At 42.1% G+C, this 72,089-nt stretch overlaps 2 protein-coding genes and 1 long non-coding RNA gene across 10 annotated transcripts in view; 1 reads left to right on the forward strand and 2 right to left on the reverse strand.

Moving 5' to 3' along the window:
• Positions 1 to 2,232: 2,232 nt before the first annotated feature.
• ADGRA3 (adhesion G protein-coupled receptor A3) lies at positions 2,233 to 52,869 on the reverse strand. Of its 2 annotated transcripts, XM_081207604.1 has the most exons (19): positions 52,474 to 52,869; positions 39,373 to 39,444; positions 34,664 to 34,735; positions 33,890 to 33,961; positions 32,626 to 32,697; positions 31,924 to 32,084; positions 31,223 to 31,436; positions 30,817 to 30,981; positions 24,238 to 24,439; positions 22,190 to 22,339; positions 18,925 to 19,086; positions 18,498 to 18,701; positions 16,565 to 16,778; positions 16,226 to 16,434; positions 14,322 to 14,437; positions 6,833 to 6,956; positions 5,649 to 5,794; positions 3,926 to 4,021; positions 2,233 to 3,821 (listed from the first exon to the last, which is right to left on the reverse strand). In XM_081207604.1, the coding sequence occupies exons 1-19, from the start codon at positions 52,737 to 52,739 to the stop codon at positions 2,573 to 2,575; spliced, it is 3,966 nt and encodes a 1,321-aa protein (XP_081063730.1). In that variant the 5' UTR covers positions 52,740 to 52,869; the 3' UTR covers positions 2,233 to 2,572. The 2 variants fall into 2 exon arrangements, with proteins under 2 accessions (XP_081063730.1, XP_081063731.1); XM_081207605.1 differs by lacking the exons at positions 33,890 to 33,961; positions 34,664 to 34,735; positions 39,373 to 39,444; positions 52,474 to 52,869 and adding an exon at positions 33,747 to 33,806.
• On the reverse strand, positions 29,719 to 30,810 carry LOC308594690. The gene is made up of 2 exons (XR_014011565.1): positions 30,587 to 30,810; positions 29,719 to 30,342 (listed from the first exon to the last, which is right to left on the reverse strand). It is a non-coding gene; the product is annotated as an uncharacterized lncRNA (long non-coding RNA).
• Positions 52,870 to 67,974: 15,105 nt separating the features above from the next.
• The window catches only part of LOC308594566 (cytosolic beta-glucosidase-like), a 120,864-nt gene continuing 116,749 nt past the window's right edge, over positions 67,975 to 72,089 (forward strand). For all 7 annotated transcript variants that reach the window (XR_014011496.1, XR_014011497.1, XR_014011498.1 and 4 more), the window contains exon 1: positions 67,975 to 68,156. The gene's annotated coding sequence lies outside the window, so the exon portion shown is untranslated. The remainder of the gene's footprint in view (positions 68,157 to 72,089) is intronic.

The raw sequence follows: 72,089 nt of genomic DNA on the forward strand, positions 1-72,089 counted from the left end.
TTGGTTTGCAACTGTTTTGGATTACAACCGTTTTGGATTATAACGTCAAACCCGGAAGTGTGTGTCCCTTTATTTGGATTACACCCCCCCCCCTTTTTGGGGGGAGGCCCCATTGGCGAAAGTGCACCTTGGGTTACAACCTGTTTTGGTTTACAACCGGACCTCCGGAACAGATTATGGTTGTAAACCAAGGTACCACTATACTTGATGCATTCATTTCCCCCTGGCCTCATAGCTTACCTTGTAAATTCCCACCTGCTGTACCTCTGACATCATATATGATGCCTGCTGATTTGTGGTCTTTCAAACTTTGGCTGGTGGCCCTGCCCACTTGTCAAAGTTGGCCTGCAAGAGTGGGAGAAGATAAGGATCCGTTCAGATCCGTTTTTCCACTCCTGGCTTACAGTCTCACCCCATCTCCCTGTGTAACTCAGGAAAATGCTTCATGCTTCTGATGAAGTGGACTGTAATCTGTGAACCCTTAGGCCATAAAATATTGCTAGTCATAGGTACCTGCTATAATTAGAGGCAAAGGAGCGCATTTCAACAAGAAATGCAGGTGAGCTAAAATGAAAGCAGGCTGTACGACTTCCTAACTAACCAAAACTCCCAATGTGGTAGGATCATGAAAGCACAAAACAGACACAAAAAGGCACTCTGAATTCAGCTGAGATCACATAAAAGGACAGAGGGAAGGGATATGAATTGAGGGAATTCATTACTAACTTGTCCTTGCAAAGGTGGGAGGCAGGTCACTTACAAAATTGATTTAACTGACTAAAAAAAAAAAAAAGACCCAGTTAACAGAATTTTTACTGCAGAAAGGAGCTGTATGAAAAGTCTTCCATTTTCAAACCAAAAGACATACACACTTTAGCCAGGTAAAAGAGTGTCATTAAAAATGAAGTTTTGATGAATGATTTGGGTGGTAGAGAAAGAGATAATGCATTATCTTCAATTAAGTGAAGAAGTGACTCCACTAGAAATGGATTACATCCATTAGGAGAGCATCAGTGTGGCCTGGAATGTAAGCTTTTATGTCTAGGTTCATCAAAGAAAGCCTCAGCCACTGAGCATTCTCGTGTTTAACCTGTTTTTGCTCTGTAAAATGGAAATATCACCGTGCACTACAAAATGACTGACAGAATGAAGACGTTGTATGCCAAAGCCTGCTGCTTACTAAAATTGTTTTACTGCTTTCAAAATTGTCAACAGATGTCCCTCTGGAACTGAACTTTAAAGAAAATGAAGCAAAACTGGAATCTAACTGGCTTTGGAGCTGAAGAATGAGGGAACATGATATATTGCCATTATTATTGTTTTGTTGTGTTTCGTTTTGTGATTCTACCCGTTTTCAATGCTAGATTTTTCTTATATAGCTACTCTAGACTCTCATGACAGGAAGGGGTAAACTTAAGAATTAAAATAATAAAGGGTCCAACATTTGGGGCTTATGCTTCTTGCACAGAAGTCCCCTTGCACTTTAGTAAATAACTTTTTTAATCGAGGGGTGGGTTTTCGAACTGTCATGGAAAAGAAAAATGTCAAAAGCCCTCTAGGCATGTCCAAGTTATTCGGTATGCATAAAACAGCTCTCTGGATCCCAACTTCAGGTAGATCATGCTAACATCTCAAGTTTCAGACTTCAAGTTTCAAAACACCACTCACCAATAACTCTGAAGTTATTGCTAAAGGGAAATCTGAATGTTAAACATTTGCCAGCTAGTTTTTATTGATATGTTACTGATGTTTTTACTGACATCACTCGTGTTTTTTTACTGTTGTTGCACTATTTTTATGTTGTGTAAGGTTGTACACAGCCTTGCTGTATTTCCTATGGAAGTGTGGTGTGAAAATAATTAAATAATACCCTGCGCACCCCTGTAACACAAGAAGCCTGTATGAAAACTCACTTTGTCAAGAAGAAGTACTGAATGACATGAGTTCTGGCTGTCTTCTGCAGTTGAGGGAGAGGCAGTACAAACTTAACAGAACACACACAACTTTCTATAAAGAACCCTAATAGATCAGGATGTGTTATGTGCAGGGACCTTAAACTTTTGAATTGGAAACATTTTAATAGATTTTTTTTTTCTTGTGCAAGGAGGTCCTGGATAGAAGCACCAGCCTAGAACTTACCATTTTGGCAGTGTGTCTTTTCTCAGCAACTGTAATGTCAGATTTTAGGCACAACACCCCACCACCTGACCGTCTGAACCAATACTGTGCATATGGATTTTAGAGAAAGTTATTTATTTTACACATTTAAATATAAAAGTGAAATGTGATGGACATACCTAAGAGAGAGAATGTTAACATGTAAAAAAATACTGTCCAATTCTGCATCTCAAAACAGAATATTATAATGAAAGATTCACAGAGGAGTAACAGATCTCCTGCAAAAATGTCACAGGTATACTTTTAAAAAGTATAAAATATTTTAAAATGGCAGCTCTCTCCTACCCAATACTCTCCCTGCTCAACGTACCCATGTCTGTAAACTGTGGAAAATTATTCATAGCACGGAAGAAAAGTTCCATTTAAATCCTTTCAAGGATAATGTCCAGTGGCACTACACAGTAGTTTCATGTTTCCATAACCCAGTCCTGATATTGCCAGTGCTGTCAGCAGTCAGTAATGTCGCATCCCGGGCACTGCTTTTTAGTGGCCCGTTCTGGACAGCCAAATTTAAGCCATAGGACTTCTGCTGCCCTTCCAGCTCGGCCACTATGGGCTTCCTAAGTACATCCTTTTTGAAGTTGGTTGGCACTGTCTTTTCGGTATTCCTGTGTCCTTTCTGAAGAGTGCTGCAAGCATCACCACTGCTGTCTTGCTGAGACTGATTATACTGCCGCTCCCTGTAGGCCAAATAAGCTCTTCGGCTCCTTGAATGCCCTTCGCTGATACTTTGACGGGGTTTGGGCATGCCATTTTGGATGCTTCCTTCCACGCTGGTGGGGACATCGTAAGCATACTCCCGCAAGACGGTTAGCCTGCTGGCACGATGCCCTTTACTCCTGTTTTTGTGATGGCGACCTGGGTGCCCATTTGTCCGTAAAGGTACCTCTAAGGGGGCCACGTGCATTTTGATCTCATTGTCTACTGAGTGCTCAGTAAGGCTGTTATCGAGTGGAGGGCCTGTGTTCAGCGCCAAGGGGCCCGCAGGACACTGAGCTGCTGCAGCCTGTATATTGGTCAGCTTACAGCCCGGAGAAGAATTTTTTAAGCTTGGCGCACTTTTATTAGTGCATGAGGACTCTGCACTGCTATTGGTGCACTTGGCAGGTTCCCCGTTTGCCCCGCTCGCGCTGGAAGAGGGCTGAATGTTCACTTGTACCGAGTATGTGCTCCTTCCAGGGCAGCAGGTTGTGATCCAAGCATGTCGGACATCTTCCCGGTTGATGCAATGATGCGTTATTAGGAAACCACTAAGAGTTAAACACACAACTCCAAAAAAGCAGCTAAATACCAAATCCAAGGGGTAATATAAAGAAACAGCAAAGGCCCCGACAATCCACAGGGCCACGTAAAGAAATAAAGTGAGGCTCACGCCCAGAAGTTGAGCATGGAAACTGTGCTCATTCTCCAAAGCTGAGGTGGAAACCAGCGACACAGACATTGAATCCTGGTGGTTGAGGTCGCTATGTTCATTGGTAGCTAAACGCTGCTGCTCCTCAGCTGGCTCTTTAAGTTCAAATTTACGCTCAGGGTGCCTCTTCAGTTGTATAAATATGCTGAGAAAATACATGCAGTTCACGAAAATAATGAAACTGGAAGGTCCATAAAATGCTCCCAAGCTTGGTTCCCATGCCATCCAACAACTGCAATAAGACAAAAAAAAAAAAAGCAAAACGTGAGAAAGGCATCTGCTTTCATGTTACTCTTAATAATAATTTCAGTTAAATATATCCACCTAAATACTTACTATGCTGCATGAGGCCTGCTTCCATAATTCCTTATATTTGCAGCAGCTGTTATCCCACAGACTATCACAGGGATGCCACCACCAATTAGGTAGAACCTAAAAAACAAAGCAGATGCCAGTTAGCGGTTACAATTAAAGGCACACTCCAATTCTGAAGTATGACTAGAAAGCTGGCCCCAGGTCTTAGGCCGGGATAGCACATGGAAAGCAGTACCCCCCCCCCACACCCAAAGTTTAAATGTTGGTTGTTCAGTAGAAAGCTGAACGGCAGGGACTTTAAGGTAGCTGTTTCTGAAATACTAGCAGAGCCACATGCGGGACCAGCTAGATAGGAGAAGGAAGGGGTTTGGCTTTCTTAGACCAGGATTGGGGAACCTCAGACTTGCTGGTCGAAAGCAGGCCTCCCTTTCTCCACCCCCACTGTTCTCTGACTGATTTTCACCTTCCCTGGGTTTTTTTTCTGGCTGGCTGGCATGTATCGAACTCTGATAATGCGTCTTGCTTGCCTAGATTCAGGATAGAGAGGGATGTGCAAGTGTGTGTAAAGGTAACCTGTTCATTTACTGCTCTGGCCCTGCACACCAGAGGCTTGAAGCCCCCAGAGGGTTTTCCATTAGGGAATTTTGCCTTCTGGTGCGAGAATGTTCTCCTCCCAATGTCAGGTACTGGCCCACTCTGAGTAGCAGTGGTTCTGCAGGATGTCAAGTGAGAGTCTTTCCCATCACTTGCTTCCTGATCCTGCCCAGAAAGCATGTGGTCTGCTACTGAGCAAAGGTGTCTGCCCCAGCTCCTTCAAAAGAAGGGCTATACAAGGAATATTCCAAATGGATTTTACTTCTTGTGCTCTCTTAGGCATGCAAGAGAAAAAATATTTTGTATGACAAATTAACACAACAAGGCTATAAAGTTCCAGTTTTGAAAAAAACTGATCAGTTTCTGCCACCTTGTGGACAAAGCCAGATTAAACTAGTTTAATGGACAATGGCTGAAACATCTGTATGAAATATTAAACACACATTTTGAACCCTTGACAGAAGGGATTTTGAATGAGAAAAGAAAGCAAGGCCCTTTGTGGCACCTTCAAAGCCCCTTCAGCTGCAAACAGACTGCAAAGTCTTCTACTGAAGCCAATAGGGTTTGAAGCCAATTGGGTGATCTGGAAAAAGCTGGAAAAAGTGAATATGCTCCCCCCCCCGAAACCCCCCCCCCCACTTAATTTCTGGTGAAGTGCACACCAAGAGTTTATCCAGTTTGCAACCTGTTTTAGCATATAATGGAAGTTGGCTTGAATACAGTTTTATCCGTTCTGCTTAATTTCATGGCTTTATTTTAACTGCTCCTTTTACTGTCTTATTCCTGTTTGCTTATTTACTGTTATTTATATATTTACTGTACGCTATCCTGGAACTGAAATCTTCTAAAATAAATAAAAATAATCTTCATTAGCTTGTAAATCATAAACAATGAAGGGAGTAATTCAACCTAAAATATTTATATATGCTTTCTGATCTCATCTTGACCACTACCAGAACAACAAGCCACTCTCCCCACGTTATACCCTAAGCTTGGCACCCATGGAGATGCTCTAAGCATGCTGGTCATTTTTATGTTCCTCAGTCTTTCACTAATATTCACCTAGAACTTGCTGAGTTCCATTCAAAGTAGGGAAATCCCAAGAACAACACACTAATTTAAGCAGAAGCTGTACAATAATATTTCTTACCTAAGCATCGGCCTAGGAGGTGGGGGCGGTTCGTCAGGATCTTGACACCTCTTTGCCTTCCTAGTGACTTGCTTATAGATGTTTCTAGAAGTGACTCCTGTCCACAGTAACGTGGCAAGTGTAGAATAGTGCAGAACTATCCCAACCTGAAAAATATACAATAAGACAATTAAGGCATTTGCTTAAGAGAGATACGGTCTATTTGTATGTTTAACACACACAGGTACTCAAACACTTCTTCCACAACCTACTTACCAACTTAAGCCAATACCTACTTGCTTAATTATGGCAAGTTAATTTTTAACTCTTGGTTGGACAACTTGTTTTGTAATGATCGTTTATCGCCCTTATAACCGCTAGTAAGAAAGAGGACGACAACTATACACCCCACTCATTAAGGAAACAGGCTGTTCAAAACATAACATATAATTCCCAGGAAACATACAAATTGGCTGAAAGGCTGCAGTTTCTGAGAGGCCACCTACTCATTTAACTTTAATGAACCATTTGATGGGTTTGCTTCAAACTATGCCTTGCTTTGCCGAAGTTGGTACGTGCATTACTTTATACTGGTATACATGGGAAAGTGCATTTACAACGTTGTGTTTGTATATCGGCACTAAAGTACAAATCGCTTCATGAAGAGTTCCTGAAGCCACTTACCTGGAATGCTAATGGGCATGGTTCCTGACTGGATTAAATTCTAGATCAGTGCTTTTTGTGTGGATTATATTATCACTGGGATGGTGTCCTGAGGGGCCCTCAATAATCTCAGAAACAGCAAATGAAAAACCTTGAAAGCAGCTTTCCCTGCAATGTATATATTCTTGTGTGTGCTTGGCTGGGTGTGCATTCTTGAACACATTCCCAAATCCTCTGTAGGGATCGGGAATTATTTGGGGATAAATTTATATGGGAAAAGTTCTCTGAGGGGAGAAAACTTGAAAACCACTGGTCTAGATAACAGCATTCCTCAATAAATTATACTTTGAAACAAAATTCCAGAATTGTACATTTGTTTCCGCTTTAGCAGTTCTCTATAAGACGGCAACAGGAAACTGTCAAATTTTAATATTTCTCCATGGGAAAACGCCCAGCAACTCTTGACAAAATCATTGCCCCCACCCCTGAGCTCTTTATTACTATTTCTTTTCTTAGTTTTCTCAACACACAGTTTAACTTACTGCTTGGCAGATGCTAGCATTCTTGCTCTGGGTAATGCCTCCAACAAACATCACACATGTCAGGAAAATATGAAAGCTGAGGTTAACTAACATGTGCCAACTTTTAAGGCTGATCCTGATGACACTGTTAAACAACAGAAGCAAAGCAATTCTTCATACAAATGCTCAAATGTTCAATTATACAAGCATATATTTTTAACCAGAATCATGCTAGTTGCATCAACCTGAATCTATGTGGACCTTTATGATGAAAACTGAATTCCGCAATGCCAAATCACAGAATGCCCTCCCTAGGAAATGCATCTGGAGGAAGGAAATGTATCTGGATATAGCATTAACAGCTAAATCAGTATTTAAATACTTTGTACCTTCATGGAATGCTTTCCACAGCTGTCATGTATATTCAGCCTTATCAACCAATGTGAACAGGGTGCTCCCTAAATGCAGCTAACAACTGCACTTTCAGGAAAGCTTGCTTGTCATTACTACTTTCTTACTGAGATCTCTCTGAATTTTCCAAGAAACCCCAAAGCTTATTTAAGTATACTGGGCTAAATTATTAGAATTGTAGCATAGATCAGGAAATTTACCATTCCGCTGTTAATCTATGTTCTATAATTTGCCTGCTATTTGGTAAGCTATTTGGTTTTACAGTGGTACCTCGGGTTAAGTACTTAATTTGTTCCAGAGGTCCATTCTTAACCTGCAACTGTTCTTAACCTTTTTTTTTTTTTTTATAAGATTTTTATTGGTTTTACGAAATTTTTAAAAAACAAACAAACACTTAAGAGAACAAACATACACGTATAATTTCATAACATATTTTCATAAACCTCTTTTCTAAGACTTCCCCATACCCCCCCTTTCTGCATCCCAATGTCCATAATTTTATAGCAACTCCCAATTGTTACTTTCCAACCTTAATCATCTTAGTCATCTCTATATTCTAACCTTATGTCACTGTATCCCTTTGTTCCTAAGAACCAAAACATTCTAACATTCATTAAGTTTATAATAGTCCTTAAGATATCTTTTAAATTTTCTCCATTCTTCTTCCGTTGTCTCTTTTCCTTGATCACGGATTCTGCCTGTCATCTCTGCCAATGTCATATAGTCCATCACTTTCATCTGCCATTCTTCCAGAGTGGGTAAATCTTGTGTCTTCCAATACTTTGCGATGAGTATTCTTGCTGCTGTTGTAGCGTACATGAAAAAAGCCCTGTCCTTCTTTGACACCAATTGGCCGACAATGCCCAAGAGAAAGGCCTCTGGTTTTTTAGGAAAAGTACATTTAAGTACCTTTTTCATTTCATTATAAATCATTTCCCAGAAAGCCTTAATCTTCGGGCATGTCCACCAAAGGTGGTAGAAGGTACCTTCAGTCTCTTTGCATTTCCAACATTTGTTATCGGGCAAATGATAAATTTTTGCCAGCTTGACTGGGGTCATGTACCACCTGTATACCATTTTCATAATGTTTTCCTTTAAGGCATTACATGCCGTAAATTTGATACCGGTGTTCCATAACCATTCCCAGTCGTCTGACATAATGTTATGGCCAACATCCTGTGCCCAGTTAATCATGGCTGATTTGACTGTTTCCTCCTCTGTATTCCACTTCAGCAACAAGTTATACATTCTAGATAAATTCTTAGTGGTAGGTTCTAGCAATTCAGTTTCTAATTTTGATTTTTCCACCTGGAAGCCGACTTTCCTGTCCTGTTTAAAAAATTCCATTATTTGACGGTATTGAAACCAATTTTCCACTTTATGTTTCAATTTTTCCTGGCTTTGTAATTTAAACTTATCTCCATCCTGTTCTAAGATTTCCCAATACTTCGGCCATCCGACCTCCATATTGAGTTTTTTCACAGCATTAGCCTCCACTGGTGACACCCATCTAGGGGTTTTATTTTCCAATAGATCTTTATATCTTATCCAAACATTAAACAATGCTTTTCTAACAATGTGATTTTTGAAGACACTGTTAACTTTATCATACCAAAGATATGCATGCCAACCAAAAGCATTGTTGAAACCTTCCAGATCCAAAATGTCTGTATTCTCGAGGAGCATCCATTCTTTGAGCCAGCAAAAAGCTGCTGCCTCATAGTACAATTTTAGGTCCGGCAGGGCAAAACCCCCTCTTTCTTTAACATCTGTCAATATTTTAAATTTAATTCGGGGCTTTTTGCCCTGCCAGACAAATTTCGAAATATCTTTATGCCACCTCTTAAAACATTCCATCTTGTCAATAATCTGCAAGGTCTGAAACAAAAATAGCATTCTAGGCAATACATTCATTTTAATTACTGCAATTCGGCTTAACATTGACAGTTTCAAATTTGACCATATTTCTAAGTCTTTTTTGATTTCTGACCAACATTTCTCATAGTTATCCTTATACAAATTCTGATTCTTGGATGTTAGATAAACCCCTAGATATTTGACCTTTTTGACCACAGTCAAACCTGTTTCCTCTTGAAATTTCTCCTTTTCCATATCTGTTAGGTTTTTCCCTAAAACTTTGGTTTTTAGCTTGTTCAACTTAAATCCAGCTACCTGGCCAAACTGTTGTATTATTTCTAATACCTTTTTCGTACTGGTGTTTGGCTCTTGCAAAGTCAATACTAAGTCATCCGCGAACGCTCTTAATTTGTAATGTTTAGCTCCGACCTGCACACCTTTAACCTGCTGGTCATTTCTTATCATATTCAGCAAGACCTCCAGAACTGTAATAAAGAGTAATGGGGAGATCGGGCACCCCTGTCGTGTTCCTTTTTCTATCTTAAGCTCCTCAGTCACCACATTATTTACAATCAGTTTGGCCTTTTGTTCAGAGTATATTGCAGCCATACCATTCTCAAAACCCGAACCTACCCCCATCCTATGCAGATTCTTCTTCATAAAACTCCAAGAAATATTGTCAAAGGCTTTCTCCGCGTCTACAAATATCAATACTGCTTTAGTGTTTATATTCACCTCTAGCTTTTCCAGAATGTCTATAACATTCCTTACATTGTCCGCCAGGTGTCTTTTAGGGAGAAAGCCTGCTTGGTCCTTATGGATCATCTCCATCAAAACTCTTTTAAGTCTTTTTGCCAAAATGTCTGCAAAAATTTTGTAATCCACATTGAGCAATGATATTGGGCGGTAGTTCTTGAGTTGGGTCTTTTCAGTCTCTGACTTTGGTATGAGTGAAATGTAAGCCTCTTTCCACGATTCAGGTGCCCTTTTTCCCTCAAGGATCTCATTGCAAACTTCTCTTAATGGTTGAATCAACCATTCCTTCAGCGATTTGTAGTATCTAGAAGTCAATCCATCTGGTCCCGGAGATTTGCCCAGTTGCATATTCTGAATGGCAGCCTCTATCTCTTGTTCTGAGATTCTCTGGTTCAAGTCCATCTTACTTTGCTGAGAGATGTTTTGTAATCCATATCTTCCAAGGAATTTGTCTATATCTTCTTCATTTTGCGGGCCTTGAGTATAGAGTTTTTTGAAATAACTTAAAAAGCAATTTCTAATTTCATTGGGTTTAGATATGTTCTTTCCATCCACCTCTAGGCTTGTAACTGTATTTAGTTTCTGCCTTTTCTTCAATTGCCAAGCCAAAAGTTTACCACATTTATTTGCTGATTCAAAAGTTTTTTGCTTCATTTGCTTTATCTTCCATTCAATCTCTTGGTTCATCAATTCCATATATTGGGTTTGATATAACTTGATCTCTCTTAAAATGTCCTGAGACTTTGGTTTTATTCTTAATTTCCTCTCTCCTTCTTTTATCATTTCCAAGATCTTCTCTTTTTTCTCATTTTGTTTTTTCCTCTTTATTGAGTTTTGTTGAATCAAAAGTCCTCTCATAACCGCTTTACTTGCATCCCAGATCACTCTTTTCTCGACGTCGGTCCTCAAGTTTATTTCAAAATAGTCTTTTAGGGTCTTTTGGGCCTTCGTGAGAATCTCCTTATCTCGAAAGAGGGTGTCATTCATTCTCCATCTAAATTGACCAGTTATTGTGGGTTTCATCTCCATCTTCACGGCGTTATGGTCGGAGCAAGTTTTTGGGCAGATTTCCACTTTCTTAATCTTTGGAGCCAGTCCACTAGTAACCCAAATTTGGTCAATTCTGGTCCAGGTCATCATTGCTTGGGAGAAAAAGGTTCCCTCTCTCTCCAGAGGGTTCCTTGTTCTCCAAATGTCTATCAAGTCCATATTTTCTGTCATTTCGAAAAAAGTCTTAGGGAGTCTCCCTTCTTTAGTGACTGTTAATCTTTGTGCCTTGTCCATATTAGTGGAGACCACGCCATTCATGTCTCCCATGATTATCATATTGTAATCCAAATAGTCCGTCAAGGTTTCATGAAGTCTCTTAAAGAAGTCAGATTTGCCTTCATTTGGTGCATAAATTCCAACAACTAAGAATTTTTCTCCATGTACTTGTATCTCCACAGCCAGATATCTCCCTTGTTCATCTTTAAATATCATTTTTGGAGCCCATTTCTCCTTCACATATATTACAACTCCTCTCTTCTTAACTTTATCTGATGAGATAAATTCTTGTCCTAGCCTTTTATTTGAAAGTAATCTCCTATGGGCTCTGGTTATGTGAGTTTCTTGTAAGCATATCAAGTCCAATTGTTCTTTATTCAATATATGAAATACTTGTCTTCTCTTCAAAGGCCCATTGAGCCCATTACAATTCCAACTAAGGAATTGCAGAGCCATCTTGTTATTTTCTTAAGACTCCTCCAACAGCTCCAAGTTGTTGCTCTTCTTCTGATGGTAATGATTTTTGTCCAGGCAAGAGATTCAAGATGTCCAATGCTCTCCTCTGTTCTGCAAGTACGTCCACAGTCCCCTTCTGTAAATCCTCCTGGTATCTTGCCAAAAATTTGTCTTTGTCTTGAATTGTCTTTATTTTCACTTTCTTTGCCTTGTAGTCAAATGACAGTCCTTGTGGGAACTCCCACCTAAAACGAATAGAGTTCTTCTTTAGCAAGAGAACCAGGTCCTTGTAAAAGTTTCTTAAGTCCAGAATGTATTTTGGGATGTCTTTAAAGATCTGTACAGCTGAGTTTCCAATTTGCAGGGCCTTTTCGAAGTGTAATCCTAATATTTTGTCTCTTTCCTCCTTGGATCTGAGTGTAATCAAACAGTCTCTCGGTGTCTTTCTATCTTGCTTTTTACCCAATCTGAAGGCAGTCGTAATTTTAAATTCGTCTTCCTCAAGGTCCCAACAATTCACAAACTCCCGTGTCAAGTATTCCACAAGGCTGTCTCTTTCGTTCTCCGGAATCAGTCTTAATTTTAAATTTCTCTCTTTCCTCTGTAAGTCCCACAAGGCCAATGTTGCATCATGCTCATAGACCTTCTTGGCAAGGGGTTCTAGCTTCTCCTGTGTCTCTCCGGCAGTGGCTTTGGCCTCCTCGGCAATTTGGCGCGTGGTGGCGTTCTCCTGTACCAATCTATTTATAGATTCTGTATTCTGATTCAATCTTGCTGATATTTCTGTTAATTTTTGTGTGTTCTCTGAAGTCTGTTTTGTCAAAGACTCCAGGGTTTGGTTTATTTTAAGCAAGGCCTCTGTCACAGCTTCCATAGAGACGGCTGCTCCTTTGTCTTGACCTGTTGTTCCTGCTAATCCGGCTGTTGCGCCTGAAATTGAACCTCTTTTCTTTGCTTGTTGCAGCTGCAGCTGTTGTTGTTGCTGTTGTTGCTTGATCTTGGCTCTTGTCACTATCTCTTCTTGTGGGCCACTCATGTCAAGGTCAATTCCCACGGGGTTTGTTCTCCCTTGGAAAATTCCACTGTCTTAAGCCGTACCGAACTTTACTTTATCCTCTAGAGGGAGCAAATCAAAATGGCCATAGAACAAAATTTCCAAGTACCAAAACAAAGGAGACAGTCCAAAAAGTGAGAAAAAGGGGAAAATTAACACAGTCCAAGCCAATGTTACTAAATCAAATTGCCACAGTTGCCCAATTTATACTGTTTCTTCTTGTGATATACAATAGTCAGGCAGTGTAAAAACTTTGTATCAAAGTATCACTTCACAGGGAAAAGTCAGTTCAGTGTACTAAGAAGGCAGACCGTTTCGTAAAATCAAACAGATGAGACAGCAGATGTTTTTTTTTCCTCCAAATAAGTCATGCAGTTAATGGTCAGATTCGCCTCCCCTCTGCCCTGCTTGCTAGAGGGGAGATCAAAGGTTTAAATGTCCGGTTTAGCTGATCAAAGGACAGATTTAAACGGATGCAGGTTTAAAGTTCCGTTGCTTTCGCTTTCATGCAGTCGGGGGGAGGCAGACTTCCTTTGTTTAGATCTCCCCCGTTTTTAGCCCAATTTTTAAAAGTAAAAGAGTCCCAGTTATTTTTCAGTTCTTACTCACGGGGAATCAGTCCGAATTTCTTTTCAGGAAGGAATCGGCGCTCTCCGCTTATGGCGACGCGGCTTCACTTCGCAGGCTGGGTAGCGACTCTCAGCACCGCGCTCACTCCCGATGTCGATCCGTAGCCTTTAAAAAGGCTCTTTCACGGTACCGGGGGGCGCAAAGGTGCCCACCGAGTCTCCTTGTTCTCAGGCTTCTGCGCCTGGGATTTTAGGGGTCCCCCGCTTGCCGTAGCGGGTAAGACCCGAACTTGCGAAGCAGTCCTTCTCCGGAGCTCGGAGCTAGGACCGCCATTAAGCGCTGGCACCGACCGGAAGTCTGCAACTGTTCTTAACCTGAAGCACCACTCTAGCTAATGGGGCCTCCTGCTACCACCGCGCCGCTGGAGCACGATTTCTGTTCTCACCCTGAAGCAAAGTTCTTAACCTGAAGCACTATTTCTGGGTTAGAGGAGTCTGTAACCTGAAGCGTATGCAACCTGAAGCGTATGTAACCTGAGGTACCACTGTACTCAAGCTGGTATGCTTCTGAACTGCTAGGTTGGCAAGAGCTTGGACAAAGGAATGGGAGCTCATTCTGTTATGCAGATTCTGTTAAGCCATATGAAAAAGCTGTCCCACTAATTTATACATCATCTAACAGTGGGCCAGAATGCATTAGCTTCCTGTAAGGAAGTTGTTTAAGTAACAGATTACTCATTTTGTTTTGGTTGGGGAGGATATGAACCCCTTAAAGAAAACAACTCCTTTAAGTGTAGATTGTAGCAGGCAATACATGTAAACGCAGAAAGAGTGGTTCTCCCAGAGATTACCAAAGCTATGTTTGAAACAGCACTGCAAGTTGAAATATATAACACAGATTGAGACTGAATCTGGACTAGATTCTACTCTTATTGGTATGAACTTATGAAAAGGTGGTTGATAGGCATGCCATTCCATTATCCAGCTACCTGATACTTTGAAGCAAACTAACCGGCATCACCTACTAATTTAACATGAGTCTATATTTCTGGTGCTGGACTGCTGTGTAAACATAGTAACCCGAGACTAATTACTTGCGTTTTGTCTAGATAGGACAGTATGAATTCAAAAATCTTGATACCTGTGATGGTATAGGTAGCTAACTTTGATCATCAGGAGGCACATCAAGAGAATCACAGCTGAGGCATAGATAACTGGATGTAAGAGGTCAACTGCCTGGGCATACCCTGTCAAATCCTGAAAGACAAGACGATGCAAATGATTAATTATATTTATAGCTGTATTTGGTGTAAGGATTGTTATAATCACAACTGCCCCATGAAACCGTTAAAAGAACAGCAGAACATCTGAGCACAGTCAGAGCAGTCTTCCCACTTGAGCTCCTTTGGGAGTTCTCAGTTCTAGTCCTTGATCAGGAGTCCTTAAAGAGAAGACTGGTTCATAGTGCAGATAAAGGGGGAAATTACTGAGGCTGCATGAGTCACTCAGCACAATATAACGGCCAAATTTATGAAGTAATGCTAACAACTGAGGGGTAGCTGACACTCTCCTAAAATTAACCAGGTTAACACTCTTGTCAAATTTTATCCATATGAATGGATCTTTGTCAGAGAAGGTAACGTAATATTTATTTTTGTTCCTCCAGGTGGCACAGTTATATTTTACTTGAAACTGATTCCCTCTTTAAATATAAACCGAACAGTAGGAAATGTTTCCTTCTTTCTTTTTCTTCTTTTTTTTGCAAGCAGGCTGTTCCTTTTCATAGAAGGATTAGGTGTAATTGCAAGAATCAAAGAGTAAGAATGTTCAGTTGTGGGATTATATTGATTTAACTTTTTTTAAAAATACCTGTCAATACCACCAGTTCAAAAATAGATTTCTTTTATCTTTACTTATGTAAGGGCTTCAAAGAGAAAACTATTATACACAAACTAGAAGACCCACTGATAATGAGTATCCAAAGACAAAATAGAAAATATACTCCATAATCAAAATCTTAATAAAGAACCTGGATACTTATAAACTACTTGAAACTTATTGTTTCTTTTTCCTTATTTTTGTTTTTTTATTTTTATTTAGTGTTTCAGTTTAAAATTTTACAATCAATTATCCAACAGCCAACATAAAAACAAGATTCCAAAGAATCTCCTGGCCTCCCCTCCTCCTCTTTGTGGGTCCTATTGCTAATCATTTCCTCCTGCATCTTTTATAATAATCCAAATCTTTTACATCTTCATTATATCCAAAATTCAACATTAAACTATAAGTGTTATTCTAAGCCTACTAATGATTACAATGGTTTTTAAGATAACTTATGTATTTTCCCCATTCCTTATTAAAATTTTCGTCTTCCCGATTTCTGATTCTTCCAGTCATTTTTCGTTATCTGTTGTTACAATAGTGGTGTCAGTGTCCAAACTGCTTTATTCTTAATTATCATGAAGCTTGTTAAGGTACATTAAGACTGAGGGCAGCCTTGCAAATAGTTTGTGAGCTAGTGGTCGTCAAATACAGTGGCACCTCTGGTTACAAACTTAATTCGTTCCAGAGGTCCGTTCTTAAGCTGAAACCATTCTTATCCGTTCTTTCACTAATGGGGCCTCCCGCTGCACACGCACCTCTGACGAGCGATTTCTGTTTGCATCCTAGGCGAAGTTCATAACCAGGAGCAGCTACTTCTGGGTTAGTGGAGTTCGTAACCTGAAGCGTTGGTAACCAGAGGTACCACTGTATTATGGAGACTCACTTGTCCACACATACCTGTGTTAGTGAATTGTAGCACAGATTACCCCACATAAGAAAATGATAACCCCTCTTCCAATTTGCAAAGGCTGGGCTGTGTTTTGCCCATGATCACCTCAATATTTCTGCCATGTATATGAAACTAACGTTTTCTAAGTTGCCTTAGGAAGGCATGGTCTCTAAAGGAGGCACAGAATTTCTTTAAATAAATGAAAACTTTTCACCTTTGATAGAAAAACATATTAACCACATAAATTTGGATAAAATGAACAGCTCACATACCATCAGTACTGCATAGTTACTGAGTGAGTAGCACTGTATAGTAGTGACGTTTTCATCTGAAGAAAGAATGTGACATCCATCAGATTTCCATCCTCCTTGCCCATTCAGCAAATCAAAGTCCCACTGCACTGCAACAGCATCTGCTCCATGCGCAATGCGCCGCAATGTCACATTGATAGGAGTGTGTTGATGGGGCAGACTCAAGCCATCTTGTTTGGTTATAAAGAAAGAAAATGGGATTTTATCTTATTACATGCAAACTGAAGCACTGACATTTTACGATTAAAGACAAAGACAGAGGCGATAGTTCTCGGAACAGATAATTTGCTTGAAACACACCTAATTTGGTGAGGATAACCGGCGTGACCACTGTAAGGCGTTTTCTATCCACAGCTAAAGTTGTTGAATTCCCTGTTGTTGGGAAAAGTTTCCCATTGCGAAATGCAATAAGTTGAAGCTTGTAGACAGTGTCATCTGCTGGCCTGATCTCTCTTTTGTGCTTGTGTGAAAAAAGGGCAGGTGGAAGTTGTATTGAGGCCTCCACAATTGTGTTCTGCAAAACAGACATGTGGTGTTAATACTGAAACAAAAGACAATGCTTCCTATCTCGGCTTTGATATGTTGTTCCCTCCATCCCTCAGCACTGAGTTTCCTTTCCTTAATGCGTGCTCAGGGGTGTGCCTGTCAAAACATCATTTCTTTTGTGAGGAATTGCTTCCATGAGGTTAGCTTGCCGTGACCTGACTAAGCAATGCCTGAAGCCTCCTGAGCAAATGGAAGGGTTAACCCAATTCAAATAAATTATCCGCATATTCTATTAGGAGAAGCAATTGTAGATGTGAAAAGTAAATTGAGAATAGTAGTTGCCAGTTATAGCTCCCCTCACTTCCAGCTCATGGAAGAGAACATACCGTATTTTTCGCCCTATAGGACGCACTTTTTCCCCCTCCAAAAATGAAGGGGAAATGTGTGTGCGTCCTATGGGGCGAATGCAGGCTTTCGCTGAAGCCTGGAGAGTGAGAGGGGTTGGTGCGCATGGACCCCTCTCGCTCTCCAGGCTTCAGGAAGCTATCCGCAAGCCTTGGGAGGTCCGCAGAAGTTCCCGTCGGGCTCCCAAGGCTTGCGGATAGCAGCCTGCATCCCGAAGCCTGGGGCATGCTGCACAGCACGCCCCGGGCTTCGTGCAGATATCGGGAAGCCCCACAAACTCGGGGGACAGCGGGGAGGCGGAGCGCCGCCATCCTGCTATTCCCCGACCTGGTTTGGAGGCTGGCGGTGGGAAGAAGCGTGCTTCTCCCCACCGCCAGCCCCACAAGCTCGGGGGACAACGGGGAGGCGGAGCGCCGCCATCCCGCTGTTCCCCGACGTGGTTTGCAGAGTTGCCTGCGTCCCGAAGAGAGATGCCTGCATCCCGAAGCCTTCGGGCAGATATCCACAAGCCTGGGGAGACCGGCGCGACTTCCCGCGGGCTCCCTAGGCTTGCGGATAGCAGCCTGTTCTGGGGGCTGGGGTCGGGGAAAGCTCGGGCTTCCCCCGCCCCAGCCCCGCGCCTGGGGGGGAAAATATTTTTTCCCCTTTATTCCCCCCCCCAAAAAAAAACTAGGTGCGCCCTATGGGCCGGTGCACCCTATGGGGCGAAAAATATAATTCTAAAGGAATGATAAAGGATAAAGGAAGAAAATTCCGTAGACAGTGTGGAAGAAAATCCTTGTGTTGTCTGTTAAAACTTTTTAAGAATTCCATTTGCCAGTTAAGTTGGACTTTCCCTCTGTATCTCAAAATACACTTATTACGTAATCTCAAAGCAGGGCTGGGAAAAACTCCTACCCGAAACCATGGAGAGTCACTGCCAGTCATTGAAGAGACAATACTGAGCTAAATGGACCAATAGCTTAGGGACACAGGAAGCTGTTTTATACCTTCATCTATACAATATAATTTCTTTAGGGTCAGCTTAGCAAGCATCAAACACAAACTATGTATATTCAACAAAATCAAGTGATCAAGCTATTCCTGAGCTGTACATTTCAGTCTGCAAAAGGGATGGGTGGGACCTCCCTCAAAGAAAATTAGCCTACCAAGGGGAATGGGTTTGGCCTAGCCTTCTCCCCAAAATAGTTAGTGTACTTTTGTGTGCGCGCATGAAGTAGAATATTTTAAACAAAGCTTACCTGCTGAATATATAAATTGCCTCAAACACACATTCTCTCTCTCTCTCTCTCTCTCTCTCTCTCTCTCTCTCTCACACACACACACACACACTTAATCTAACCTTAAGTGCCAGGCTTGACAATGTATTTGAGACATTGCACTTAAAGCCCAGTTGCTTATCAAGGCTTCCATCCAGATCTCTTCGTCCATATTCAGGAAGTCCTGTGCGGTCTGCTGCCGCTACTTTCTGGAACACAGTGCAGGTCATTCCGGTGAAGCTAGTTCCTTTTATTACATAAGCTTCCACGGCAATATTTGGAGAATACTGTAGAAAACAAAGATACAAATAGATAGATGGACACATACACACAGAGAAAGATATGTCTGAAACCTGCTATATAGTGGTAATTTAAACCAGTTAAAGTACACAATTTCCTTTCAAAATTCCAAATGTTCTGTTCCTACATAGTTGAATAGCTTCCATTAAAAATAATCTACTATTTAAATAAAGCGGTGCTTATCAACGAATAAAAAGTGTCATTTCCTACCGTTGAGTAAACCTGAGCTCCATTAGCTAGCCGGTATGTAGCAATCTTCTGCAAGCACTGTACAATTCGGGTACAAGCTTTAGCTTCCCTCTGTGCCATCCACAGAATGCGTTCATCAGCTAGCATTATGTTACTTGCAATATCAACCATCACATCACCAAGCTAACAGAGGAAAGAGATCAGAAAGGCTGACATACATGTTTGTGTACCATTTTCATATTTTTTTAAAAAAATTATTCTCCCTGTCCTGCAGCACTTTATTACATTTTTATTCCACCATTTCCACGTACTGAAGGAGCTCAGTATAGGGTTCTCTCCTCACCCAGTTTTTATTGACCACAAGCACACTAATTTAGAAACTATTTTCAAGTAACAGACATACCTATTTAAATTTATTTTTTAAAATCATAACTAGCAGAGACTAAACCCTTTTGAGTTTGCAATTTAACTCTGCAATATCCATCATTCTGTTTGAGGCCTATTATAGAGAAATGGGGAGACACACACACACACACACACACACACACCTATTTCCATGCTACATCGTTTCCTATTTTTCATCAATGTGTTTTAGAGTTTTTTCTTCTTTGATCGTGGACATTTTCATAGTACTCTTGCTTTCCCCAGTCAAACATATATATATTTAAGTTCCCATGTGCAGAGTTAGTTCTTCAATTGCAGTTCACTAGCTCAGATTAAAGAAGAGGCTGCTGCCCACATGTATGCCTTTCTACTAATAGTAGTTGATCTCTCTTATAATTTAATCTAAGAAAGCAAATTCTACAGTGCTCCTAGTACAACAATGCATAAAACGTGCCTGCCTGGCCTCATAATAAAGACACGAAAGAAATATGTGTTTTTAGAAGTAGAAGTAGGAATTTAAGACAGCCTGATGTATATGCCTATTTTGTTTTAGTTTTTCTATTAAATAAGCAAAAAGTGAGAAAGGAAAATTTAAAAAGCAATTTCCTTCTTATATTGCTGTTGAAATAAACCTAAAAATGGCCAGAGCCTAGTGAAATTTGAAAACCTAGGCTGGGGTGAGCAGGATACTAAGGCATCAAGTGATGGGGTTTCAATGATCTATATAGCTTCTTGATACCCTCACCATGGGCTAATGGGTAAATCATCAAAAATAAAATTTAGCCTAGTTGGTTTTTTTCTAAAAAAACCTGCCTGTCAAGCTTTAATATGTATACACTTGCACCTTGCGACGCGAACATTTTGGCTCCCGGACGCAGCAAACCCGGAAGTGAGTGTTCCGGTTTGTGAACGTTCTTTGGAACCTGAACGTCTGATGCGGCGTTGAACAGACTTACGGAACAAATTCCGTTCAACTTCCGAGGTACCACTGTATATATATTCCTGCCCCTAAAATCAAGTTTTCCCAGTGTCCAGTGCCTTCATTATTTACAGAAATGCTTTCTAGAGAGATTAAGGGAGGAAGAAAATAAACTCAGGACAGTCAGAAGGCATACAACGCAGCAAATTTGCTGAAGCTAGAAAGGCTTGCTCAGGATGGAAAATCAGAATGAGAACCCTACCATGCATTCTGAATATTAAGAACTGCAGGTCATTCGCGGAAGGGGAGTTCATCACCTACACCCCACTCCTTTCTGCGGCTACCTGTACCCTCAAAGCCTCTGTAGAGGGTTGGGGACCCCCTCCTGAATAGTATAGAATGAGGCTTGGGAGATTGCTTGGGGAGGTGTGTATTGGCCAAAACTGGCAAAGGGACCTCGCCCAAGCAGAGGCCACTAGAGAGGATTTTTGGAGGGCACAGGTGGTGTAGCGATAGGGGATGAAAAAGGCCTCTATTTGACTTCCTTCTGCTCATGGTACTCAAGATTCAAGCCCTTGTGTATGTCAGCAAGAACTTCCTTGGAGGCTAAAAACTGTAATGAATAAATAAAACATGTGCTTCCTAAGACGCTGAGGGACACACATACTGGGATGTGCTGAGGATTTAGCACCTGCCATTTGCCCTTCACAATATTTGTTACAATAAACACCTGCATAGCCAAAGCAGTTGTGACAAATCCCAATAAGGAAATGGAAGCAGCTCTGAACTATGGATAATGTTGCCATATAGCTTGTAGGTCCCAATTTTACCTAGAAGTGCTGTGTTGCAATAAATGGATGCTGCAAGTTCAATTCATTAATCCTTATTTTTACTTCCATGTAAACTATATAAGGGACGCGGGTGGAGCTGTAGTCTAAACCACAGAGCCTAGGGCTTGCCGATCAGAAGGTCAACGGTTCAAATCCCCGCAATGGGGTGAGCTCCCATTGCTCGGTCCCAGCTCCTGCCCACCTAACAGTTCAAAACCACGTCAAAGTGCAAGTAAATAAATAGGTACTGCTCCAGCCGAAAGGTAGACGGCATTTCTGTGCGCTGCTCTGGTTCGCCAGAAGCAGCTTTGTCATGCTGGCCACATGACCCAGAAGTTGTACGCCGGCTCCCTCGGCCAATAAAGCGAGATGAGCAAGCAACCCCTGAGTCGTCCGCGACTGGACCTAACAGTCAGGGATACCTGTACTTTTACCTTTAAACTATGTAATATACTGAACATTTATACTTAAATAGAAAGCTAGCATACTTGATTTTTATGGCTGAGCAAAGCAAGACTAAACTGGGTTTCACTAAGTAATGTTAAGAATGCATTGTCTATTGCCACATTTACTCTACTATGACAAACACTGCTCATGAATTTCTGTCTGGCATTTTTATAGCTTTTATTGCCTTCAAGCAGTGGCAGAACAGTGGCAGATTGTGTCAATCTGGACCTCATACATCACAGAAGGAAAAACAACATCCTTATAATGCAATAAATCAACCTGTAATCCATGGCCTACACATATTTTAGGTCACATTAAATCAATCACTTAATGAACAACTTGGATTGCTCCACAGCCACAGTCCATGACACTGTAATACTACAGCTCTTGCCAGAATAATTTTAAACATTTGTTCCCAGGTTCTTTTTTATTTGACTGCAGATATTGAGTGCACTGCAGATATTTAGTACATTGTGGTCTCCAACATTCAAATGTGCCTAAACATAAAGATCAATAAAGTTCAACAGTGAAATGGAAAGCCTCTAACCACAAGCACATACTTACCCTTAAAGGCTATTTGAGGAATACTCTAATTTAGCTGGTCTCTATAGTTACAGCTTTTAAGAGGTTTGGATATTAACCGACAGCGCAGTTTAGCTTTAGCAAGGGCATTTTAAAAAAGAGATATTGAGGAAAACATAATTACCTCTTTGTACTTCTCAGCAAATCTTCCAAATTTTTCTATCATTTCAGCCACAAAAATAACATCCATTTTGTCAGAAAAGTTTGCAGCTTCGACAGTGTAGGCTAACAGTTGTCGAGCTGTTGCTACAGCATTGGTAAGGTTCAGCGGCATCTGTATGGAACACAATAATTGTATAAATTACATAACCAAGACAAAACAATAGGGCCAATTCACATTAGCATCTGTCATAAAGGTATGTGTTTATTATTATTAAAGATTTTCTTGCTTTACAGAAGGTGTAATGTCTCTCGTATTTTTTCCATGTAACATTTTTACAAATCAGTTTCATTTGTTGAGACATTTTGGGGGGGGGAGAGATAGGGGGTGATGTATCTATTTTGCTTAATGTATGTAGGGTTTGGTGTCAGCGTTGCCCGTGCAGGTTCTCTGCTGTTCACTTGTGTTCCTTTGGTGGTGAGAGAGGTTGGGGTTGGCCTAGGGTGTGGTTGTTTGTTTGTGATTGACTGTGGTGATCTTTGTTTTCGTGTGTGAGTGGGGTGGGTGGGTGTTTTGGATCAGGTTAGCCATACTGATTTGTATGCTGTTGGTGGATTATTGTCATTGTCTTGTTGGGTTGTGTATGTGATAAAGGTATGTGTTTATGAAGTTTAAAATGTAACCAGTTTACAAATAGAGCAATTCTATTGTTTGTGTCAGCCATAGTGAGGCAGAATCTGTGGCAAACCAAATAGCCATGTCCAAATAAATGCCAGCTAGTTGCATCCAGGGTGGGAGGCAACTTTACTTCTGCAACCCCACCCCCTCCATTTCTGGTAAAAGGCATGCAAAAGTTCTTCAAGCTGGGGCGCTGGAAAGATGCAGTCAACGAAAGTAGCTGAATGTGACTGAGACGAAACAATAACCAGACAAAGTTTAAACAGCTTCCTATGTTTTTATGACTGCAATGGGGGGGGGGGGGAATGACAGCACCAGTCAGGACTGGCATTGTTTCACGGTCTGTTTGGAAACACTTTGTGGAAATAAAGTAGGTCAGGAACAGGCAACTTCATGGCTTTCCCAATAGGCCCCATTTATGCCCATGGTGGAATGCTGCCAGCAGGACGTATATGCCCACAAAATTTTCCAACAGCTTCCTTTGGGCCAATTTAAGGATTGAAGCCTTAGTCTACCTTAGCAAAAATATGAGTAAGCACAGCAAAGTGAAAAAAGAAGAAAAGAAGCAGCAAATTCTGATTTCCTAAAAACTTGGAAGCAATGATCAGTAATCGACCTTGTCACAGGGCTATCTAGCACCAATTCCCCTGAGAGAAAGATAATCAGATGTTAGCTGCTAATAGCCTCCAAGTATGAGGATCTTACTGCACATATTGCATATTTATATTGTGAGTCACTTTAGGACTACAGGCAAAATGTGAAATAGAAGACCTAATAAATACGAAACTGATCCTGCAGAGTAAGCTGCAACAAGCAAACATGCTTACTTTTAAAAAACAACTCCTAATAGTTCACTGCACAAAGATGCAAGCTCATATGTTAAAACTGAGCTTCTCTCTAAGCAGCTACATCATTCAGTTGTGTGCTAGTAAAATCATTAACATTAAAAAAGAAAATATAATGAGAACACGTGTTTTCCACCTGCTTATGATCTAATACTGGGCCTCAGGTATCCTAGGCATACTTATAAACAAGCAATCTTTTTTTTTTTAAAAAAAAAAAAAGCTACATTAAAATGTAGACTTTTCAAGCTACCCACTCCTGAAAAGCTGCACCTGAAGATCAAACACACTTATCGGGCAGAATTTGATAAAGGATGAGGAACTAAATCTGGATGAAGAAATGAGCAACCCATCCAAGCACAGACAGAATTTACTTAGGGGCACAAAAAGGGCAATTTGGATCCTGGCATAACACATTACACTTTAAACATGTGTTCTTCACTGAAGAGGAAACCCTCTTCTGGATGGAAGAATAAAGACAGCATGGAAAAATCTTACAAGAATTTATGTGCAAAACATTTTATGTTAAGATTGGGAGAAAGAATGAATAACCTGATTAAACATATACAGGATTTGAGTGGCATCATTTGTATATTGGCAACGAGAGTAATCCTCTTCGGCCCAAAATCCTCCCCTATCACATCTGCGCCAAGCTCTCTTCTCAGCCTGGGAGTTTCCTGTATATATTCCACTGCCACCTGAGTAACGAGTGCACACCAGGTATGAAGTAATACCTGCCAACGTACGAGGCCACCTAAAGAGTTGAAGGCAAAAGATTAAGACAGAGATTTTCAGGGCCGCTCTGGAAAAAAAGTAAACAGAAGAAATAAGGACTGGATCACAAAATGAGACACACTTCAAATCTACATATATGCAAACCACATAAAATTTCAACTTGGCTAGCCTTCATCATTGCCATGCTCTTTATATGTTAACATTACAAGCCTTTTAATCTCCATATCCTACTGTTTTAGACTTTTCCACAATTTGGCAAGGGGAGGGGGGTTACACCAAATCACCAGAGAAGTTATATACAATTTTCCACCCAAAGTGAAAATGAACTCTTCATTTTAATTTAAAAGTAATTATCCAAAGTTTATAGTGTATTGGCATTGCAACTAAAATACAAGAGCAACAGGCTACATTTATAAATGAAGTTTGTACTGTGTCCTGTAATTAAGTAGAAGTTTATGTTTAAGACAACAATTCTTGGGGAGCAACAGAATTATTCTATCCTATTGTTCTCTAATTTTGGCTATAATTTAAAAGTGAAATGAGGCAGCCCTGCAATTCAACTCAGAATAATAATTGCACTTGTCAATTAAAGTATCAAACACTTTGACTTTTGACAAAACTAGAACAAGTAATATTATTCAAGGGATTATGTTAAAGAGCTTAAAAACTCTGTGGAAAATATTTTTAATCTCTCAATGCCATAATACAGAAACTTAATTAAATTACTTGGAGATGCAATGAGTACTCCATCTTACCCCTGTTGTCTTTTTTGTTTAATAAAAGAGTATTGAGTAAAGTGGGCCAATAAAGGTAACCAGAGATAAAGATGAAGGATATTAAACACTACTGTATTTTAAACATAAAGGCTACAATCTTTTGCACACTTTCTTGTTTGGGAGTAACTTCCACTGAAATCTGTACGTTTTACTCTTGAATAAACATTCACAGGATTGTTTTAGAGCAGTGTTTCCCAACCGGTGTTCCGCGGCACACTAGTGTGCCGTGAGACATCGGCTGGTGTGCCGTGGGAGGGAGGCGGGCGAGGCGGGCGGCGAGGATCCGCGGCGAGCCGGGGGCAGCTCCGCGGTGGTGGTGCCGAGCGGCGGGGCAGCGCGCGCAAAAGGGAGGAGCGCGAGACAGCGGAGGAGGAGGCCGGCATGTCCGGGCAGCAGCAGCAACAGCAGCAGCAGCAACTCCCGGCGACGGCTCCTCAAGCCCCGCCGCCGCCCCCTCCTCCGCCCGCTATCGCCACCACCACCACAACAGCCGCCGCCGCCTCAGCTGCCGCCGTCCCTCAGTCCCTCGCTCTGCTGCCTCCTCCCACCCCGGCAAGGGGGAGGGAAAAAACTTTCACTTTTGTGCGTCCCTCCCGGCATGACGCTGCGCGCTGACGTCACGGGGCGGGGCTTTAATGGTGGTGTGCCGCGAGATTTTTTTCCGGTAAACAGGTGTGCCGTTGCCCAAAAACGTTTGGGAAACACTGTTTTAGAGGACTGATAAACCAATGAAAATGATCAACCAATTAACTACATTATAAATTAGGCCCTTGTGGAAAGTATCTAATTTACACATGTTTATACCAAATTCACATAATGTTGATGTACCAGACAGTTCACAACCCCCAAAAAAGTTATACACAGAAACCCCTCAAATCCCGGAATTTATCTTTTTTTTGGGGGGGATGTTTTTATTTTTCCCCTTTTGGATCTAAGCATGTTGAGAAAATTATTATTTCTATGTATTAACACACAAGTTTAGCTAAAGTATTCAATGATATTCTTCAAGATACTCTACAGAAATGTGTAGAGTAAGAAAGTGAAACCTATTATTTCCACAAAGTTAAAGAACTAACATAGGTCTGCCTTCTTTTTCTTGAAACACTGTTCTTGCAACTACTGATACTTGGTTTACTGAGAGTTTGCCTGTGAGTGAGTTAAACTGGCAGTTTAACTATTCCTTAGGTATAAATCGTAACTGTCTTTCGGGAAGATTTTAAGACCTCAAAACAGATACCATTTATCTTTGATGACGATAAACTGTAACAATGGAAAACACTCATGTGTTTACTGGATTTTTAGACAAGCACCAATACAATCCTTTACATACAATGTTGACTCATTATTAGAAACCTTTCCAAAAGTGTAAATTGCACCAGTTTTGACAGCTTTAAAATTTTGAAGAGGGCAACAAAAATGATCAAGGGAACAGTAGAATATTTTCTCTATAAGGAAAAGATAAAAAAGCATCTGGAGCTTTTTAGGTGTAGACAAAGGACTAAGGGAAAGACACAATAGAGGTTTCCAAAATTATGAACAGGGTGGAGATTATAATATAAATTTTCTTCCTTGAATATAATGATAGAACTTGGGGACACTCAGTGAAATTCAGGGGTAGTAAATTCAGAACAGAAAATTCAAAACTTGCGAAATTCACTGCCACAAGGACGTTATTTAAAGCATATGTATCCTGAATTGAGGCACTTAATATGGCTTACACCACACAATCAATATTTTTTGTGAAAATATTAAACACACAGCACGTAACAGTAAGCAAAATTAAAGAAACAAACGGCAGTAGAGACTCAAGCTAAGCTAAAACAAGCAAAGGAACAGTTCTATGCCAAACACCTACAGGCCACAGGTCTGCCAGGACAACAAAGTTTTCAGTTTTGTGCAGAGAAGCCTTAGAGAGGCCACAAAAATCTCCCAGGGTAAGAAGGCATCTCATGCGGAAACCCTATCCCACATTCCTACCAACTGAATGAGTGCCAAAGGTTAAGATGGGTTTCAGAAAAGAAGCAGTTAAATTCATAGAGAACAGATCAGTGGCTATTAGCCTTAACAGAAAAATGGAACTTTTATGTTCAGAGCCTGTGAACTGCAAAACAGTTTGGGGAAAACAAACGTGAGACAGCTCTTGCCTTCATGCCCTTTCTATAGGCATCCCAGAAACATTCAGTAGGCCATTGCTGAAAACAGAATGCTAGACTAGATGAACCTTTGGTTTGATTCACCAGAGCTGCCATATTCTTAACTATTTTCAGGAAAATCCTGAAAGAAAGATGTGCTAAAATAAACGTGAATGGTTTTTCAAAATTGGTTTGCTATTTTACATTTTGCCATGGTGAGAACTAACAGGATTCTGTTTGTGCATGATGCACAAAATAAATGCAGTTGTAGAAAACCATATTGCTGCGTAAATGCGGAGCTAGTCTTTTTTCAATTTGAAAAGGACAATCAAACTGAAATGAATGAAGTATAGCTAATACATATGTCCTTCTTTCTTTGCTTGAATATACTATTTTCTCCCTAGAGAAGAGATGCATTTAAGTTCTTCTACTTCAGTATGAAATAGCTTCTAAGCAGAATCAAAATAGACACTTCCAGCTATGCTGTAGCCGTCCAAACCAAGAACAATAAAGGTAAATGTTCCTAGGTGCATTTACAGCCATCTGCTCAGAATAATTTCCTTTACAAGCCAGAGCCTGCTTTCTGTATGGCCTCAAAAGGTGAAATATAGCTCTTTGTTATTGCTTTTTTTATACCACAGATAGAAGGTTTTTGCAGTAAACCCAACTCTAGTGAACCTCCTGATAAAATGAATGTTTCCAGAAATTGTGTTTCCTTCCAATGAATTCCAGAGAGGCAAAATCCTATTAAACTGAACAATCACTGCTAAGCACAGGTTAATTTCATAGAGAATGCTCAAAAACAGGCTTTACCATCTGTTTTTACCTCTAATTGTAAGTCCAAAACGAACCATTCACAATTGTATTTTAAAAGTTATTTAAATTCCTCTGCATTTTTTTCATAAACACTGCCAGAAACTTTCTTATATTTTTTTATCTTCTCAACTCAACACAGCATTTCCTATAAATGGAAAAGGTTGCACCAGGGAAAGGACTAAAGTAACAGGAGAAGGGCAGACATGGCTTGGCTCCAAAGAACTACTTGAGGCATTTAAGGGCCTGGAGATGGCTAATGAAATTTTACACCTTTCATCTTTGAACTGTTGAAATACCACACACACAGGCCACTTCCTCCAAATGTTGTATCACAAAATTGCTTTTAAAGCACCTCTCAATTTCAACAGAGATCTGTGATGCAGTAATTGAAGGTTGGAGAACCAAAAGTACCAATCTCCCCTAGGTACACAGAAATAGAGTAGTTTTGATCCATGTCTTACTGAAAAGGTGACCAATGCAAACCTAACATATATTTTGAGCATATAAAGGCCACCATTTCCTAAGGGCGTATCTCCCTGTAAACTCACCTGGTCACCTCTGACAAGCAAGAAATGCTTGAAAGTAAAACAGGCAAAAGGGGGTCTTTCATTCCCTCTTTTGAACAATCAACCCCTGTTTGTATGTCAAATGGACCAGGATATCAGCACCAAAGCCTTGAGAGGACTGAGCTAGGAAGGAAACAAGTCAGAGCCCGGTTTGTCATTATGTGTGAACAACATACAATTGTGGTTTGTTTCCCTCAAACAAACCATGAGTGCTAAGCCAAGAACAAATCTTGGTTTCCCTCAAGAAGTAAACCACAAGCCCAGGTTCACATACAACCACCATTTCCTTCACAGTGCAGCATGAGCAAGGGAGAAGACTGAAGCAACAGTATTTGAGCAGCATGTTACTCATTCAGCTTAAACCATAGTTTACTTCACCTATGTTTTAATATGACAAGCAAGCCAAGTCAGTGTCTCACAAATTATTTTTGTAGGGATAAGCAAGCAAACAAGCTAATAAACAATTTGTGGGCTATACATGCAAGGTATTAAGCCTTAACTTGAAATCAAGGCATTTTATTCATTTACTTGACAAGGTTTACATACCACTTGACAAAAAACTTCTAAGCTGTGCAGTCTTATATCCTGCAGTTCATAGCGTATGTTTCCACCACATGGAAGTGATATCCATGTACAAAATCATCCTATGCAAAGTGATCCTGAATTGGAGGTGGGGAGAGGGAATGACAGGGACAGGCTAACAAAAATCAAAAGACAAATGGCCTCTACACTGACTTACTTCACTTCACAGTACGCACTACTGCTAGAAAGTGCAACAGACATAAGTTAGAAAAGGCGTTACCTTACACAGAGAGACTCTAACTGTTATGGCTGGCACCTCCAGAGGCAATGTGCTGTTAGTGTAACCAGCAGCAAAGAGGTCAGAATGGAAAAGGTGAAGAAAGAAACAAGTGCAAAATGAAGGTGAGTGTGTGCAATGTCCAACAGTAATTAACATCGCCTAGATGCAGATAGTGGTTGTTACATCTATTATACTTACTGCTTGAACACAGTAATATGCAAACTGGTTTTAAATGACTGAACAAATAAACCAAGAGCAGGGAACCTTCTTCAGTCAAGGGGCCACATTCTCATCTGGGCAACCTTCCAGGGGCAAGGCCAGGGGCAAAGCTGAGCAAAGAGGCAAATGTACATTTTACCTTTGTACAGGACACGCCTCTCTATCTTCCATTAAGGCAACCAGGAAGAGTGATCACATTCTAGCCAGGCAAAAACACATAAGGAGGGTATGAATTGAGGCAGATTTAGGGAAGTGTGACTGGTTCGGTCACACTGGGCGCAGAGACTTGGGGGCGCTGCAGGGGACACAGCAACTATTATTTAGAATGGAGCACAAGAGGCACCAAATTTTGTCATCACACAGGGCACTGCTGAAATTTGAGATCCCAAGGTCCGCCACTGGCATAAAATAAGGGATGTGCATTAGGAAGTATCTGAAGAGCCACGCAGAGGCCAGGAGGGCTGGATTTGGCCTCTTCTTGTGAGGTTTCCACCCCTTAAATAATCTAAGTGGTGTTTCTAGATAACGTTTTATATTTCAGTCCACCTCAGCAACTTTTTATTTTATTTTTTTAAGTTAAATCAAGGCTACTTATTCTACATTAATACCAGCTTTGTACAGTGGTACTTCGGGTTACATACACTTCAGGTTACATACGCTTCAGGTTACAAACTCCGCTAACCCAGAAATAGTGCTTCAGGTTAAGAACTTTGCTTCAGGATGAGAACAGAAATCGTGCAGCGGCGGCACAGCAGCAGGAGGAGGCCCCATTAGCTAAAGTGGTGCTTCAGGTTAAGAACAGTTTCAGGTTAAGAACAGACCTCCAGAACAAATTAAGTTCTTAACCCGAGGTACCACTGTACTTTTAACTGATATTTTTAATCTGAAGGAGTTGTGATGGCTTTCTCCCAACAAGGAGGCCCAATAAATAAGACACTGGCTCTTCATTTCCTTATCTAATGCAACTGAGAGTCATGATAACTCACCCTTTATCATAAAGGAGAACAGAATCAGGTAACATTTGAACTCAAAAGCAATCTGTAAGAGCAGCAGGCACATTCTCCTTCAAAGCTGTCATCACCAACCTGAAGTCGCCTTTGTTGTTGACAACTCTTTCCGGCGGGCAGTACTGCGCAGAGCTGTTCAATACCACTATGTCAACAGTCCTTGAATTATTCCCACGTCTGGTGTGCACATGACACCCCCAGTTTCCAGTAGATCCAGCTTGAATGTTTGAGATGGTCAGAGCACTAAGGTAAAAGGCAAAACCAGCATTCAAGAGCAAGTAAACAATTTTTTAAAAAGGTGAATAAATGCCTGCTTTGCCAAAGAGATCTACTAGAATAGAGCTTGCAAACATAAGGCCCGCCAGATGTCATTTGACTCAAACTTTGATCAGTCCCAGGAAACACAGCCAATGGTCAGGGATGATGGGAGTTGGAACCCAGTAACATCTGAAGGGCCACAAGAAACTACAGCCCAAATACTCACCTTGCAATGAGTGAGCAGTTATGGATCATGTTTTTTTCAACAAAAATGCCTTGGGATTCATCAGTTTCAACTATCTTCCCATCCTGGTACCACAGAACCTGCATGTCCTGATCAATATACGAAGCCATACATTGGAAAGGCAGGCTGTCTCCTTCAAATACAACCTGACGATGAGAGGGAGTCATGTAGAAAGATGGTAATTCCAGAGGGGGGTCTGTATTCCATTGAGACAAAACACCATGTTTTAGATCAATATAGTGTATTTACTGAATGTAAAATAAAAAATTCTTTTAGAGAATTGCCATGTCATATAACCAGAAGCAGCATCAGCCTAAAAGGAATGATAATTACAAAATATTAGATTGCACTTACTGCAAGTTAAAGATTCTCAAACTACCAGCCAACCTGGTCTTATATTGAAAATATTAATTTAAATACAAGAGTAACACCTAAAGTTGAATGTCACACTGGTTGTCTAAACCTCAACTTCATGTATTATGTTTATTGTTCCTGGGGCCGTCTATCGCTGTCCTCAAAGACAGAGGGGGTAAATGGGCTAAACTTATTTTTTCCTTTTTTAAAAAAAGAACACTTAGGCCTTGGTGTTAGTGCAAAAGTACCAAACTGAGTGAGAAGAAGGGAAAGGTGCACTTTGGGAATAGTTATTAAGAGTCAGCATTGCTTTGTTATAATGTTCTTACCACAAGTTAGAAGACCTTGCTTAACACTCAAAACTGGTTGAGCCTGCAGTGACTTGGGGTAAGCACATCTGGTCTCACGAACAGTTATATTTCTTTCTTGCAACCACTGCTGCATCCACAAAATATTACAGTCACAAAGTAGATAATCAGTCTGAAATTCACTGGAACAAACAAAAGACAGATTTTTGTTTTTTAAAGAGGCAAAATCCCACTGAAACTGGTATAAATTTGGTGTATATAACTGAGCTATTTCCAAATATTTGTAATCAATCAACAGCCCAACTCCGCATTACTGAAAATGCTCAACTAGGCCATATAAATTCAGTAGCTCATTTGTCCATGCATACCTTCTTAAGTCACTTGTAACATTACAGTGGCCTAAAGAACAGCCAACAACTCTTCCATTTGCCTAAACTTTTACACTTGGTTATCCTTTCATACTTAAGTTTTCTGGAAGGAATTCTTATATGCCACAGGACACCTGGGAGGTGCTGTTAATATTCCTATGTTCATACTTGCTCAGTACAACACTTGTAGTTTGAAGAAACAGCAACAAAAAAATCATAACGCCTGAGGCAAAACTGGCTTTTCAGTAAAATAAAATGAAATCTAATTTGGTTATGTTCTGTACTTAATTTTAACACCAGTATCTTTTAGCTTTCAAAATTACACCAAAAAAACCTCACCCAGATTCACACTTACAGAGATTTCAGTGATGTGAGATGATCAAATGTTCCTTGCGCAAGTGAGGAAAACAGGTTTCCCGAAAGATTTCTAGGAAAGTTTAAAACAGTGACATTAGATACGTACAAGTGGGACTGACAACAAACTTGTTGCAGTGTAGGGTGTTGTTATTCAGGGTTTAATTCTCCCCCCGCCCAGTTTTTCATTCCACTTCTCCAACTGTGAGCATTCCATGCCCACACACCAAACTCAATCCTTACTTTTGGGAGTTTATCTCTCCCTGCCCCCAGTATAGATTCAGGTAGGTAGCTGTGCTGGTCTGACACAGTCAAAATATATAAAATATATAAGAATATATAAAATATATTATTCTTGTGTGTGTCTGTATACGTATGTGTGTGTGTGTGTATTATTATAATATATATATTATTCTTCAGTGTATCTGATGCACACGAGAGCTTATACCAAGAACAAACTTAGTTTGTCTCTAAGGTAATACTGGTCTCTTTTTTATTTTTTTATATATTTTATATCTCTCCCCCCCCCCCCCGCCAGTATATTTTACCTAAAAGTATTTTGTATTTCTGCAAACCTTGGCACTCCCAAGCCACTTGACATCTTCCTCTTATGGTGCTTTTTTGGGTCAGCACTTGGAAGACTGAGATTGCTATTAGTACACAGCAAGTGTTCAGTCAGCTTCAAAGAAAGTCTTGTGCTATTCTGGACTATTCTGGATCAAAAACGTAGATTATTCTCAATTCCAATTGTAACTCATTACACAAACCATCATTATGGTGGGGGCTGCCCCTTAAGCAAGTACTGGTATGCATGTATCTCACCCATGTCTAGTTCTCTGTCTAGCCAGGCCACCACAGAGGAAAAGTATTACAGTGTAATTGGCAAAACAATCGCAGCAGCGGAAGTTGAATCTTTAGGTGAATAATGTGGAATATAAGTCTGTTTTACAAACCATGTATACATTTTGAGTTAGGAATACATGGTTTGTAAAACAGAATTCCAGATAAGGATTTTGCAATCCTTATATGAACAATAGACTACCAATTTAGCTAGCAATACAGTTTACTAAAAGCTTAATTCAAATTATTGCTAAAAATAATATTTAACAGAATGATACTTACAACCGAACGAGATTTGCAAGTTCTTTAAATATATCTGCATTCAGGCATCCTATTTGGTTGTTTGTTTTTAGCTAGCAATACAGTTTACTAAAAGCTTAATTCAAATTATTGCTAAAAATAATATTTAACAGAATGATACTTACAACCGAACGAGATTTGCAAGTTCTTTAAATATATCTGCATTCAGGCATCCTATTTGGTTGTTTGTTAGGTCTCTGTTCAAAACGAAAAAAGACCCCCAAAATGCTTTATTTTACCATGTAACATGTAACTCATAATTTAATTCAAGTAATTTTAATTCACCTAAAAAGTCAGTAATCGAAACCAGAATTTAGACTGTGATCAAGCAAGTCCCTTGGAACTCAATATGAGTTACTTCTGCATAGACATAGTTGGACTGCTCTGTAAGGCACCAAATTTAGGGGTGTCCATTTGAATCCTAGCTAAAATGACATAGATAAGAAAGTACTGGTCATTCAGTATGTCAGATTTGCAGGGAAGACTAATATCTACACAGAAGCAAGTCCCACTGAGTTCACTCAGGCCAGTTCCTAGGTAAGTGTGTATGTCTTAAAACACACAATTTTTCTGAATATAATAATGGAGGGAAAGAAGAGCACTGCATTATTTTCTTTTTAAATAATAAAATAAAATGCCCAAGCACCTTATGATTTCTGTACCTTCTCAGATCAACTTTTTAAAAAAAAGATGGGGCAGCAAGAACGGCATACAGTACTCTAGAGCAGTGAACAGTATAGATTTAAACAACAGTAATATGACATTGCAAAGTAAGAGGTCTTGTGCCTATGGCTTAAGGGCTTTTTTAAAAGATCAGAGAAGCTTTAGTTCAGACTACATTTAAATTGCTACTTTCTGACATTCCATTTAATTCCAGGTTAACAAATGTAAATACTTACAGTCTTTTTAGAGATGAAAGTCCTACAAAAGCTCCTGGATCTATAGTACTAATGAGATTGTTCTTAAGGTCCCTGTTTAAAAAAAAGAAAAAGAAAATTTCCAAAGTGTACGGATTATGATAGAAAAGTAGTAGTATGACTAAATTTACAAGCTGGATAACCACTTTATAATATAGGTGGGGGGGGGGAATTAAATACCCACTTCTTGATTTAAAAATTTTCTTCAGAGAAATGGGTTAGCATGAAATCCTTCCACTGATTTTCAACCTAAGTTACGAATGTTGATACCAGCCTTAATCACTGTTTTTTATGGTGACATTTCTTCCATTATCCTGACTCAATGTTAAAGAACCTGAACCTGAGCTGAGTTAGAAGCAGAAAACTCTTTTTTAAAAAAAGCCAAAGGATTTAATCTTTCCCCACATGAGCAAAATGCCTGCATACAGAGGGGTCTCGAAAAGGCTTAACAAAGCTTTGCCATCTCCTCCCAACAGCACATCTTTGGAACACATGCAGTTTTACACCAGGCTTCCTCGACTAAAGTTTGGACAGGTTAGTGAGAGAGAGGGGGGAGACTGTCAACATCCCATTACCTCCAATAAATCCCTGGTGTGCATCCACACTTGTGCAGGTACAAAGGCAAGAGTGGGAAAGCAAATCTGTTCTTCCCTACTGGGATTCTTACACCCACGTTGAGAAAAATTGTGCCCAAAGAGTTTACATCTAATCTGAAACAAAAGCTCTCTCTCTCAATGACAAATAAAATAAATTTCATCTCTGAAAACCAGAATTCTTTTTTTGCTCTTACCTTGAGATCAATAATATACACAGAATAAAAAGTATACTATGTCTGATTACTCCAGAAATCTTATTCAAGAGATGAACACTGGGTTTTCTTTACCTTGGTCATCTAACTCATCACTAAACAACACAAGGTATTCACTTTCTCCCCAAATCTCAGTGCTGCTCACTGGTGACAAACTGCACAACAATAATGAAGTTATAACTGTCAGATTAATAATTCTATGTAAGATATTGGACAAATGCTTTAGTACTGGGGTGAGGGTTCCTTTATGACACCAGCAAACTTTATTCATGCACCTTTGTTCCACATAGGTAATCTAATCCGTAGGTTAGATTACTGGAACACATTATACATAGGGCTGCCTCAGAAGACAGTTTGGAAACTTCAACTGGTGCAGAATTTGGTGACCAGCTTGCTCACTGGGGCAAGATGGTTTGAGCATATTACACCAATCCTGGCCCGATTGCACTGACTGCCAGTTTAATTTCCAGGCCTAATTCAAAGTGCTAGTGCTGACCTATGAAGTGTTAAATGGTTCAGGACCACAATACTTCAAGGACCGATACTCCCCATATGAACCTACCCGGACCCTGCAATCATCATCTGAGGCTCTTCTTTGTGTGTGCCTCCTCCACAAGAGGTCTGGAGGGTGTCATAACAAGAATGGGCCTCGTTCTGTGGTGGCTCCCCACTTGTGGAATGCCAGGGAAGCTAGTTACGTATCTTTAGGCTCCAGGCAAAAAGGTTTCTCTTCGGCCAGGAGTTTGGCTGATTAATATTCTATGGCATTTTAAATGTGTCTGTGGGAAGGAGATTATTTGTTTGTGCTTGCTTAATTATGTATTCTGTATTTTTATTTTATATTTTTCTCTTGTGAACCACCCCGGGATCTTTGGATGAAGGGAATATTCAAATTTAATAAAGAATGATGATGATGATCTTCTGATAGTGATCTTTAACATTATACTGTGGTTTCAACTCCAAGACAAAATGGTTTCACCTCCAAGACAAAATATTGAGTATCAGAAAAAGCGAAATAGTAAATAGAAGCTTTGGGGAAATGATAGTAAAGCATGACAACAGCAAACACTCTTCAATAAAAACTCAACTGGGACTTCAGGAAGAATTAAAGTAGACTGGGATGAATAACTGGCAGAGCTATCCAAATACAGCCTTTTTGGGGATGCTGTTTGACCCCAAACTTGCCAACTAAGCATCAAAAGGGCTCTGTGAAGCTGTGCCCTTAGGACACAGCTTCCTGAAAAGTGAATCTAGATGCTGACCTGGGCGCCAGAGAATCAAGCCTGGAACAACATACAAATTCCCAAGCACCATAGCAAATAACACATTTTAAGGTTAGTACTGTATTCTGCATCAAAAACTTCTGTTGACATACTATCAAGATGCACTTTGCAGGTTTACAGTCTCTCTCAGCAACTGCTGAAGTTCCTAAAATAGATAGCAGTCACTTCCCACTTGAACAAGCTACTAAGCGAAGCAACATGTATTCAGACAATCAATGAATGAAAGCTCCTGGATATATGGTTATAAGCTCCTAAAGAGATCATTGGAACTGACAAAGTTTGTGAAATGCCACATTTATACCCATTGGCTGCAATTCAACACAACATTAGGCATGCCTAAGCTCAATGATTAGAAGGGACTTAAGTGCATAGCTCTGTGCTTGATTATGCTCATCATGTTTGAATCACAGAACGACAGCATATTTATTTATGTTCTACATTACTTTCTGGTTCTAAGGAAAATGTGGTATTTGGGATGAACACAAAATGAAGGAAATGTTAAATCCTTTCCTCAAATACCTTTCAAGCTCCTGTTGAACTGCATAAAGAGACTACAGGGCTGTGCTGCATGCAAAAGGTATTGGTTTCAACCCTTGGCAATCCCAGTTAGGGCTAGGAATGGCTTCTATCTGAAACCATGGAAAGCTGCTGTCTCTCAGTGTGGACAATGCTGAACCAGAAAGACCAGTCATCTGACTTGATATAAATCAGCTTTCTGTGTTCTAATGAATAGAAAGAAGTAGGACTATTGTGTGTATAAGAAGCTCAAGGAACATGGAGGCGGGATCTTGAAGAGAGCACATGGAGGTGCATACAAACTCATTCTGTGTAATAGCTAATTAAGTACTTAAACGTCTTGTGCGATGATAGACCATTTCTCCATCTGCACACCTGACTTAACTTTGGCTTCAGGAAAGCAACAGCAGGTTGCCTTGCCCCTCAATTGCAGCTTGGGAATAAGTCTCAATGAATCCAGTGGGATTTGCTTCCAAGTAAATGTGTACTGAATAAAGCTTTAAATAGGAGCATCCTGAATCGAAAATTGTTTTAGGAAGTGATTAAAAAGCAATTTCAGCAATGCTGCATTTTAAACAACATTAAACAGGAAGACATTGCTAACCAAAGGGTATAATTCAGAATAGGACTTACTTTTGAGTAAATGTATTTATGATCTCTTTGCATTGCCAATCCCAGCTCAATAATGCTCATTTACTTTTGCTTTGCTGTGGGGATGCTGGTTTACAAACTTGCAGCAAATACGACTTTTAGGTGCAGTGTGAATCCAAAGTTAGAATTCCACTTGCAGCCTCACTGCACAAAAGCAGCATTTCTGTACTGCTAAAAGGCCTTAGGAGGCAGTGAACATGAAAACAATTCTATCTGTCTACAACCTGTCTTCTCAACGCTCACTCAGTCCTCAATCACTTTAGACAAATTCTTCCTTTATGCTCCGAATACTTTCCACCACTCCTCCCCCAAAAGAAAAGCAAAATAATTTAGAGTAGTTCTTTACCATTTAGAAATATTACTGGAATATTTAAAGTTTTTAAGTTACAACCTTAATTAAACGCAGTAAAAGAGAATTCTAGATTTTTTTGCACTGCAAGAAAAACTGTTCCCATCTCTCAAAAAGTTAACAGATTCAAAATGTGATTATGGATACACACACACACACACACACACAATTACTATTGTAGTGAAGGCATCATCATCAACAGCAGTTTCACTGTGTGATTATTCTAGGTGCCTAAGAAAAGTTTAAATATTTGTTTCCAAATAAAAAATAATAAAAAGGCTATCCCTCACTGCATTGCACTGCACACTTCTTTTGAAACTAGGGAATTTTGTAAGTAGGCTGTGATTTGCCATGTGGCACTGCCATTCAAAAAACAAAAATTTAGGTGGGTGTACCTAAGCCCTTGGATGCACCTAATGAAAGTTCTTTAAATCTTTAAATCCTTGCTATTATTTATATTGCACCTAAGAGCTTTACAACAAACATGACTGGAATTGTAGTCATAAGTTTATTTCCACGAGAGAAAGTAAATTTAATGTGTGATGTTGTACTGTGTTTTAACTATTTTTGTTGGGGGCAGCCCAGAACCATGGGGGCAACGCAGTCAGATGGGTGGCATCATCATCATGATGGCAACTTATTTTTAAGTAAGCATTGATAGAATAATATGCTAAAGTTATATGGAAATATCTTCCTTATTTCTTATTACATTTGAAGCAATTACCGAATTTTTCGCTCTATAACACGCACCCGACCATAACACGCACGTAGTTTTTAGAGGAGGAAAATCCGTAGGTATGCCACCCGTAGGCATTCCCTCCATAACACACACAGACATTTCCCCTTACTTTCTAGGAGGAAAAAAGTGAGTGTTATGGTGCAAAAAATACGGTAGTTTTGTATTTATTATACATACAGTAGGAAAACTATTTATCCAAGTATATTAACTTCTGGAGTATCTTAATGTTGTTGTTATAGTTTTTAAAAAACTCAAATATAGTTAGAGAGGTGAATTCTCCCTCCCTTCCATTACATCTCCTTCCGCATTATAATACTTAAAACATAAAAGGGGAGCAGGACTTACAATCTTTCAAGAAGGCTTAATCCAGCAAAGGAACCATTCTTCAATTCTGTTATCTTATTGTTGCTCAGAATTCTATAAAACAAAATAATGTAAAAACATTACAATATTTCCCTTTTCAAACAATTGCAGTAGCATTAGAGTAAATGTTTGTGGTTTTCCATCTTATGCTGCTTAAAATGATGCTTTACAGCAGAGCTTTCCAAACTTTTCAAATTGGTGACACACTATTTAGACATGCATCATTTCGCGACACAGTAATTCAGTTTTACTAGCAAACCAGGGGTTAAACTAACTGCTTCCCAGCCCCGGGAGGAGTGCGGGGAGTGTATGCGCGACACAACTATACACTGCAGTGACACTATCTTGTCATGACACACAGTTTGGAAAGCTCTGCTTTACAGAATTGGCCCCCTAAGTTATTGGTCCTGAAGCTAAGCTGCAAAAACTCATGCACACCCTAGTCTGTTATATTAGATATGCATGCATTAGATAGAGTTCCTTGGATCAAAATTAGAATTCCAAGTAAGCCCTTTTTCAAGTGTGCAAGAAATAAGGAGAAAATGAGGTAGACTGTGAGCATTGGGTCTCACTGAGCTCGTTCATATAGTGCCAAGGCAGACCATGGACATGGATGGCGCTGTGGTCAAAACCATCAAGCTTGTAAGGTTGGCAGTTTGAATCTGTGTAACAAAATGAGCTTGCATTGCTTTGTTCCAGCTCCTGCCAACCTAGCAATTCAAAAGCATACCAGCTTGAGTAGATAACTAGGTACTGCTGCAGCGGGAAGATAAATGGTGTTTCCATGCACTCTGGTACTCGTCACGGTGTCCCATGCACCAGAAGCAGTTTATTTATGCTGGCCAGATGACTCAGTAAAGCTGTCTGCGGACAGTTCCCTTGGCCTGAAAGTGGAAATGAGTGCCACAGCCCATAGCTGAACTTGACCGGATTTAACCATCAGGGGTTCTTTACCTTTAGTGTGAGGGCATGAGAGTGACAGTTCTCTGGACTGATTTGGCTTAATGTGTCATCCGAACTTGGACTTGTGGTTTGTCTCCTCCAGACAAACCACAAGTGGCAAACCTTGGTGACAGCTGAGCCTGGATTTTGAAGACATGCTAAGCCAAACCATAGCTCAGCTCGCAGAATCCCTGAAGGAGTAAAGAAGCTGCAATCTTCACTAGCCCACACATTAATGGTAAACTGTACTTTGACTTACCATTAATGTCCTCTCTCCCTCACTTTTTTCTTTAAATCTATATAGTGATTTACTGTTTAAAAACCCCCACAAACGTCTAAAGTGTTACAAAAATAACAAAACAATAAAAGTATCAGTAAGAAAAAGTATATAAAGCATTCAATATATGAAATAAAAGCTAACAATAGCTTAAAAGAGATAAAACAGATGTAACATCTACATGTCTAGATAGGTTTGCCTACCAGGCATGGCTAAACTTGGCCCTCCAGCTGTCTTGGGACTGCAATTCACATCATCCCTGACCACTGGTCCTGTTAGCTAGGGATGATGGAATTGTAGTTCCAAATCAGCTAGAGGGCCAAGTTTGGCCATGCCTGGACGAAAGTGTTAAGCAAGTGCCCAAAAGAGTACAGTGGTGCCCCGCAAAACGAATTCCTTGCAAGACGGAAAACTCGCTAGACAAAAGAGTTTTCCGTTTTGGAGGTGCTTCGCAAAACAAATCTCCTATGGGCTTGCTTCGCAAGACAAAAATGTCTTGCGAGTTCCTGCGGGTTTTTTCCCCTCCCCCCTTTTTCTAAGCCGCTTATCAGCTGATCCGATAAGCTGATAAGCCGCTAAAAGCCGCTAAAAGCCACTAATAGCGCTAATCCTCTAATCCGTCAAAGGGCTTGCTTCGCAAGACAAAAAAACTGCTAGACGAAGAGAATCACAGAACGGATTCTTTTCGTCTTGTGAGGCACCACTGTACAGCCTTTCTGTAGAGGGGAAGTTTCAAAGTGTAGATGCTGCCACACTAAAATATCAATTTCTTACAAGTGCAGAATGGGTCATATGTGGTACCTGTAACAGTGCCAGTTATGCAGATAGTAAAGCAATACCACAAGTAAACTGGTCCCAAGCTGTTAAGGGCTCTTTATATCAACACCTTGAATTTGGCCCAGTAGCAAAGAGGCAACCAGTGAGCAGAGGTGTCAAGAGGCTGACAGGGTCTCACTGTGCTGCAGCATTCTGTACTAACTGCTGCTTCTTATAAACACAATAAAAAGAAAGCATTTAAACTATCTGGAAAAACATCTTGAGTTCAAATAATATTAGCTAACACAAAATAGTATATAAAGACACTTGCAAATATGATATTGGTCACTCAGGAAGTACCCCCTTATGATACATACAAACACTGAAACATGTTTAATAGTCTGCCTATGTTCACTGTTTGTGATGCGACATAGGAATCAGCTGCTTAAAAGGAGGAAAATAATTCTGTATGACTGATAAGAGTCCCTTATGTGAATCAAAGAAGCTTTTTGGATGCCAGCCATTATTAATAACAGTAAATACTTCCTATCATAATATGAAAGGTTATCCTAAGAGGATATGCTACCATCTGTACAATCATGAAATATCTTTCCTACAGAAAACAGTGGCCACACTGAAAGCTTTCTGAAGTGTAAGTAAATATTTTTCTGGGGAAAGTTCCAGGGAACACTGTGAAAGAACCACTTGACAAAGAAAAACCCTCAAAGAGTTGCACAGTATTGCTTTAAGCACCATCTGCAGATGTTTTGACAGTACTGCATAAACTGTTCTAAGCTCCATTCTCTGTCAAGGTACTTCTATATATATTTTCAACAGATTGTTGCTGAACATTTCACCTTGTACAGCACTGAAGCCTCCAACCCGGGGGAGGAAGGATTATACACCACACACTGAGAAAATAAAGTACAAAGTAGAAGACTACTACTTTTTAATGAGACCTTTGAAAACGTACAAAATTCACTTTTTATTATCTGCATTTCATGAGCCAACCAAGTAGCAACTTTATGCTGAGGCTTTGCAGCAGTATGATTAACAGCATTAATGCAAGCAAATATTGACAGAACATAATTAGATATAATTTTAAAATGTGGGGCCTATTTATTACACTTTAATATTGCCTTTCCACCAAGCAGCTTAAGATGGAGTGTACAATTCCCTTGTTCTGCACTTTTAGCCTCAAAACCACCCTGCTTAACTACAAAGCTTACTAGAGATGGGCTGAGACACAGTAACTAGCCCAAGTCAGTCGGCTTTCTGCCTGGCTCTGACTCTGCACTTGCCTCTGGCCTTTTGATTCTTATCTGTCTATTGTCTCCTGCCTTTTGTTCCTAGTTCACCTGATCCAATGTGAACTTAACACCAGTTGCATCCTGTCTAGAACCTAGGCCAAGACCTGACAAATCCTGACAGTCTGCTCAATTACAAAGGCAGAAAGTTCATTTAAATTAACTGGTAGTGTGTTACCTCAAAATGATCAAACCACAAACATCAAGTCTAGACAGCAGAATCCTGCCTCCTCATATCCCCCAACCTTTTCCAGTTGGCGTCTTTCTTTTGGTAAGGCAAATAAACTGGCTTTATTTTTACAGGTTTGAACATTTTACAGCCATAAGCAAACTAAAAAAAAGATGTACTCAAAGTAATTTTGGAGAACAGAAATGCAAATATGGTTTTATTACTACAATTACTACTGATATAAAGATTCTATAATGGAAAAAAATACTAACCATAATTGAATTATATGAATAGCTAGCATATACATAATATAGCTCTGGAAAGAAAAGTCTTGCATTTCTCAGTTTTGATAGTGGACTACCTCTTAAGCAGTACAGTGGTGCCCCGCAAGACGAAATTAATTCGTTCCGCAATTTTTGCCGTCTAACGAATTTTTCTTCTTGCGAAGCACGGTTTAAACGGTTTAACAAAGTCGCAAGACGTTTTCGTCTTGCGAAGCAAGCCCATAGGGGAATTCGTCTTGCGAGGCAAATCGCGGACGAAAAAACCTTTCGTCTAGCGAGTTTTTTGTCTTGCGAGGCATTCGTCTTGCGGGGCACCACTGTAGTTAGGAAAAGACAGGACTGTTAACACCGTGAGATACTGGAAAAACAAAAGGAACTTTTCACTATATACCTAAGGATCTCTGACCATATTTCCACCCTTAAAAGGTGGAGAGGTTGTCTTACTCTGGAAGGTAAACAGGAAGACTGGTTCAGCTCTGGCACTTCAAAAGTATGGTAGGACACAAAGCTGCAAAAAGCTGTACAAACAAGGCTTCTGCAGGTCACCCAGAGTATTTGGTTCCAGGCAAAACAAACTATGTTGCACTTAACAGATACAGTGGAACCTCAGGTTGCGAACGTAATCCGTGCAGGAGGCACGTTCGCAACCCGAAGCGGCATGTCTGTGCATGCTCGTGATGCAATTCGGCACTTCTGCGCATGCGGAAAAGCGTGATTTAGTGCTTCTGCACATGTGCCGAAACCCGGAAGTAACCCATTCCAGTACTTCCGGGTTTTGGCGCATCTGTAACCCGAAAACACGCAACCCGCAGCAATCGCAACCTGGGGTATGACTGTACAGGTTAAAATCCTCGTTCATTCACAAAGCTCAGAGCCAAGATAGATCACATAAAGGACTTGATGATTGTATGTTTATTTAGAACCAGCCTTGAGATCCCCCAAATTAAGTTGAAACAACAGCAAGGGATGGGTGGGTGGGCGCGCACACACGCACACACACACACTTTCCTTCCATGTTTCCCCAAACTAAATTGCCCTCCATCCCTCCCTCCCGCTATCTGCCATCCCACAGGGAACATACAGGTTTGCAGGATCAAGAACTTGAGTGCTGGCACAACAAGGCACCTTGTCCTCTTGCTAAAGCCTGAAGAAAAGTTGCATCAGGACTTGAAAAAAGCCCATTTGTGGCAAAGCTTCAGGTCACCTCCCAAGGGACACCAGATTCATCTTGCCTTTCCCATACCAGCAACTGCATTGCTTCACTTTCCTGGAATGCTGCTTTAGCCACTGGAGTAGCTGCAGTGGGATGTGGCATCATGCTGCGAACCTACTTCTATCCATATATTTTGGGTTGTTTTGTGAACGGATTTTTTATGAAGAAAATTCAAGGCATGAAGAGGAATTTAACACCATGCCGTTACAAATGTTCTGTCAATGCAAGTATTTCTGCTTGCCTGGTAGAACAATCTCCCCTCCCCTCCCCTCCCACTCTTTTGATTCAATTTGGGGAGGGCAGGGGTGCCACCCCACTGTGCTAGCAGAAGTTCTTGAACAGGCTTCCACTAGTGGGAACAGTTAGCTGAATCCAGCCGGTGATGTGGAATTTATGTCTGCTTTTGGGCATAGCTCCTACCCCATCCCAAACCCCTGGTAGTTTTTGGGATTCCAAGCAACACAATATCCTAGCAGGCCACTTAATATCTAGTAATGATGGGGAAGTTACTCATATCTAGTAACTTGATGGGGAAGTGGATGGCAAGAGTATCAAATGTCTTTACAAAACATGCTGTTTTGTTTGTAAATCCTCTGGAAAACCATCTCTCAGAGGACCTGTTGATGGCATTTTACCATTGTACTGTGGAGGGTGTATTAACTTATAGTCTGTGTGTGTGGTTTGGGAGCTGCATGATCAGGGAAAAAACAATGCTGTCCAGGGTTGTAAAGACTGCGGAGAGAATAACTGGGTGCACTCTTCCCACCTTGGATCAAATCTATGCTTCCAGGTGCCATAAGAAAGCTGCAGGGATAGTGCAGGATAGTGCGCACCCCGGAAATGATCTCTTTCAGCTTCTGCCTTCTGGAAGAAGGTACAGGGTTATAAAGACTAGGACTAGCCGCCTGAGAAACAGTTTCTACCCAAATGTGATTTTGGTCTTAAACACAGTGTAAGGGAGTATATTGTATTAAAAAATGGGGTATCAGAGTTTTTAGGGGGCTAACCAGGTTGGGATAGCTGGGATAGCAGGCTTGTTGGATTTTGAATGTTTTATGTAGATTTTTCAATTTCTTTGTTCTGTATGGGACAATGACAATAAAGATTATCGTATCATAATTATGCTATGTATTTTTGTGTTTTTATATTGTAAACCGCCCTGTGATCCTTGGATGAAGGGTGGTATAGAAATTTAATAAATAAAATATAATCAAGTCAGCTAAATAGAAAATAAGGAACTGAAGGGTGAATATCTTCAATTGTTGTTTCACAGAACAGTTTCCTGGTCATTTTCAAATTCAATACGAAAGTAGTAAAACAGTGCTGTTCTGTATTAAAACTGTTCATTTGTATATATAAAATTTTAGTTTTCATTATTCTTTTAATGCAGAATTATTATTTTTTTGTTCTATGGGCTAGAGTTCATAAGGTTTAAGAAACTACATTCCTTTTTTTTGGGGGGGGGGAATAATGTCTGAATTTTAAGTTGGAATATATTGTAAAATGACAATCAAATTAAAATCTGTAGCTCATGGTACTGTTCCAACTAGATATTTATCAGTCTTTATGAGAACCACATATCCAAGGTTAGAGAAAGTAACCAACTATACATTTGAGGCTTTATATTTTTCACTAGTGGTACTAGTGTTTTTGAATACCTCCCTGCTGGCATAGAGAAGACCTCGCCTGTACTGGCAATCTGCAGACTCTTAAAGGTGCATCTATTTAGGTGAGTGTTCCCTTTCCCTTGATCTTCCTGATCCAACTGTTATACCTGCTCTTGTAACTGTTATGCTTTCTGATGCACTTGTTTTAGTGTTTTGATGCATTTTTTTAATTGTGCGTTTTAAATACATATGGCTTTTATAATTGATTTTATTCTTGTAAACTGCTTAGTAGCCATTCTGTCATGCAAGTGATGTATAAATTAATTAATTAAAAATAAACGAAAAACTCTCACAGCCCTAATTAGGGCTGGTACTCAACTTGATGACTACAAAAAAAACCTGTTGGGCACCTCTGAAATTTGATCTTTTGGAGTGGCTGGAGATGGTTCTTTCACAATAGCTGCTTTGTTAGATCAATCCCAAGAGTCCTTCAATTTCCTGCAGCAGCTAACCAAATACTTTTCAGAAGCTTACACAGTACGATGGTGGGAAGTATCCAGTTGTTTGTCTCCACCATACAGTACTCCGGGAATACAGATTCTAATCTAGCCACTGACAGATCTATTCTCTCTGAATTTGTTGAATCCCCTTTTTTAAGAGCCATTTAAGCTTGCGGCTTTCACTATATCCTGTGGCAATGAACTCCCTGAGTTAATTATATGTTATATGAAGTACTTCCTTCTGTCTTTCCTGTACCTACTGTCAAGCAATTCCATTTGATGTCTCACATTCTATTATTCAAAGGGAAACTCATTCACACTCTACACCATTCCTTCTTTCCCAGTATCTTACAAGCCTTAGCAGTCATGTGATCACCTAAAAGTTGTGTCCTGTAAAGCATTACCAAAGTAGTAGGAACACTTGCCAGAACCAACAATGAAATCTATCCTCTAGACAATCCTATAAACAAGTGGCAGTCTTTCCCAATTCTAAGCAAGTTATACACACCATATATATTCCAAATGTACCTCTTGCTCAGGAGCTTATTTTATTAGTAGCGTGAACAAATCTAGACATTATCTTAAAACTTAAAGGCCTAGTACAGTGTTTCCCAACCTTTTTTGGGCAACGGCACACCTGTTTAATGAAAAAAATCTCGCGGCACACCACCATTACAGCCCCGTGACGTCAGCGCGCAGCGTCACGCCGGGAGGGACGCACGAAAGTGAAAGTTTTTTCCCTCCCCCTTGCCGGGGAACCTCCAAGCTTTGGGGGTGGGAGGAGGCAGCAGAGCGAGGGACTGAGGGACGGCGGCAACTGAGGCGGCGGCGGCTGTTGTGGTGGTGGCGGCGATAGCGGGCGGAGGAGGGGGCGGCGGCGGGGCTTGAGGAGCCGTCGCCGGGAGTTGCTGCTGCTGCTGTTGCTGCCCGGACATGCCGGCCTCCTCCTCCTCCGCTGTCTCACGCTCCTCCCTTTTGCACGCGCTGCCCCGCCGCTCGGCACCACCACCGCGGAGCCGGCTCGACGCGGATCCTCGCCGCCGCCGCCTCTCACCGCCCGACTCGCCCGCCTCCCTCCCACGGCACACCAGCCAACGTCTCACGGCACACTAGTGTGCCGGGGAACACCGGTTGGGAAACACTGGCCTAGTAGTTCATGGCATTCACTCCAAAACCATTTTATTACAGTGCCATTCTCCTCCTGCCATAAAGACGAGTTACACTTAACACAATCAACCTCTCAACATAAATGACCAATACAATGCATGTATCAATAATTGGGTGTCCTATTGCAGTCAGGCAAACAAGGTGAGCTTTGTATTTTTCTGCCACAAATATCTAGCAACAGACACCAAATGTTGCCATTACTATAGTGTTAAATTTGGCCAAATTTCAAATTGGCATGAAATGTAATTTCAGATGTAATGGACACAGGAATCTCTTTCTGCGTGATTTATGGAGATTCTTTGATACAGAACTTACATCGTTCTGCATAGAACATAAAAATTAGCTGCCAAGAGCTACATCACTATTATTTTACTTCATATGCCACCTCCCTATTCCTGCCAAGTCCCCTCAACACAAATATATAAGATGTAAACTCCAAGTTGATATTCTGGCAGTCACTGTAATGAATAGATCTGTAAAGGTTACCAGTGTGTTAAGATGTTGCTTATACAGTGGTGCCTCGCAAGACGAAAATAATCCGTTCTGTGATTCTCTTCGTCTAGCGGTTTTTTCGTCTTGCGAAGCAAGCCCATTGACGGTTTAGCGCTATTAGCGGCTTATGTGCTGATCGGATCAACTGATAAGCGGCTTAGCGGCTTAGAAAAGGGGGGGAGGGGAAAAAACCAGCAGGAACTCGCAAGACATTGTCGTCTTGCGAAGCAAGCCCATAGGAAATTCGTTTTGCGAAGCACCTCCGAAACGGAAAACTCTTTCATCTAGCAAGTTTTCCGTCTTGCGAGGCATTCGTCTTGCGGGGCACCACTGTATGTTATTACCTAGAACTTCAAACATTTCCAATAGCTCCTGACTTTTCTTTGGTTATGGAATAATATCCCACACTGCCTCTTTAAATTGGATCTTGCACTTAAAAAATAGTAACTTGAATATTAAAACAGATGGTCTAATCAACATGTTTAAAAATAAGCTTCACTGTGATGTAACAGGTATATAGCACATAGACAAGGTCTCTTTAGCTTTTACAGACCTAGGACCCACTTTTAACCCAAATGTGCATTTGAGGACCCAATTCTTAATCTTTTACCATATATTTGAATACTGGTAGTGTTCCTGTTGTGACCCACCTTGGAACAGGCTGTGACCCACTGGTGGGTCCTGATCCACCAGTTGAAGACCAGTGCCATAAACAATGTTTATAAAATTGACAAAACCCTAGCATGCATATTTTCTCATTTATCTTTCCTATCCTAAAACTTTAAAAAACTGTTAAAAATACAACAAGTTTTTTAAAAATGCATAACCACAGCATTTGTTGTCCTTAATTAAGATAGTCAATATATTCCTAAGCAACCAAACATTTTTGAACCTCATAAATTTACGATATATTGGAATTCTTCTCATTATTCTAAGCATTGTGGCCGTCTCCTTTCTTCTAGCCTCACAAGAATGCTGTGAGGTAGTTAGACATATTATCTCCATTATTCTGTGATACTTAAATGTTCAGAGAGTATGCATCTGAGTTCTGGATGTTGGTGGCAAACTAAAGACGACTGGTGATCACCCTCATACCTTTTCGGTAAGCTACCAAAAGATTGGGACGAAGAGGGGGCTTGTGCTTTAACATTAAGTGAGTCATACCAGTGGCATCTCTGTTTATTTGCTTTTCTTTTTTGACTGAAAAGATAGTGAAAGAAGGAAAAAATGGGAAAACAGAAACAAGACAAACGTATATGGCAATATATTGATATCAGGCAGGTGTCTTCATTGTATTCTTTTTGGTGCCTGCTGAAGACATTCTTATTTACACAAGCTACCCAGATATTTAGAAAAACTGTACAAGTTTTAATTTGTTTTAGTCCATTTCTACTGCATTTTTATCTATTGGAATGTTTCAAATTACGATTGAAAATATTTTTGGTTGATGTCTTTTATTGTTTTCCTCTTTTTGTAAACAGCTTTGAGAGGCTCCCACCACCACCACCACGATCAAGAGCTATATAAATTTTACAAACTACTGTAACTAAAATAAATTATTTTTTCAAAAACAAATGAACAAAAGGCTGCTGGGTGGTACTTCTGGTCTGATCCAGCATAGGCAAAGGCTTTCTTAGAATGCTCATGCAGCCCATGTACCTGCAGGAAAGCAATTATTTCCCAAAAAACACTGTGAGTGAGGTGTGAATTGGGAGGAAGGAAAGAAGATGTTGTTATTTACTTTATTTTCAAAGTGCATGTGCGAAAGGGTGTTACTGCACCATTTACTACAGGGAGACCAGGCATCTTCCATACATCCCTTTTCCTGTATGCTGCCTTTCCATAGTGAGAAACCATGCTCAAGTGGGAAGGAAGAAGTTGTTATTTACTTTATTTACAAAGTGCTTGCATGAAAGAGCATTATTACACTGTGTGACAAAAAAACAATTATGAGGAGGAGGCCAGGAATCTTCCATGCCATGCACACATTGCTTTATCTGTATGCCACCTTTCCATAGCTAAAACACCACGCTATGGTGTGAGGTGGATGGAGGGAAGGAAAGATGGTGTTATGGGGTTGTGCAAAAGATGGTGTTGTGGGGTTGTGAGAAGGAGCGCTGTTACACAGAGTGACAAAAACCAATTACAAGAGGGAGACAGGACATCTTCCACACATCCTAGGGTTGCCATATTTCGAAGAGAGAGAAAAGACACATTTGCTGACTTATACTTTTAAGTATGGATCGCAATGATGGCTCTTATTTTACATACCCATGAAAAAGAAGATGTACCCTGTAAAAAAAAAAAAAGTACATAGGGCAACCCCTAACATCCATATACTTCACATTATCAGCATGCCGCCTTTCCATAGTTAGAAAGCAGGCTCCAGCAGGAGGAGGGAACAGAAGGTGTTGTTATAGTCAGGAAGACCAAATTTTTAATAAGGAATGGGTAAAGTTTATAACTTATCTTAAAGGCCACTGTAAACAGTTAAAGTCATTAGTAGGATTGGGACTTGTAGTTTGAAGTTGAATTCTGGACATAATGGAAGTAAAGAGTTTGGATTATCAAAAAAGACGCGGGAAGAACTGGTTAATAACAGGACACACATGGGGGGGGGATGCAGTAAATTCCTGGAATCTTGTTTTTATGATTGATGTTTGATGTATGGCTGTAACATTTTAAGTTGAAAAATCAAATATATATACACACACACAATGGATGCTCGGTTTGCAAACGTGATCAGTGCAGGATGCATGTTTGCAACCGGCAGCGTTCGCAACCAGCATCTCCGCGGGTTCCGATTCGGCGCATGCACGACTGCCAAAACCTGGAAGTAACCCGTTCCGGTACTTCCAGGTTTCAACGGTCCGTAACCCGAAAAAATGCAACCTGAAGCGTCTGTAACCCGAGGTATGACACACACTCACTCTCTCTCTCTCTCTCTCTCTCTCTGTGTGTGTGTGTGTGTGTGTGTGTGTATATATATATATATATATATATATATATACACACACACACACACACACACACACACACACGAAAGGCAAAGGATCCCTGGACAGTTAAGTCCAGTCAAAGGCGACTATGGGGTTGCGGCGTTCATCTCGCTTTTAGGCTGACTAAACCGCTTCTGGCGCAACGGGACACCGTGACAGAAACCAGAGCACATGGAAATGCTGTTTACCTTCCTGCCACAGCGCTACCTATTTATGTATTTATCTACTTGCACTGGAATGCTTTCAAACTGCTAGGTTGGCAGGAGCTGGGACAGAGCACCCCTCCACTGTGAGGATTTGAACCACTGACCTTCTGATCTGCAAGCCCAAGGCTCAGTGGTTTAGACCACAGCGACACCTGTGTCCCTATTTTATATATATTATATATATTAAAAGGAAGGTATTGTTATAGGGCATGGGTAGGCAAACTAAGGTCCGGGGCCCGGATCCGGCCCAATCGCCTTCTAAATCCGGTCCGCGGACGTTCCGGGAACCAAAGTGTTTTTACATGAGTAGAATGTGCACTTTTATTTAAAATGCATCTCTGGGTTATTTGTAGGGCCTGCCTGGTGTTTTTACATGAGTAGAATGTGCCTTTTTATTTAAAATGCATCTCTGGGTTATTTGTGGGGCACATGAATTCGTTCATTTACCTTTTTCCCCAAAATATAGCCCGGCCCCCCACAAGGTCTCAGGGACAGTGGGCCGGCCCCCTGCTGAAAAAGTTTGCTGACCCCTGTTATAGGGGTTGTGCGTTAATAGCAGAGTGGGGGGGGGGGACAATCACGAGAGGGAGACGATGCATCTTCTACACCCACCCCACCACCCAAAAACACCCCACCACCTTTTTATCTGCACGCCGCCTTTGGCACAGCCCCAAACGAAGCTGAAAAGGCGGCATGAAGGGGAGTGGGAAGGAATCATAAACAATGAGCCAAACACACGGGGTAAAGAGCAGGGCCGAATCGATCTACTACTACTACTACTAATAATAATAATAATAATAAATTTTTATTTATACCCCGCCCTCCCCATATACTACCGAGAGGAGGAGAAAACCACAACTAATAATAATAATAATAATAATAATAATAATAATAATAATAATAATGGGCCGAATCGATCAGTACTACCGAGAGGAGGGGAAAACCATAACGAATAATAATAATAATAAAGGGCCGAATCGATCAGTACTACCGAGAGGAGGGGAAAACCACAACGAATAATAATAATAATAATAATAATAATAATAATAATAATAATAATAATAATAGAGATTTTAAAAAGAAGTCTCCATCGCAGGGACCCAATCCCACTCCCAGCGGACCCCGGCCCTCCCCCAAGCCCTTTCCTCGGCGTCGCTTACTCACAGGGTGACCGTCCTGTTGGGGAGCCCGCCGGGGTCCGGGACGCGGGCCAGAGCCAGGCTGCTGCAGACCACCTTCCCTCCCACTCCCGCTTCGGCCGGCGGAGAAGCCTTGCCGCTCCTGAGGCGACCGCCGCCGCCGCCGCCGCCGCCGCCTCCTCCTCCGCCGTCCTGTTTGCAGCCTTCGGGCAGCCCTGAGGAGCCTCCGCCTCGGACCAGCGCCAGCGCCGCCGCCGCCAGCAGCACCAGCGGAGCTCCCCGGCTCGCCATGGCCGCCTCCCTCGAGGGGGGGACCGCCCCGCCGCCGCCCCGGCGAGGGAGCCAGCGAGGCCTAGCGCCGCGGCAACCCGGCCGGGGCCGCCATGAAGGGATTTAACCGAGGAGTCGGCGCCAACGGCCGAACCGAATCCACACACACACACACACCTCACGCACGACGCCTTGCCCCGCGCGCGGGCACCAGGGCGCAGGCGCGGCCGGGGAGCACGCCGAGCACGCGCGGTGAGGCGTCCTGAAGCCGCCGCGGGTGCCCTGGCTCTGTGGAAGGAAGGGCAAGTAGAGACAGAAGTTTCACTGGGTTGTGATTTCGCCTCGCCCCGCGCGCGGGCAGCAGGGCGCATGCGCCGCCGGGGAGGGCGCCGAGCACGCGCAGTGAGGCGCCCTGAAGCCGCCGCGGGTGCCCTGGCTCGGAGGAAGGAAGGGCAAGTAGAAACTAGGAGTTTTGCTTGTATGGGATGATGGGGGGGGGGGGCGTGTTTTCGCTCCAGTTTTGCAATTCCGGTTCTGGGCTTCTCTTAGCGAAGGGTGCGGGTTGGTTTTGGCTGGTGGGGTTGTGTTTTTTTAAAGGGTTTTCAAAACTGCTTGCTTTTTTCATATTAAATTTGTATTGTTGCAATTTGGAGTTTCTATGCCGTTCTTGTGCGGGTTGGTTTTCGTCCGTGGGAATTTTTTAAAGGGTTTTCCAAACTCTGCTTGTTTGTTTGGTAAATCTGTATACCTCCCTTCACCTGAAAATCTCAGAGCAGTTCACAGCATAAAAATACAAAATAAAAACACAAAATGCATAATAAAAACACAAAATACATAATAAGAACAAGAACAAATCCATAAGCCTCATTGCCCGCAAATATGTTTTGCAGTTTGTCCATAGGTGGTGTTATATGGCCTTTTAAACTCCCGTTTTGTGTGTGTATGCACACAAATCATTCTTTTTGTTTGTTACTATATTGGTGCAGCAACAAAACCACCAGCATATTTGCAAAGGTAGGCAGGGTCAGGTATGTTGAGATTCCTGCATTCCAAGGCTTGGACTAGATGACCTTTGGGGTGCTTCCAACTCTACAATTCTGTGATTCTGTACATTTTTATGTTTTTATATGGTAAACTGCACCATGAACCTCTGATGAATGGCGGGTATAGAAATCTAATAAATAAAATTACAGTGGTACCTCGGGTTACAGACTCCGCTAACCCAGAAATAGTACCTTGGGTTAAGAACTTCGCTTCAGGATGAGAACAGAAATCGTGCAGTGGCAGCAGTGGGAGGCCCCATTAGCTAAAGTGGTACCTCAGGTTAAGAGCAGTTTCAGGTTAAGAACGGACCTCCAGAATGAATTAAGTTCTTAACCCGAGGTACCACTGTACAGTGGTAACTCTGGATGCGAACGGGATCCGTTCCGGAGCCCCGTTTGCATCCTGAAGCGAACGTAAGACGCGACTGTGTGTGCGCATGTGCGGGTCGCGTTTCGTTGCTTCCGCACATGTGAGTGATGTCATTTTGAGCGTCTGCGCATGCGCAAGCGGCGAAACCTGGAAGTAACGCTCTCTGTTACGGTCCGGGTCGCTGCAGAGCGCAACCCAAAAATATTTAAGCTGAAGTGTATTCATCCTGAGGTATGACTGTACAGTGGTACCTCGGGTTACATACGCTTCAGGTTACAGACTCCGCTAACCCAGAAATAGTACTTCGGGTTAAGAAATTTGCTTCAGGATAAGAACAGAAATTGTGCTCCAGCGGTGCGGCAGCAGCAGGAGACATTAGCTAAAGTGGTGCTTCAGGTTAAGAACAGTTTCAGGTTAAGAACAGGCCTCCACAACGAATTAAGTTCTTAACCCAAGGTACCACTGTATAGTGTTTTGTTATGTTGTCCCGGTCCCCTCTTGATGTGTCATTTCCTCTCTTTCTCTCCCATTGTTTTATTTCCCTTCTTTCTTTTCCATGAGAATCATAGAATTGTTGAGTTGGAAGGGACCCCAAGAGACATCTAGTGCAACCCCCAAAATCTCAACTGGATCATACATGGCATTCAACCTCTGCTTGAAAATCTCCAAGGAAGGAGAGTCCACCACCTTCCGAGGGAGTCTGCTCCACTGCCAGATGACTCTTACTGTCAGAAAGTTCTTCCAGATGTTTAGCTGGAATCTCCTTTATTGTAATTTGAATCCATTGGTTCCCGTCATACCCTCTAGAGCAAGAGGAAACAAGCTTGCTCCATCCTCCATGGCTATCATATTGCCTCTCAGTCTTATCCTGTCCAGGCTAGTAAAGGTAAAGGGACCCCTGACCATCAGGTCCAGTCGTGACCGACTCTGGGGTTGCGGCGCTCATCTCGCTTTATTGGCCGAGGGAGCCGGCGTACAGCTTCTGGGTCATGTGGCCAGCATGACTAAGCCGCTTCTGGTGAACCAGAGCAGCGCATGGAAACGCCGTTTACCTTCCCGCCGGAGCGGTACCTATTTATCTACTTGCACTTTGATGTGCTTTTGAACTGCTAGGTTGGCAGGAGCTGGGACCGAGCAACGGGAGCTCACCCCGTCGCGGTGATTCGAAAACCACCAACCTTCTGATCGGCAAGTCCTAGGCTCTGTGGTTTAACCCACAGCGCCACCCGCGTCCCTTCCTGTCCAGGCTAAACATATCCAAGTCCCTCAACTGTTCCTCCTAAGGCTTGGTTTCAAGACCCTTTATCATCTTGGTCGTCCTCCTCTGCAACCATTGCAGCTGCTTAACGATGCTTGATGTATTATGGTTTTTGCTACACATTGTTACAACATAGTAGTAGTTACATTTTAATAACAATAATAATACAGTGTTACCTCGGAGGTTGAATGGAATCTTTCCTGGAGGTCCGTTCAACTTCTAAAACGTTCAGAAACCAATGCGCGGCTTCCAGTTGTTTGCAGGAAGCTCCTGCAGCCAATCGGAAGCTGCGGAAGTCGCATTGGACGTTCGGGTTCCAAAGAACATTCGCAAACCGGAACACACACTTCCAAGTTTGCGGCGTTCAGGAGCCAAATCATTCAACTTGCAAGGCGTTCAGTAATACAGTGGTATCTCGGGTTACATATGCTTCAGGTTACATACGCTTCGGGTTACAGACTCCGCTAACCCAGAAATAGTGCTTCAGGTTAAGAACTTTGCTTCAGGATGAGAACAGAAATCGTGCTCCGGTGGCGCGGCAGCAGCAGGAGGCCCCATTAGCTAAGTGGTGCTTCAGGTTAAGAACAGTTTCAGGTTAAGTACTGACCTCCGGAACGAATTAAATACTTAACCCAAGGTACCACTGTACTACGTACATACATACATACAGTGGTGCCCCGCAAGACGAATGCCTCGCAAGACGGAAAACTCGCTAGACGAAAGGGTTTTCCGTTTTTGAGCTGCTTCGCAAGACGAATTTCCCTATGGGCTTGCTTCGCAAGACGAAAACGTCTTGCAAGTTTGTTTCCTTTTTCTTAACACCGTTAATACAGTTGCGACTTGACTTCGAGGAGCAACTCATAGAACGTAGTGTACATAGTAGCCTTTTTTGAGATTTTTAAAGACTTTGGTGATTTTTGAAGCTTTTCCAAAACTTCTTTTGCAACCATTTGGTAAGTTAAGCTTTTAAAATTTTTTTGGGGGGTTTTGGATTTTGGGTTGGGGTGTTTGGAATTCAAGGACTTGGTGTTGGGAAGGGGTTTGCAAGAATCTGGAAGCTTGTGTGTTTTTTTTCTGCATTTTTATGATTTTCTGTGACCATTGGGCCACTCTGCTGTTTTTAAAAAAAAATTCTGGATTTGAATTTCTGTGTGCTGGGTGGCTGGGGGAACAGTTGGGGAGGGGTTTGCAAGAATCTGGAAGCTTGTTTTTTTCCCTGCATTTTTATGATTTTCTGTGACCATTGGGCCACTCGGCTGTTTTTTTTAAAAAATTCTGGGTTTGAATTTTGAAATGCTCTTTACATTATGTGTGACTTTAAAGAACACTTAATAAACTCTTGTTGTACCAAATTTGGCTTTGTTTGGACTTCTTTTGACCATAGGAACGCATTAATTGATTTTCAATGCTTTCCTATGGGAAACCGTGCTTCGCAAGACGAAAAATTCGCTAGACGAAAAAATTCACGGAACTAATTAATTTCATCTTGCGAGGCGCCACTGTACTGTTGAATTATATATCCTCGATTAAAGTTTGTGTTGTTTATGTTGCTGTGTCATTGCATTGTTTTTATGTACAACCTGCAAGATATAAAAATCTAATAAAGACAATTAAAATGAAAGATAAGACATTATGTATGTAGCAAATGAATATGAAAAAATATTTTACTATATTATGATTATTATTTTTCACAATACAGGCGTTATAGAGTACTTGGGTAGAGAAACCTATTAATTATCTTTGAGCTCAGGAGGCGTGAATGGTTGCTTTATGCATGATAACTCTGTAAAGAATGTCTATAAGCCCTCAATAAAATTGTAAATAGTTGTGGTGCCTGCCCTGGCTTTGATGTTCCAGTTCCCCTAAACGGAGGCATGTTGTAGCAGGCACTGATGTTGGCCTGTTAAAATAAAAAAAATAAAAAGACATAATAAGAATCCAAGCTGCAGTAGTAACACAATACCTTTATTACGGTCAATTAAAAATCACAAAGAATCAAGGTGGCATATGAGTTTAACAGAACTCGTCAGGCTCAGTATGAAATCCTGGGAAGGCCGGGTCATCCTCTTATATACCTGCTGGGATTGACAAGGCATCTGACCCTCACCTGAATCTCATAGCTCTCCTGTCTCTGATTAGTTATCTTTTAACTCTTGGGTGGTCCAAACGATGCAAGTTTACTTAGAAGTAAATCCCACTTTATTCAGCAGAGTTTGTTAAGAAGTTCAGTGGGTAAAGAATAGGCCAAAATCCTGCTCAGTGGGACTTAATCCTGAGTAAAACAAATGTTGTTGTTGTCTAGTCGTTTAGTCGTGTCCAACTCTTCGTGACCCCATGGACCAGAGCATGCCAGGCACTTCTGTCTTCCACTGCCTCCCGCAGTTTGGTCAAACTCATGCTGGTAGTTTCGAGAACACTATCCAACCATCTTGTCCTCTGTCGTCCCCTTCTCCTTGTGTCCTCCATCTTTCCCAACATCAGGGTCTTTTCCAGGGAGTCTTCTCTTCTCATGAGGTGGCCAAAGTATTGGAGCCTCAGCTTCACGATCTGTCCTTCCAGTGAGCAAGCCCCTTCATGGATCACTGCCTTGCCGTGGCGAAGGGACTTGAATAACTCAGAGAAGCTATGAACTATGCCGAGCAGGGCACCCAAGATGAGCAGGCCATAGTGGAGAGTTTTGACCAAACACGATCCACCTGGAGGAGGAACAGGGAAGCCACTTCAGTATCCCTGCCAAGAAAACTCCATGGACAAAGACAACAGGCATATAAAAGTAAAAAAAAATACTTAAGGGTTATACTACACGACTGAAATCTTATGCATGCTTATCTGGGCTTTTGGGTGAACATGCATAGGACTGGCCTGTGCTGGCCTTTTCATTCATTTCATTGTTCCTGTGCCCGGTACACTTGGGGTTTTGTCAAGCTTTTTAATGTGCAATGTTTTATTGTGCTTTTATATATGTTGGAAGCTTCCCAGAGTGTCTGGGGCAACCCAGTCAGATGGGTGAGGTACAAATAATAAAATCATTATGATAAAACTATAAACTATTGGTATGAGAAAGAGTGTCTGGGAAAAATGGGTGTCATGCAAGTACACTCATCACAGAACTATTAAATTGTGTGAGGCTTCCTGATGAACATATGCAAGTCCCCATTAGTTGCTGGGCAGTGTTTGGAAGATTCCCAACACTTCATGAGAGATCAAATGAGAAGTACTGTATAGAGAAGAGTGCATTTGCCGTTCCTAGAAGATTTCTCTCCGCTATTCATACCTGTTCATTAACTGTGGATTCTACTTAACATATATGAGATTTAACATGCAATAACTGACCCTTATGCAATAGGACTAGGTTTGTTTGTAGCGCATCTGTGTGAGATCATTTGCCAGGTTTTTATAGCCGTGTGGGGACCACAGAAAATTTAATATAATTAGTGTGCGTAAGAGACCGGCTGCCCCATGCCTTGTTACAAATTGAATACATTCTGTAGTCGTCTGTAACGTCTGGTTATGTATTGAATGAAGTGAATGTTTCCCTCGCTGCAATATAAAGGCAAGGGACCTTAATAAATGGGAGACAAATCCCAAAGTAATATTTTTGTTTAATTCTATTTCAAAGTTTTAACAAGCAAGTAAACCCCTGTTTGGTCTATTAGAGCAAAATTAAATTACAATAAAACAATCTAAAAGTTAAATGTTATGGGAAGTTTTTAATGTTTGATCTTTTATTGTGTTTTTAATGTTCTGTTGGGAGCTGCCCAGAGCTGCTGGGAAAATCCAGCCAGATGGGTGGGGTATAAATAATAATTTCTTCTTCTTCTTCTTCTTCTTCTTCTTCTTCTTCTTCTTCTTCATAAAGTTCATTAAAACCAACAATGTCCACAATGCAGTATGTGGGCTTTCAAGTTTCACTGAAGTTTTCCTCAGGCTTAAGGTTTCTATCTTTTTATTTCCTCTGTTCCTGTCCCTTTTAAAAAAAAAGTATACATATTTTATGTATAGGTAAAGGGACCCCTGACCATTAGGTCCAGTTGTGACCGACTCTGGGGTTGCGGTGCTCATCTCGCTTTATTGGCCGAGGGAACTGGCATACAGCTTCTGCGTCATGTGGCCAGCATGACTAAGTCACTTCTGGCAAACCAGAGCAGCGCACGGAAACGCCGTTTACCTTCCCGCTGGAGCGGTACCTATTTATCTACTTGCACTTTGACGTGCTTTCAAACTGCTAGGTTGGCAGGAGCAGGGACCGAGCAATGGGAGCTCACCACGTCGCGGGGATTTGAACCGCTGACCATCTGATCAGCAAGTCCTAGGCTCTGTGGTTTAACCCACAGCACCACCCGCGTCTCTTTCATTTTATGTATACTAATGTCTTATAAAAGCTACAAAGTTAAAAATGAATAACAAACGGAGTGCCCTTCTGACAGTAACCTTTCTGGCATAGAGAAATTCGACAGATAAAACTTCCTTTTGGTATGGAAGAGGGATGGGGAAAGCCTTTACCTGTTGGATTTTTGCGCTAGCATTTTTCTTTTAAGGTGCATTGTCTTTCCCGCCCCAGGAGAGGTTATATTTTTCTTGCAGACAATCCAATTGCTTGCTGAAACTGAGCATTTGTAGGAGAAAATTATATCAGGCTTCAATCCTTGAGACTTTTACTAGGGAGTAAGATCTGCTTCTGATTAAATTTACTGCCAGTGCGTAATATGGTGATTTACTTTGACTGCAGTCTGATACTCACTTTTCTGGAAGCAAGTCCCATTGACATATGCAGTATTGCACTGTAAGTTGGGCTAATCTGTAACTAGTCTTCCAGTTCCAGATACAGGGGGTTGGACTAGATGACCCTCGGGGTGCCTTCCAACTCTACAATTCTACGAAAAATATGTGTGTGTTTTTGCAGGAAGAGGTGGGATTTTGTTTTTTTCTTCCACCGTACACTCCATCAACCATCAGTTTGAAGACAAAAAAGATAGATGGCTTTCAGTTGTCTGTTTATATTTGAGCAGGGGAAAAAACCCTGGCAGCACTTCAAACCCTCAGACATCTTTAGGGCAGGCAGAGATAAACAGAAGCTCACTTATCTTCTCAGGAAATTTCAACCTGTTTTCCCCTTATTTTAGCACTTCTAACTTTCTTTCATCAAGTCTGGTTTCCTTGCCTGTGTACATGATATCCAGGCATCAACAACAGCTCACTTCAAAGACTCTTTCTTGTTTTCTTTTCCCCCTTGAAGGGAATTTGAAGTTGTCGTTCTAGCAAGGAAAGGATAAAAGTCCTGTACTTAGGAAGGACCGATCTTCAGCTGCTACCATTCAACAGGATATGAGCCAGTATGGTGTTGGTGTCTACAGTGTTGGACTCGAACCCGCAGCAAACAGTAATAATAATAATAATAATAATAATAATAATAATAATAATAATAATAATTTATTATTTGTACCCCGCCCATCTGGCTGGGTTTCCCCAGCCACTCTGGGCGGCTTCCACAAAGACCAAAAATACACTAATATGTCATACATTAAAAACTTCCCTGAACAGGGCTGCCTTAAGATGTCTTCTGAATGTCAGGTAGTTGTTTATCTCTTTGACATCTGATGGGAGGGTGTTCCACAGGGCAGGCGCCACTACCGAGAAGGCCCTCTGCCTGGTTCCTTGTAGCTTTGCTTCTCACAATGAGGGAACCGCCAGAAGGCCCTTGGCGCTGGACCTCAGCGTCTGGGCAGAACGATGGGGGTGGAGACGCTCCTTCAGGTATACTGGGCTGTTTAGAGCTTTAAAGGTCAACACCAACACTTTGAATTGTGCTCGGAAACGTACTGGGAGCCAATGTAGGTCTTTCAGAACCGGTGTTATGTGGTCTCGGCCGCTCCCAGTCACCAGTCTAGCTGCCACATTCTGGATTAGTTGTAGTTTCTGGGTCACCTTCAAAGGTAGCCCCACATAGAGCGTATTGCAGTAGTCCAAGAGGGAGATAACCAGAGTATGCACCACTCTGGCGAGGCAGTCCGCGGGCAGGTAGGGTCTCAGCCTGTGTACCAGATGGAGCTGGTTGACATCTGCCCTGGACACAGAATTCACCTGCACCTCCATGGACAGCTGTGAGTCCAAAATGACTCCCAGGCTGCGCACCTGGTCCTTCAGGGGCACAGTTACCCTATTCAGGACCAGTGAGTCCTCCACACCAGCCCGCCCCCTGTCCCCCCAAAACAGTACTTCTGTCTTGTCAGGATTCAACCTCAATCCATTAGCCGCCATCCAACCTCCAACCACCTCCAGGTACTTACACAGGACCTTCACCGCCTTCACTGGTTCTGATTTGAAAGAGAGGTAGAGATTTGAAAGAGAGGTAGTGCATTCAAAGTCAAATGTCATACCACTGGGTGGCCTCGGATGAATCTCTCTCAACCAAATGTACCTCGCAGGGCTGTGTCAATGGGATAAACCTGAAACATGCCACCTTGTTTATTGGTGGAAAGATAGCATACACAGAAAGATTGCGGTGGGCAGCTGTTTCCATATTGAGGGGAGCATTCCCTTGGAGATAATCTGCCAGGGACCAAGTGCCAGTGGTGGGCGGAACCAGAACCAGTGATAAGCAGGAGATGGGAACAAACACTTTCTGGATTAACGACTATGGAATACAAACTGCCATGTTTCTATTTTTATAACGCCTACCTCTGCGGGGAGAAAAGCAATGACAAACCTAGACAGCATCTTAAAAAGCAGAGACATCACCTTGCCAACAAAGGTCCGTATAGTTAAAGCTATGGTTTCCCCAGTAGTGATGTATGGAAGTGAGAGCTGGACCATAAAGAAGGCTGATCGCCGAAGAATTGATGCTTTTGAATTATGGTGCTGGAGGAGACTCTTGAGAGTTCCATGGACTGCAAGAAGATCAAACCTCTCCATTCTGAAGGAAATCAGCCCTGAGTGCTCACTGGAAGGACAGATCCTGAAGCTGAGGCTCCAATACTTTGGCCACCTCATGAGAAGAGAAGACTCCCTGGAAAAGACCCTGATGTTGGGAAAGATGGAGGGCACAAAGAGAAGGGGACGACAGAGGACGAGATGGTGGGACAGTGTTCTTGAAGCTACGAACATGAGTTTGACCAAACTGCGGGAGGCAGTGGAAGACAGGAGTGCCTGGCGTGCTCTGGTCCATGGGGTCACGAAGAGTTGGACATGACTAAACAACAACAACAACCTCTGCGGGGAGCTGGCTTCCCCGCAAATCTGTTCTGGGTTACAAAGATGTCTGCAACCATGACATGAAGGTTGGCGACATTTAACCCCTCTTCTGTGGGAATCCCTTGCAGACGACCGCAGAGCCTGGAGGCGGACAGTCAAGTTGTGCATCCACATTGCCTCCAAAATTTCTCTGATGGAAATAAGGTGTCAATATGCTGTCAGCGGCTCCAGGCTGGTTGCCCAGGAAAGTATAAAGACAAGGAAAAGTTCCTTACCGTCCTTTTTTATTTCAATCTTTACAGAGAGAGGCTACAGAACCCAGCCTCTTGGATAATAGCATTGTCCCGAGTGAATCTCTACCCACTCCAGTCTCTCCCACTTCCTCATTTGTCACTTCTATGCTTGCTGCTATATGCCCTCTGTCTTTGAGCTTTTTGCTCTCCTGCTTTTAAGGCTCGCCGGGTTCTGAGAGATGGAGGTTCTGGAATGCTTTCTAATGAAAATGTGTCAGCCAGCTGCTGTTCTGGCTCTCCCATGATTTCCCAGCTTTTCCCCTCATCTGCCTCTGAGCTGCGACCTCTCTCAAACCGCTGTTGGAAATCTATCCTGTCTTCCTCCTCCCAGGAAGGGTCAGGCTGGGGAGATCTCAACTATTCCTCCTCTTCTCAATCCGAGACATAGGGACATCCTACATAATAATAATAATTTTATTATTTATACCCCACACATCTTACTGAGTTGCCGCAGACATTTTGCACGGCTTCCAACATATATAAAAACATAATAAAACATCAAACATTTTAAAAAAACACTTCCCTATACGGGGCTGCCTTCAGGTATCTCCTAAAGGTTTATAGTTACTTAAGTATCTATAAATGCTGTGGTCTAAACCACCGAGCCTAGGGCTTGCCGATCAGAAGGTCGGCGGTTCGAATCCCTGTGATGGGGTGAACACCTGATGTTCGGTCCCTGCTCCTGCCAACCTAGCAGTTCGAAATCACGTCAAAGTACAAGTACATAAATAGGTACCGCTCCAGCGGGAAGGTAAACGGCGTTTCTATGCACTGCTCTGGTTTGCCAGAAGCGGCTTAGTCATGCTGGCCACATGACCCGGAAGCTGTACGCCGGCTCCCTCGGCCAGTAAAGCGAGATGAGTGCCGCAACCCAGAGTTGTCCGTGACTGGACTTAACAGTCAGGGGTCCCTTTACCTTTACCTTACCTGGCTTGGGGGTTGCATAACTCCATACCCTCCAACTTTTCTCCTATGAAAAATAGGGATATCCTAAGGAAAAGTGGGACATTCTGGGATCAAATCAGAAACTGGGACAGCTTCTGTAAATCTGGGACTGTCCCTGTAAAATAGGGATACTTAGAGGGTCTGCATCCATAGCAGGTATCAGAGGAGGGATGTCTGCTGGGAGGAGCACAAAGAGAATACAGTGGTACCTCGGGTTAAGTACTTAATTCATTCCGGAGGTCCGTTCTTAACCTGAAACTGTTCTTAACCTGAAGCACCACTTTAGCTAATAGGTCCTCCTGCTGCTGCCGCGCCACCGCCGCACTATTTCTGTTCTCATCCTGAAGCAAAGTTCTTAACCCGAGGTACTGGGTTAGCGGAGTCTGTAACCTGAAGCGTCTGTAACCCGAGGTACCACTGTAAACACCATGGCACATCTGCATCAGCACAACATGACACCAGTGACAGTCTTGGGGCTCTCAAATTTCAGCTAAAATTCAGTGTCCCCCACCTCCCTTGCTCCGTTCTACAGCATTGTTTTGGCATCCCCTGCAGTGTGGGCCCCAGTGTTACTGCACTGGTTGAGCGACCCTAAAACTGCCTCTGTGGACACCTTCATCTGCCCCATCTGTAATAAAGCATTTTCTCTCGTACCGGTCTCTACAGCACACCATTGTAACTCTCTGACAGTTTTACTTTACCCGCGAAGGCACACTCTTCCATTGTCTCCTGAGAGAGGTGGATGCCAACTCAACTGAAAAACCTCTATCTAGAATTCCCAATGACAAACCTAGACAGCATCTTAAAAAGCAGAGACATCGCCTTGCCAACAAAGGTCCGTATAGTTAAAGCTATGGTTTTCCCAGTAGTGATGTATGGAAGTGAGAGCTGGACCATAAAGAAGGCTGATCGCCAAAGAATTGATGCTTTTGCATTATGGTGCCGGAGGAGACTCTTGAGAGTCCCATGGACTGCAAGAAGATCAAACCTATCCATTCTGAAGGAAATCAGCCCTGAGTGCTCACTGGAAGGACAGATCCTGAAGCTGAGGCTCCAATACTTTGGCCACCTCATGAGAAGAGAAGACTCCCTGGAAAAGACCCTGATGTTGGGAAAGATGGAGGGCACAAGGAGAAGGGGACGACAGAGGACGAAATGGTTGGACAGTGTTCTCATAGCTACCAACATGAGTTTGACCAAACTGTGGGAGGCAGTGGAAGACAGGAGTGCCTGGCGTGCTCTGGTCCAGGGGGTCACAAAGAGTCGGACACGACTAAACAACTAAACAACAACAACAGAATTCCCCATTCTATGCAAGTCCACTCCAAAGCAAGGGTTTGAGAGGGTTATTCGCAAATAAGTAGACATGAGATTTTAATTAGTTGCTTAGCGCAACAGACGGACACTGCTACTATTCTGAAAAGCAAGTGAAAGTGATTCCTTTCTGACTTTAGTGATCCAGGGAGGCAAAAAAGTGGAAAGAACAAACAAGAAGGAAGGAATTCTGGTAGGATGGGGAAATGGGACAGCTTCCGAAGGCTGCAAGGCTGCAGGGACTGTGTGAAATGAAGTCAGAGATGCATGTTGCCCACCCTGAGAGTTAGAGAATTGATTCTCAACCCACTTTCTCCCGAATGATTACATTTCCCTGCTCTTTCAGTGCTTACCTGTTTATTTTTTTCTGCAAGCCAAGACCCATAGAAGGCAAGACCCATAGAAGTCAATCCGGCACATTAAATCTGGGAGCCGTGGGATTCAATCCCTGCTCAGGTATGACACTCACTGGGTGACCTTACAACCTGCCTGACTGGATCAAGGAAGAGGGCCTTTTCTCTACTGAACAAACGTTGAAGCACCCTCACAAGGGAATGCAGATTTGCTGCCTCTCTAATGTTCTTTTGCCACACTGGGAAGCCCTCGCTTAATTGTTTTAAATACCTTTGAAGCTGTTTCTAAGTCTTTAATTTGGCTGTTTTAATTTCTGCTGCTTTTAGGTTTTTGGTCATTTTAATGGTAGTTCATTTTAGCTGATCGATGTTCTGAAGAAAGGCAGATTTTTATTTTTTTAAAAAAAGTAATTTAATTACGGTAAATAAATCACAGAGCTGTTGTGAGATAAAATAGGATATCTCGTATGTGTTGAACTCCATAGACAAATGTCAAAAGTATACTATTAAGGCTGTGTAAACCTACAGGCAGGGACGAGGGTGGTGCTCTGGGTTAAACCACAGAGCCTAGGACTCGCCAATCAGAAGGTCGGCAGTTCGAATCCCCATGACGGGGTGAGCTCCCGTTGCTCGGTCCCTGCTTCTGCCAACCTAGCAGTTTGAAAGCACGTCAAAGTACAAGTAGATAAATAGGTACCACTCCAGCGGGAAGGTAAATGGCGTTTCCGTGTGCTGCTCTGGTTCGCCAGAAGCGGCTTAGCCATGCTGGCCGCAGCTGTACACCAGCTCCCTTGGCCAGTAAAGTGAGATGAGCGACGCAACCCCAGAGTCGGTCACGACTGGACCTAATGGTCAGGGGTCCCTTTACCCTTTACCTTTAAACCTATAGGCAGCTGGAGTAAGTTCCATTGAACTTAGACTACTTCTGAGTTGACTGCCATAGGAATGTGCTGAAAAATATCAAGGGCCATCTCAGTAAAATTTATCCATTTAATACACATTCTAAACATATGGAAGAACAGTGTTAGTTAGCTTTCTAAATAGGAGCAAAGAGGTGGCCACTTTGTATGACTATTACCCTAAGTAAAAATAATCACAGCAGACCCATTGAAATCTAACAGCTGCATCTAACAGTTATTCTGTTTGTGCAAGGATTTCCATATGCATAACCTAATTTCTCCTCCTCCATTCACACACCCTAAAATCTGTCTTTTTTTTGGGGGGGGTCTCCACTGTCTGGAGCAAACTTGAGAGCGCACAAGGGTGTGAAGGAAGACAAGAGGCTGGGGAAGTTTCATTGCACAAGCAGAAAAAGGCTGACTTTGTTGCATAGAAGTCAATGGATTTAAGACCATTAATTTAAATGGGTGTGCTCCACAGATGGCAATGAGTTAGAGATCACCTTTAGGCAACTGCGAACCACCCTTCATAAAAATAAATAAATTGAATAACAAAAAAATCCCAGGGCAGTTTATAATCTAAAACAACACAACTCTTTAAATTATTAAAGGTAGGTTTCTGAAACCACCCTACCTACAATTTTGCTTGTGGGTTTCCCAGAGGCATTGGGTTGGTTACTGTTGGGAACAGACTGTTTGTATGACTTTTTAGAAAAGGACCTTCTGAAGAACTCTGTATGGAGGTACATTTTTTGTTGAGGCACGAGTGGGAAGGTGATTGATTACATGAGCCTCTGAGTATTGTCCTAATAAGAGACAATTCCATTTATGTATTTTTGCTGTTACTAGGTAAGAGTAACTTCCATAGCTGTCAACTTTTCCCTTTTCTTGCGAGGAATCCTATTCGGAATAAGGGAATTTCCCTTAAAAAAGGGGAGACGTTGACAGCTATGGTAACTTCTGTGGACTGGTCACGTTGTACAGGTGCCTGATTATAGTCTTCCAAACAACTAGAGTCATACCTTGAGTTGAATGTGCTTCCGGTTGAGCGCGTTCGAGTTGCACTCCGCGGCAACCCGGAAGTAATGGAGCGCGTTACTTTCGGGTTTCGCCGCTTGCGCATGCGCAGATGCTCGAAATGACATCACGCGCATGCCCGGAAGCGACGAAGCGCACCATTGTGTCTTGCGTTCCGTTCGGGATGCGAACGGGGCTCCGGAATGGATCCCGTTCGCATCCCGAGGTACTACTGTACTCTATTTCGAACTTAAAAATGGAAAGCGTAATGTTGGTGGTCAACAAAAGAGGCTTAAATACTGTCTCTAGGCAGATCTAAAAAAATGTAGTATAAACACCAACTAGGAAACACTGGCCAGCTCGACTGCAAGCAGAATCGAGGTCTTGCACCTGTGGTCTGCGATGGGTTTAGAAACGCCAAATTCTGCACAGGGCTTGGCTGCGAGTTAACCAAACAAATCCGGAACACAAATCCGGAATCTGAAGCGTCAAAGTGAATTTCAAAGAAAAAGAAAAGAAGCCGGGGCATTCTGGGAGTTGTAGTTTTACCTACTGCCCCTTCTTATTTCATTTATGGATCAGCGGGGAGTGAAAGAACTGCCGTTTGCGCCACGTTTGCTTTGCGTTTTGCAGCGAGCGCACAGATCTGTTGCCGTGCATTGATCGGTTCTCTTCCACAGTGGGAAGTGCGGGGAAGAGAGAGAGAGAGAGGCGGGTCTTGGAAGGAGCTCGTGTCGGGTTTACAGGCTTGCAGGGTAAGCAGAGGCGGTCTGTGCTGGCAGTCTGTGGTGAGCAGGCTTAAAGAGCAGCATTGACCGGAAGCCCGTTGCAACGTGCGATGGCTGAAACGATGCAGCCCTTGAATTGCTATCCACACACTTTGGAGCCCTCTCAGACTGCGTGCCATGAGATTCTCGATTCCTTATTTGCTTTCCTCCCAGCCTTGCAGCAGCAATGAGTTGCCAGAGCCTCTGCGGAGCTTTTGTTGTTTAGCCTTCCCCCTCTAGAACTTATTTCCTCCCCTTAAAACTCCCTCTTACCCAAGGATCCTCGCCGCAGCTCAAAGCTCTCTTTGGGAATGGGGTGGGAAGTGGGAACGCCTTGCAAAAACTTTTTGCAGGAAATGGTCTGGAAACCAAGTCTGATGAGGAACGGTTGAGGGAAGTGGGTGTGTTTTGCCTGGAAAAGAGACTTGCAAAACATGGGCTCTGTGACTGAGCTGCAGTCTGTTCCAAAGGGTTCATTCTCCTTGTTGCAGTCCTTTGCCCCCCCTCCAAAAACGCAGAAGTTGTTTTTATTTAATGTAGAATTCCAGAACACCAAATCGTAACCCTAGACAAAGGCAAAACGTTCTTTCCTTCATAGGGATGTACTAAAATTACAGACAGGTTCTATTTATTGGCAAATGAATCGTGGGATGATGATGATGATGATGATGATGATAATAATAATAATAATAATAATAATAATAATAATAATAATAATAATAATAATAAAATTTTGTGCCCCGCCTATCTGACTCAGTTGTCCCAGCCTCTCTGGGTGGCTTCCAGCAAACATGAAAGCATAATAAAACACCTAACACAAAAAACTTCCCATACAGGGCTGCCTTCATCTGTCTTCTAAAAGTTGTACAGTGGTGCCCCGCAAGACGAAAGCCTCGCAAGACGGAAAACTCGCTAGATGAAAGAGTTTTCCGTTTTGGAGGTGCTTCGCAAGACGAATTTCCTATGGGCTTGCTTCGCAAGACGACAATGTCTTGCGAGTTCCTGCTGGTTTTTCCCCCCTTCCCCCCCTTTTTCTAAGCCGCTAAACTGCTTATCAGCTGATCCAATCAGCAGATAAGCCGCTAAAAGCCACTAATAGCGCTAATAGCGCTAATCCGCTAATCCGTCAATGGGCTTGCTTCGCAAGACGAAAAAACCGCTAGACGAAGAGAATCACAGAACGGATTCTTTTCGTCTTGCGAGGCACCACTGTATAGTTACTCCTTGACATCTGACGGGAGGGCATTCCACAGGGCAGGCGCCACTACTGAGAAGGCCCTCTACCTGGTTCCCTGCAGCTTCACTTCTCTCAGTGAGGGAACCGCCAGAAGGCCTTCAGTGCTGGATCTCCATCAATCAAATCTTTATTAGAGTCATAGACCAGCATAAGTAGGGTGGGGTACTATAATTTAAAATCTGTAATATGCTTTGGAAAACTAAAATGATTAAAACAGAAGGTATATGTAAAAGACTATAAGAATCTAAAATGATCTAAAAGAAGGGTTAGGAGCATTAAACGGATGTGGAAGAGCATAAAAGGTTAGTATATATATATACTATAGTATATATGGCTATCAATTTACAAAGCACTCTGATATGAGTGTTCATTAAATCTAGTTTGTGGCACAGGTCATCATCAGACGAATTTTGAACGCTGCTCTGCAGAACCTGGCAATATTGAATGTTGTAGAAAGGTTGGTATCTGAAAGTAGCAGGGAGGTATAGAATTGTCCTGTGCGCCCTGGGGGCTTATGGACCGAGGCCGTTTAGGGCTTTAAAAGTCAACACCAACACTTTGAATTGTGCTCAGAAATGTACTGGGAGCCAATGTAGGTCTTTCAGGATCGGTGTTATGTGGTCTTGACGGCCACTCCCAGTCAGCAGTCTAGCTGCCACATTCTGGATTAGTTGTAGTTTCTGGGTCACCTTCAAAGGTAGCCCCACATAGAGTGCATTGCAGTAGTCCAAGCGGGGGATAACCAGAGCATGCACCACTCTGATGAGACAGTGTGCAGGCAGGTAGGGTCTCAGCCTGCGTACCAGATGGAGCTGGTAGACAGCTGCCCTGGACACAGAATTGACCTGTGCCTCCATGGACAGCTATGAGTCCAAAATGACTCCCAGGCTGCGCACCTGGTCCTTCAGGGACACAGTTACCCCATTCAGAACCAGGGAATCTCCCACACCTGCATGCCGTCTGTCCCCCAGAAACAGTATTCCTGTCTTATTGGGATTCAACGTCAATCTGTTAGCCATCATCCATCCTCCAACCATAGGGCTATGAAGATGTAATTGGGCATCTTTCACCTTCTAACTATACAGTGGTACCTTGGGTTACGTACTTAATTCGTTCTGGAGGTCCGTACTTAAGCTGAAACTGTTCTTAACCCGAAGCACCACTTTAGCTAATGGGGCCTCCTGCTGCTGCCGCGCCACCGGAGCATGATTTCTGTTCTCATCCTGAAGCAAAGTTCTTAACCTGAAGCACTATTTCTGGGTTAGCGGAGTCTGTAACCTGAAGTGTATGTAACCTGAAGCGTATGTAACCTGAGGTTACATACTGTACACGGCAAGGTCCAGATGCGAATCAGCCTCTGTCTTTTCGCGTGGTGATGGGTGCACCATTACAACATACTGTTTTGGTTTGTTCTGCTCTGTTTTAATGGAACCACTGAACCTTTTAGAGTTTCTGCTGTGGTGTAAATATAGAGGGGTGGGGGAAGAGGGGTCCCTAGTGCAGAGAATGCAGTTACCCCCCATTTCCATCTTAACTATGGCACTAAAAGAGAGGAGGAGTGGACTCGTTCTCCATTGTGGATTTTGAGAAATGGGTAGCTTGATCATTCTGAGGTACACAATCCTCTGAATTTTTTCAAACCAGAGGTGGATGGCACAAGTCACGTTGCTTTGCTTGGCCACACTTGGATGTGTGTTTGTGCATGCATGCGCACACTTCGGCAAAGCACAAAAGCACTGGTTGGGTGGCTTCGTGGCATGGTTCAGCTGTGGGCCCGGGGACCAGGACTCTGGCCCATTTTCCCTCAATGTGAGTGGTTTGACCGACTGGGACTGTCTAAACTGGCTATTTCAGGCTGAGATGGGGAGAGACGTGTTTTCATGAGATTTTGGGTGGTGAGAGAGAGAGAGAGAGAGAGAGAGAGAGAGAGAAAACTTTATTTGCATTAGCCAATGGCCGTAGCAACAGTAAAACATTACAGTATACGCAGAAAATGAAATTTTATATAAGAGTACAATTTAAAGTCCTGAATCAGCAGTCAGTGGCCCTTATTCTGATTGCCCCAGCTATGAACCTAGCAACCTTTGCTGTTATCTGCTCATTTTGATCTGATAGAAGAAAGGACATTGTGGCAGTGGTTGAGCACCCTGGAATGGTTAGTACGAGTGGGGTGATGATCTCGTTCCTCAGGTCTTTGTAGAGAGTACAAGACAGGAGGACGTGTGCCGCTGTTGCGGTGCTACCATCTCCACAGGGGCAAAGACGTTTCCCAGGCAGGATCTTTTGGAATCGACCCTCAAGTACCGCAGATGGCAAAACATCTAGTCTTGCAAGTGTAAAAGCACGTCTGTATTTTGGGATAATAAGTTTGTGTAGATATGGGGCCAGACAATAAAAATGGAGAGGTGGAAAATGAACATACAAAGGGCAGAATTTCCTTATAGTGGCCAGTTTATTCTGATGCTCGATATCTTTTAGAGTGTTTGCTTTAGTAGGGGCCAATTAGAGTGTTTGCTTTAGTAGGGGCCATAGTGAGTAGGTGTTGTGGGGATAGGCCACAAGAGTGAAGTTTTTGATAGTCGGTGGCGAGAGCAAAGGAGGGAAGCACCAGCACCAAAGGCAGAAAGCCAAGGAGCAGGGTAATTCCCAGCACTCCTCCCACTATAAGTGGCAGTTCTGCGCTT

The sequence above is a fragment of the Podarcis bocagei genome, assembly GCF_964188305.1.
Source record: "Podarcis bocagei genome assembly, chromosome: 9".
NCBI classification, from domain to species: domain Eukaryota; kingdom Metazoa; phylum Chordata; class Lepidosauria; order Squamata; family Lacertidae; genus Podarcis; species Podarcis bocagei.

Bases quoted from the DNA above. Each gene is read 5' to 3' on its own strand.
- ADGRA3 (XM_081207604.1), bottom strand. From the start codon at position 52,739: ATGGCGAGCCGGGGAGCTCCGCTGGTGCTGCTGGCGGCGGCGGCGCTG. The intron at 33,962-34,663 runs GTAAGTATTTAC...CGTTTTGAACAG, and splicing joins CTTTCATCTCTAAAAAGACT to AGACCTAACAAACAACCAAA. The intron at 5,795-6,832 runs GTAAGTTAAACT...TATATTTTTCAG, and splicing joins ATGCTAGCATCTGCCAAGCA to GTTGGGATAGTTCTGCACTA.